Raw genomic sequence first — 72,089 nt, forward strand, 5'->3', positions numbered from 1 at the left:
TGAGGAGTACAAGTTTCTGAACTAGTAGAGTCATCATATGAATCAGTACAGAAAAATATGATATAATCACAAAGAGAATTATTTTACTAAGTGGATGAAGAAAACCTACATAGGCCACGAGGACAAGTTGAGGCAAAATGACTAGTAGCAAAATAGTTCCTACAACAAAAAGAGATTCTTCCATTGTTGATTAGTTGTGTCCAAGGAACACTGTTAAACTTTAAACCAATCTCCCTAGGCAAAGCTTTGGAGAAATTGACTTCAACTAAAATATGAGCATAAAAGGTATGAGAAAAAATAGTAGTTGTTGGTTCACTTTCAAATATCAGCCAATTGCATTACCAATTACCAAATAGGCAAGGTTGCACCAAAAGTGTAAGGGGAGATAAGGTAATCTCATCCAAATAGGATAAACATTGTCAAATTCCTTAAGGTGATTAAAAGAGTGGGACCAAGGACAATCGAAAGAGGATGCAAATCCCAAATCCAACCCCCAATATCTAAACTAGTCTCATGATCATTAAAGGAATAAATAATAATAATAAAAACCCCCTTAGAACAAGGTTAAATCTCCAACTTACCCTCCACCATAGGCATCTAGTTGTTTAAAATCCACCTATGCAAGTTAGGAAGTGACAACCACAAGTGGATAAATCTACAAATCAACCCATTATTTGAGAAGGACACAAAATTAGCTACTTCTTGTCCTAACTCCAGCTCCAAGGCTTCTACATAAGGGATACATTTTTGGTGAGGAGAATTAGTAGCAAGCTTGCATAATAGATCAACAAAGGAGACCCCCTGCCTCCACACCCAAGAACCATGGAACATGCATGGGAGACACCTCCCCTTGGCACAAAACAAGGAGAAAGAGACTTCACATTTGAGGGAACAACCAGTAGTGAGAATAGAACAGTGAGGGGGGTGCAAATTGCAGAAAGAGACACACCCACCAAGGCCACCTCTAAATAGGACCCAACAAACAAAGAATTCCTTTGTAGCCCCAGGTCCATGCATAAGTCTAGGTACAGAGCTTGGACACATAGGTGGGAGACTAGATTTCAAATCAAGGAGATAGGTGGGAGATGCCATCATGATATTTCATAATTTTCGATGTGTATAGAATTTTTAATTAATTTTTAAAGTCACAATAATTATAATTTAGACAAAGGCATGTGCCATATCACATTAATTGTTTTTGTTTGTATTAGAATTAATTTCTTATTTTCTTGTTAAAATGATGACATCAATACATAGGGAGCACAATTTTAATTTTTTTCTCTATTTTTCTATTTTTTCCCATATGTGCTCGACAAATTCCTTAATGTTTAATGAAAAACCTACATTCACAAGAAATCAGAAATATATTTAATAAGAAAATTAAATATATTCAAAGTCATGCTTTTTGGAATGATTGTAATAAGGGATACATAATTACTAAATTTAACTTTTGAATGAATTAATTGATCCCCCAAAATATAAAGAAAAAGTATTTTTGTTAGCATTTTGATAGGTGTAGAGGAGACTCCATTGCAGATGTGATTTAAGACTAGAGGGGTTCTATCCAAGATGGTTTAAGCTAAGGAGGTTTTATCTAAGCCTCTTCAATTAAAATCCATTACCTTTTAAAGAATGGATTAAAACATTACCTTTTAAGATCTTAAAAATTACTACTTTATTACATTTACATTTTTTGTATCTATACATTTTGTAAGAAAGTCATAAATAAATTTGGAAGTTGCACGTTATAATTTACATTGATCAAATATTGTTCATATTACAAGATGTGCTTAAAATATAGTATTTGGCTTCAACATATCAATTGGACAATGATATTAGAAGTATTTGATTCTTCATTAAAGATTCAGTATTATTTTATATATTGTTCATTGAAAAATAAAAAAATTGACATATAGATTTAAAAATAATTTTTTACGTTTTTTATTGAATAATAAAAATAAATCATATATTAATAAATAATTATATAGGTGAATTGTGGATTACTAAATTTACACTCACAATAGTTACACTTGATTTAGGTAATATTTTCTTTATCGCACGCATTAGTTAGCAAGGATTCTATCAAAACTACAAAAATAATGAAACATTAGAAAAATCAAACTATTTGTTGCTTCAACTATCATATGTTAGGAACCGGGAAGGACAACTGAGAGGGGAGGGGGGGGGTGTGAATCAGTTGTGAACCAGTTGTCAATAAATTATAACTCAAAGAAAATTAATCCAACTTAAGACTTAGTGGCGGTAAAACAAACTTTAATTGCCAGTAAAATAGATTAGTTGTTATAGCAGTACCGGTGTAACTTAATGCATGAAACATAAAAAGAAACAACATCCACAACACATGACACAAATATTTTGACGTGGAAACCCTGTAAGGGGAAAAACCACAGTGGGAAACCTTACCCACAATCAGATGATACTACTGTAGATAGTAAGTGTATACAAATGGGGTCTGCACATGCAGAAAGGCCAACCACCTAGAGCTCACTGCTCAATCACAAAATAGGAGTCACATTGACTACAGTTGGATGGTTAAATCCAATAACAATGTACTGCTTTAGAATATCATCTGCAATGTTGGATTTAGTACCGGTTTAAGCTCTGAACATGAGTGCCAAACACCTTCATAACCTTCCTTCAACCTTCAGATAATGTCTGTGTGATTCGCATAAGGATCTGCTTATTTTCGCTCTTCAATATTCACACACACTCATACCATATCTGATCTTCAATAAGATCTTACAATTATTTATATAAAATCTAAGACCTATACATGAGGTCGGCTCACTAAAGATATTACAATTAAATCAATTACAAAATAAGTCTTAATGAGATACAATATGTCAGCTCAATACATTTACACATTATCCAATCAATAAAACGTTTCCAAAACATGTCGTTCTGATCTGGAATAGATATCATGTACCGGTCCATAACCTAGACCTATCTGCCAGTAAAGGCAAATATGTTAGCCCGATTAGACCAATAAGCAAAACACCCAATCCAAACATCCAATCCATGTCTTTGACATAACCAAATGATTTCCAGATGATAACAAGTCATCATAATTGTCGGTGAACCATATATCTTGTTGGTGAACATATACCGATGACTGTGCATAAGCCACTAACCATGTCGGTGATCACAATGTGTCGGTTCAACAATAAACCAATATAACCATAGTTCCAAATCAACAATATAGACCTCCAAGAAGATAAGTGTTGACATCAATGACAAAACCAATGTAACACATGATGAAGTCATCCATAATACCAACAATCTGCCCCTTTGGCATTGATTGAAACACTAGATGGAAAAACATCTAAGTGTCAAAAACCAAGAATCTCCCAAAATAGATCAATACCAGAAATCAAAACCAAAATACATCTCTCCAAGTAGAATGTTCATCTCTTCCCAAAGTACAAAATTTTTCCATAGATATCTCCCCCCCTTTGCCATCAAATGCCAAAGTAGTTAAGAATAAAAAATCAGAACTTAACATACAACTAACTACTCCTCCTGAGCAATAGCTCTCCTTCATCAAGACCGAAAAAAGATTTTTCTGTTAGTCACTATCGGTTTGATGCCAAACTTCATCATTCAAGTCTTTGCCAGTGGGGAAATTACCCCAAGCTGCTCTCTGAGATATTCAAATGTTTCCTTAGATAAAGGCTTTGTAAAGATATCTGCAATTTTCTCTTTAGTATTCACATAAACCAATCTTAATTCATTTGCTTCAACATTCTCTTTCAGAAAATTGTACTTAATAGAAATATGCTTTGTCTTAGATTGAAATACCGGATTGTTTGATATATCAATTGTTGCTGAATTATCACAATGACTAATTATCAGTTCTTTAAATTTTACCTTAATATCCTTCATCATTTGCTTGATCCATAATACCCGAGTACAATTAGTTGCTACTGCAACATATTCTGCTTCTATTGTAGATAAAGATGCACAAGTCTACTTCTTGCTTATCCATGAAATTAACCTTCTGCCAAGAAAGAATGCACCACCAATGGTACTCTTTCTGTCATCTACATCTCCTGCCTAATAAGAATCTGTATATGCACATAACCCAAAATTGTCATCCTTAGGATACCATAAACCAAGATTTGTTGTGCCTTGTAGGTATCGGAAAATCCTTTTTATTGCTGATTCATGATTTTCTTTAGGATTGCTTTGAAATCTTGATACAATACACACTGCATTCATCATATCAGGTCTGGATTGTGTCAAATACAACAATCCTCTAATCATAGATTTGTACCTTGCTGGATTAAGAGGAGTTAAATCATCCTTCAATGTCAATTTATCAATTGTAGTCATAGGAGTACTTACCGGTTTGGAGTTTTCCATACCAAATTTCTTCAAAAGTTCCTTCAAGTATTTTGTTTGACATATGAATATACCTTTATCTATTTGTGAAATCTGCAAACCTAGAATTTTTTTTTTATCTCTCCAATCATAGACATTTCAAACTCTTCCTGCATCTTGTTAGAAAAGTCTTTACATAACTCTTCTTCACCTCCAAAAATGATATCATCCACAAATACTTCAATAACCAAAATATCATCACTAGTAACTTTGTAATACAAATTGCTGTCAACATTACCTTTTGTGTATCCAAGCTTTAAAAGATATTTATCCAATCTAGCATACCAAGCTCTGGGAGCTTGCTTCAATCCATATAAAGCTTTCTTTAATTTGCAAACCATATCCTTATCATCTGTCAATGAAAATCAATCAGGTTATTCAATGTAAAATTCTTCCTCAAGATCTCCATTCAAAAATGCACATTTTACATCCATCTGATAAACTTTATAGTTCTTATGAGCTGTGAATGCAAGAAATAGTTTAACTACCTCAATTCTGGCTACCGGTGCAAAAGTTTCATTATAATCAATTCCTTCTTTTTGAGAATAACCTTTACAAACTAATCTTTCTTTGTTTCTGATTACTTCACCATCCCCATTAAGTTTATTTCTATATACCCATTTAGTTCCAATTATGTCTTTAGGCTGGGGAACTAATGTCCAAATGTTATTATTTTCAATCTATTCTAATTCTTCTTCCATTGCTTTTATCCAATGTTTATCCTGACATGCTTTAATAACAAATGTTGGTTCAACTTGAGAAATTAAACATACCTCTTAATTTGCCAATCTTCCTCTAGTCATAACACCTTGATTTGTATTTCCAATTATCTGATTCTCTGAATGATTCAATCTTACATACCTAGGTTTATTCTGATTTCCACTTGCAGGTTGTTGTTCTTCAGTCACAGTTGAGTTTTCTGATGATGCCGATGTGACTGGTTCTTCATTCTGTATCGATGCAATCTATGCCAGTTCATTTATAATCATTTCAACTGCCCGTTCTACAGATTTTGAATCTCCTCTAAAATGTTCATCTATCTTCACATTAGTACTTTCAATGATTGTCTGTAATCTTTTATTATAACATCTATATGCCTTGCTTCTAGATGAATAACCAAGAAATATTCCTTCATCACTTCTAGGATCAAATTTACCAATATACTCATCTCTCCTGTTATAGAATTTGCTTCCAAATATTCTGAAGTACTTAAGAGTAGGAGTATGACCAAACCATAGTTCATAAGGGGTCTTACCGGTTTCATTTTTGATGTGAACTCTGTTGAAAGTGTAAACTGTTGTATTCACTGCTTCTCTCTAGTACACATGAGGTAGATTTGCTTCCATCATCATGGTTCTTACTGCATCCAAAATAGTTATGTTCTTCCTTTCCACAACTCCATTCTGTTGAGGTGTCTGGGGTGCTGATAGTTGTCTTTTGATTCCATTCACTTTAGAAAATGCATTAAATGATCTAGATGTAAAATCTCCTCCTTGATCTGATCTCAAACATTTGATTTTCTTGCCAGTTTCATTCTCTACCATTGTCTTGTATATCTTGAATTTCCCAAAAGCTTCTGATTTCTCGTTGAGAAAGGTAACCCAACACATTCTAGAATAATCATCAATTATTAGCATAAAGTATCTATCTCCTTGAAGACTTCTTGTTCTTGTTGGACCACATAAATTAGTATGAATTAAATCAAGAATATTATTGGATTTCTCAAAAATGCTTTTAAATGTTGTTCTAACTTGCTTTCCCATTTGACATTCCTTACATAATGGATTATGAGGTTTCACAATTTTAGGTAAATCCCTTACTGCCTTAGTTGAACTGATCTTTACAATGCAATCAAAATTCACATGACAGAGTCTCTTATGCCATAACCAACTTTCATTAATGTGAGCAATCAAACATGTCTTATCACTGGTATTCAAATGAAAGATATTACCTTAAGTCTGATTACCGGTTGCAATCTCCAATCCAGTTCTGTTTATGATTTTGCATTTTCCATTCTTGAATTGTAACTGAAATCCTTTTTCCTCTAATTGACCAACACTCAAAAGATTATGTTTTAAACCTTCTACATAATAAACATTGTCAGTAATGTGCTTACCATCCAGAGATATAGTGCCTCTTCCTTTGATTAAACAAGCTTTATCACCTCCAAATCTTACTAGACCTTCATGAATTTCATGTAATGATAATAATTTGCTTTTATCACCAGTCATATGATGCGAACATCCACTATCAATGATCCATTCATCCCTTTCTTCAATTTTTGTTGTCAGTGCCTTCTCTATCGATTTGACAATAGGTGTCGGTTGATCTTCTTTTATTGCAACAAATGCCCATCCACTATCTACTGGATGTTCATCTGAATCATCTGTAACACCTTCATCTGCATAGTAACATGACTTATCTCTGTTTTTCTTAAATCTGTATCTCTAATATTCAGGGTTAGGCTTATATGTTCTTTTTGCTTCCTCCCTTAGTCTTGCATGTCTGTCAGGACACCTAGAAGCCATATGACCAACTTTATTGCAATTAATAATTATATAGGTGAATTGTGGATTACTAAATTTACACTCACAATAGTTACACTTGATTTAGGTAATATTTTCTTTATCACACACATTAGTTAGCAAAGATGCTATCAAAACTACAAAAATAATGAAACATTAGAAAATTCAAAATATTTCACATATTTATGTGCCTTGGGATCTAGTCGAATATTGCTCCAAACATCTTTAAATCTAATAAAACATTATTTATACTGGTCTTACTTATTTACCATAATATATTAAGTTAGACTACTATGGTAAATTTTTTTATTATGACATTGTTTGGCCATAAAATACACCTACTGAACTCAAAGTTCTCACATCAAATCAAATGAGACCTTATCCCAAGACCAATTTTCATTAGGATTTAAATCTAGGTCTCAATGACTTGATCCATTGCATGACCCATAGAAGTTGTGTGTGTCCAATTTGGTGTTGAGTTTCTATTTTGGTACATGTAATACCTGTGTTTGAAATGGGATGGTGATTATAGGCATTATTAGGGAACTTGGCAATTGATAGCTAATTTTCTCCTAAGTCATAAGACTATTAGGTAGACTATTCAATGATTTAAGAAAAGGATTAATGGTCAAAAGATATCAAAGAGTATTCTTAGGATATTGAAGCAAGATGATTATGTAATTAGGATTTTCTCTATGCATATCTTATGATGCTTTCAGGCGAATGATCTTCCAATTATTCTTAAGTGATTCTTACATTATCTTAAAATAAATGATGAATTCCCTCAAACAAAATAGTGTATAATACATAACCACATGAGCGTGCACATTGTTGGCACACCATGACAAAGGGAAAAGGTCAGCAAGATTAAATTTTAATTTTAATTTTTAAAACATTTTATGAATTTTGAAACAAACCAAGGCTAATACATATTCATAACTTCAATCTAAGGTGGTGAATGAGAGATATTAGTATCAAAATCAATTCTTTTGAATGATTTATAATAGGTAAATGTTGGTGTAATGTCATAAGTCAAATTTTAAGAAAGGATATGGCACAAGTCTAGGCTTTTTATTGCATAAAGGACTCTCTAATCAAAATGAGCCTGAAATATAATGGAGTAAGGTTAGGCTATGCAATTTTTACCATTAAAATTATAAATAATTGGTGAAATGAGATGGTCCCTATCCACCTCATGCAAAGTTAGTGATTACTCAAAAAGGTTATATACCAAGATTCAACCTTGCTACATAATCTTTATAGACCAAGAATTTCACCAACAAAATTACATATGCACAAAATATATATTAACACAAGTTAAACAAATTTATTTTAATTAAAATATAAATTACAACATACAAACTATTTAATCTTTTCAACCCCTATTGAATTTAGAGTAACATCAAAGGGATTTCCCTAGTATATGATATACAAAGGATTAAAAAAAGCTCTCAAATAATTTACCTTGAATTTGAAAGATGGTTGGATGACTGAGATTTCATGTTATTCCAATGTATATGGATGTATTGTATGGCAAGTCTATGACATTACATAGCACATATTTGTGTATCTTATGTTTATCTTAAAATTTTATTAATGATAGGAGAGTTTTCTAAATAAACAATGCTATCAATATGAAGTGACTTGACCCATGGTATACCATTGACAACACACATAATGTAAAAGTTGTTCAAAATGTAGGATATATTTTTAATAGTAGTGTAAATACTTAATTTCTTTATCAAGATCCATAATTCCCTACTATAAATATTATTGGTCTTTTTTTATGTCAAGAAGAAGCACAGGTTTGAAGAAAAATAGAAAGAAAATTGACAAAAAAAATTGAATATAAATACTATATAGGAGTTGCTACACATGCTAGGTGCCCTTATACCTACATTACTTGCATTACATATAAATCCTTATCACAATATAGGAGAAACCAACTAACATGCATGGATTGTGGTAGTTTCCATAGTAACTAGTGTATCATCTTCCACATAGATGGTGAAGATATAGTAAATCATGGGCAAGCAAGTAACCTCAATGAGGTAACGACAATAAGATCATATTTTCTTGGTAAGGAGGCTCCAGAGCGTTCACTCATGTCCAATTCCACTTCGACTCTCCAGTCAAAGTAGTGCATTAGTTGAGATATGGTAAGAGTCAACATGGCAAAGGCCATAGTAGCCCTCGGGCATGCCCTCCTTCCTGCACCAAAGGGAAGCACATCAAAATATTCCTTCCCTTTAATAAAATCAACATCTCTACCCATAAATCTTTCTAGCTTGAATTCTAGTGGATTATTCCACACTATGGGATCTCTTCCCAAAGCCCAGGTGCTAACGAAAACCCAACTCCTCTTAGGAATGAAATAGCCATCAATAGTGCAAGCTTCTGTTGACTCATGCGGGATCAACAATGGTGCTGCCAGATATAATCTTAGCGTCTCTTTCACCACACACAAAAGATATTCAATACCTTATAGATCACTCTCTTGTACTGTCCTCTCTCTACCTACTACGGCTTTGATTTCTGCCTGCAATTTCTTCCCCACGCTAAGATTTTGGATCAATGATCTCATCGCCCAATCTAATGTAGTGGATGTTGTTTCCACTCCAGCAACAAAAAGATTCTATAAAAAGTTAAATATTAAGAACATTTACAGACATGTGAAGACCCTATCTATTCTCAATAATAATCTCAACATAGAAGATACTTACAAATACAACTTTCTTAACGTGCTCATCTGTGATAGTGATGGAATTGGCGGCCTGCATCTCCAACAGAGCATCAATGATGTCCTTTGAATTGGGTTGTTGCTGCTTCCTTGAGTTTGAGCTTCCCCTCTGTCTGTGCTATTGTATTATTTGCGGCATCATTTGGTCGAAAGACTTGTGTACTTTCTTCATCCGCCGCTTTACACCTTGCAAATCCAGCCTGTCTAGCCAAGGAATACAGTCTTCAATGTTGAATGTTCCCACAATGCTTGTGGCCTCCAATAATATTTCCTTAATTTCCTCGCCATCTCAATGTAAACGTTGATCGTCAGATTTGGTGCCACAAAGGATTCTCAGTATCTGCGACTGTACAAGGGATGAGATTATCTGACTAAGATTGACGGCAACTTTGCCGTGGCGGCTCTTCTCCCACACTGATCGGACAGCCAGAGACACCTCTTCCTCTCGCATTGATCTCATGGACTCAATCCTTTTGGCATTCAACAGTTCCACCATGCAGAGTTTCTTCATCTGTCTCCAATAAGGTCCGTAAGGAGTGAATCCCACATCCTTGAAGTCCTAGAACATGTACTTTGCCGCAGCAATTGCAGGTCGGCCGGCAAAGATTAGATCTTTAGTTTTCCAAACTTCTTTTGCCATCTCAGGAGAAGAAATCACAATTGCTGTAACAGAACTCAACTTCAGCGAAGCAATTGGCCCATATTTCTTAGAAATGTCATGAAGGCTACGGTGGACAAGCTCTCCCATCTGCAGGAGATTTCCCACGATAGGCCAGGGAAACGGGCCTGGAGGCAATCTTCTTCTCTGCCTACTAAATATGTAGAAAATTAACAACATCACTAAAATGGTAACAGCCATGGTCGTTGGAGCTTGATCTATCAAGACAGATAAATTCTGAAGCAACATAGGAAAAGACATGATGAAATTACCCACCAGTTGACTATGCTGTATTGAGGCTCAGGCCATGCCTTATTTATCTCTGAATACTGCTGCTAATCAACGCAAAAAATACACGCTACCCAATTTACGGATAAAAAAACCTCTGTCAAGACATTTTGAATCTCTTCCGACTCTAATAAAAAATGCATGCTGCCCAATGCAAATTACTTTCAAATAAACCATGTCACTTTCATCCACTTGTAAACGTGATATTTCCTGCCATTATTTGACAACTTTTACAGTCATGGAGAGTTATCAGAATTTGCAGAAAAAATATACCGGCTAAAAACTGTGCTGATGAATTTATGGCTCACAACAACGATTTAGACACGAGATTTACAAAAAGATTGAAGGAGAGCAGAGAAGTTTGACATTAGGCAGTCAGCTTTAAAAACATAATGGTTCTGAGTCATTCAGAATTAATGTCGCACGTACCTGAACAGCCACAGGACATTATCACCATCTCAGTATGGCTGTAGCTATTCTAGCTCCAAAACGGCATGCCCTGCCATGATGCCATGAGAGACGTTTTGGGACCCACCATCTGTGACGTGGGAGGTATGTTGCTGTTTTGCTGTTGACGGAAGGCATTTGCACGCGGCTAACATTTGCCGGTTACTCTCACGGTCACGGGAACAGCTACAGTATGTTTTGAATTTTAAAATCTTCCTTCCGCCCAACACATTTCAAATATCCCTCCCGCTCAATACATTTCAAATATCCTTCTTACTGTTTTCATTTTATTTTTTTCATTTCCAAAATCTGAAAGCGGGCGACAACAAGGCTAGTGCTGGTCTTCTTTAAAATATCCCTCTTCAGCTGCTCGTCCACCATTTTTGCACCTCCTTTCCTGCTATTTTTATGCCGATCCAGGTAAATTGTTTTTTGTTTTCTTTTGCATAAATGTTTTCTTTTGTATTTCATGTTTAGATACTGTTTTTGATGCCCAGAATGACGCTGTGTGGTCATCTTGTTGAGTTGTCAAGCATATCTTCTCCGAGATTATGCAATAATGGGAGATGCCAACAGGCTTCAAGGACCGGTGGAGCTATATCAGTGTAGATTCCCCAAAATGATGCCGCCACTATTTAAAATCTCATTGTGTAGATTATAACCCTAAAATGAGGTCGGCAGAATATCCGTTGGCCACAACAGTCGAGATGACCAAGCCGATCAATCGGAAGGTTAATAAATATCTGCCAGGGCTCCGAAGATGTAGACGCAGAGACTGGTGTGCACTGGTCAACAGCATTTTGGGGATCAGGTTGAGTTTGCGGACTCACTCCAGAAGCGGACACAAATCTACTAAAAGGAAGGGGGCAGATTCGTTCCAAATCGTTTCGAATGGACCGAACACCAGACCCACCTCAGGAAAGATCTCATTGACAAGTTTGAGGAGTTGAGGTAAGAAACCCAAATACATTCCATTGAAGGTAAGGCTAACAGGACTGCCTCCGAACACAAAGACACGGATATAGAGATCCTCGGGGGCAAATGGTACAACAGATTGCCATTGTTCTACAAGCTCTGTCACGTTATCGTTTTCGGTTGTAGCTATTCTAGCTCCAAAACGACATCTTGTCGAGTTGTCATAGTTGAGAAATATTTTGGGAACTATAGAGTATATTGCAGATTATAAAAGTTTTTTTTTCATTCATGTTCATGATTAGGTCATTGTAGCTTCTTAGTTACTTATCATTTGATTTTTATCAATCTTATTAACGGGTGTTTTGACATGACTCAACTTAGATGACAATTAAATTAAACTTCCATCTATCTTGAAAGGAATTAGATACCAAAATAGAAAACGATTGCCCAAAGCTTTTTTTTCTGTTAGGTCTTAACTTGCATAATCTAATTGTTGTTTTATTTTGTTCACAAAAATTAGGTAAATGATAGTAGCTATAAATAATACTAAGATCTATAATGCAGGGAGGGTTGGGTATGTTGTGAAATGTAGATTAATATAGTGTATTTTGAAACACGTTATGTTTTGAAACACATTGTTTTTTAAAATACCCTATACTTTTCTTATAATATGTGGTAAGGGGCTTCTCTTATTATAATAAGCTTCAAAATATAGAAAGGGAGGAGGGAAGAAAGGAACGAAGATACCTAGAAATGGGAGGGAGTGATAAGAGGAGAGACGAAAGAATATATATATATATATATATATATATATATATATATATATATAAAGAGAGAGAGAGAGAGAGAGAGAGAGAGACGAGGCGAGGGAAGAGAGAAGAGGAGGAGAGATTTTAGAAATAGATAGGAGTAAAGGGGTAGGGAGATAGAGGGGGGAGAGAGAGGGAGAGAACTAGAGAGGGGACAAATAGATATCTATGAGAGAGCTAGATGGGGAAAGAGAGATGAGAGACCTAGATGCTGAGATAGAGGATTGAGATAGATAGAGGGGGATAAAGAGAGGTGGGTAATGAGACATGGATGTAGAGGTTGATAGGTGGAGAGGAAGGGAGTGAGAAACCTAGAGAGATGAGAGAAAGGTGATGACCTAGATAGTAGAGAGAATACTAGAGGAAGATAGAATAAAAGAGTGTGGGGTAGCAAGATAGATATGGGGGTATGTATGGATGGGGAGATATAGAGGGAAAGGTAGATACCTAGAGAGAGGAGGGATGCAGAAGAGGAGAGACATACTAAATCTACTCAAATATGAACTCGGAAAGTAAATAAGCATATGATGAACTCAGAAAATAAACTTTGTCCAGATTTGTTATTTTCGACCTACCTTTGTGTTATGCATGCATTCTTCTTTTTTATGTTGAGTTCATCATAACTCAGATATGAGATATATTACAGTCTTTGAACATGATAGGTTATTGACAAGATGTCGTATAACATGAAGGTAACTGTAGACGTATAAATCTGACTACTTTCCTAAATGAATATTTAATATTTATTTTAACCCCATTCTTCCTATTAATGAAATTCTATTTAATTAATTTCTTCACATTCATCTATTTAATTAAATGAATTACTCAATTTAATTAATTAAATTCACCTAAACCTTTTCTATCCTTTAATTAAATAAATCACAATATTTAATTTACATTTGAATAAATTGATCCTTGCAAATAAATAAATCTAATTTATTTACTTAAATCCCCCCTACTTGTATTTATGCAAGTTGCATCTATTTTGTTGAGAGAGAAAGGTGATGAAGACAAGTTAAAAAGAGAGGAACAAAGAGATAGAGAGAGGTGGAAAGGAGATTTATAGAGAGATAGAAACAAGGAGTGTGTGTATGAGTGAGAGAGAGATAGTGAAGTGTTGTAATTTGTAACCTTGCACAATTTACACAACTTTATGTGCCCCTACTTTCATGTGTCCCATCTTAGCTCTCACCCGAGTCCATTTCAGGACTTTTTACCTCAAAACTAATGTCATCTTTCTGCACGGTAATCCAAACCCTAACATTGAGTTGTTTTCTCTTCATGTCTCATTTATTTGCCCTATTTTCGATGAATAGGTACACTCGAGGCACCCTTTTCTGTATAGGGGTGCCCAGGGCATCCTTGCCTTCCTTAAAAAAGACATATTTAAATATGTCAGTGCACTTCCCCTTCTTGGTGATTTTGGATCTTGGTGTCTCAATTTAACCATAGGAGGTCACCCTAATTGGTGCAAAGAGAGGGAGAGAGGGAGAGAGTGAGAAAGAGAGGTAATGAGAAAGGGAGAGAGGGAGGGGGAGGAGAGAGGGAGAGAATAAGAGAGAGATACACCTGAGAGAAGGGGAGAGTGAGATAGAGAGGATGAGAGGGAGAGACCTCAGAGATAAAGAATGTGAGAGAGAGAGAGAGAGAGAGAGAGAGTTAAGTGAAAAAGAGAAAGGGAGGGGGGGAGGTAGGGAGAGAGTGGGAAAGAGATACACTTGACAAAGGAGGAGAGTGAGATAGAGAGATAGAGGTAGAGAGGGAGAGAGATTTAAGAAAGAAAGAATGGGAGAGAAAGGGAGAGAAAGAGAGAGAAGATTCATGGAACATTGTTTAGGCACATAGCGTGTTGATGGAAGATTCGACTAACATAGCGTGTTAGTCGCTTTCATTGATTTGCAGACTATGTGGCTGTCATTTCCTTTTGCCCCGCGAAACAACGGATTCGACTAACATAGCATGTTAGTAGCTTTCGTTGATTCATGGGTTGCATGGCCACTATTTCCTTTTGCCCTACGAATTTGACTAACATGGTGTGTTAGTCACTTTCGTTGATTCGTGGACTGCGTGGCTGCCATTTCCTTTTACCCTGCGAAACAATGAACTCGACTAACATAGCATGTTAGTCGCTTTTGTTGATTCGTGGACTAACGCTATGTTTGTCGAATTTGTTGTTTCGCGGGGCAAAAGGAAATGGCGGCCACGTAGCCCGTGAATCAGTGAAAGCTACTAACACGCCATGTTAGTCGAATTCCTAGGTTTCGCAGGGCAAAAGGAAATGGCAGCCACGCAGTCTGCGAATCAACAAAAGCTACTAACACGCTATGTTAGTCAAATCTTCCATCAACACGTTATGTGCCTAAACAATGTTCCATGAATCTTCTCTCTCTCTCCGATGAAACCTTCTTCGGTTTAATCCTCTAGTCGCTCCATCGACCTTCGGAATGGGCTGAAGCTATTCTAGCTCCAAAACAGACCTTTTCGTACAGTGTGATAGCGACGTGTTAGTCAATCGTAACTGTTTATTGCAAAATCGATGGTGTAAAACGCACGACTAACACGCGTGTTAGTCAATCCGTACTGTCGTTTTGGAGCCAGATGACATCCCTAACTTTCTTTTTGATCGACGTAACTTTCACCGATTGCTTCATCGGGTGTCGGCATAGCGTATTTTCCTTGCTTCCGATAGTTATAGTCTCCCCGATAGATCTGACCTCTATGGCATTCTGCCCATCGGGTATCGGCACAACTCTAAAAATGTTTCTCTGGTAGCATAAGCTATCTCGATGAGTCTTCTTGCACTGGACGTGTCTATTCTAGGTCTAAAATGACAGTACGGATTGACTAACACATGTGTTAGTCGGGCATTTTACACCATCAATTTTGCAATGAACAGCTGCGATTGACTAACCTGTCGCTAACACGCTGTACTAACCTGTCACTAACACGATTGACTAACTTATCGCTAACACGATTGACTAACCTGTCACTGTAAGGTGCAATGAACGACTGCGATTGACTAACCTTACTCTCCTTATCGGGTTGTTTCGGTCTTATCGACATAGGCTTCCCTGATGTAGTCACTTCGTTTGTGCCACTTTCGCTATTTCACGAGGAAAAAGAAATGGTGGCCACGTAGTCCACAAATCAACGAAATATACTAACATGCCATGTTTGTCAAATTCACAGGGCAAAAGAAAATGGTGGCCACGCAACCCACGAATCAGCGAAAACTACGCTATGTTAGTCTTGTTTCGTTGGCCAAAAGGAAATGGCGGCCACGCAGTCCGCGAATTAGCGAAAGCGACTAACACACTATGTTAGTCGAATCTTCCATCAACACGCTATGTGCCTAAACAATGTTCCATGAATCATCTCTCTCTCTCTCCCATTCTTTCTTTCTTAAGTCTCTCCCCCTCTCTGCCTCTCTCTCTCTCTCTCTCTCTCTCTCTCTCTCTCTCTCTCTCCCATTCTTTCTTTCTTAAGTCTGTCTCCCTCTCTGCCTCTATCTCTCTATCTCACTCTCCTCCTCTGTTAAGTGTATCTCTTTCCCACTCTCTCCCTACCTCCCCCCTCCCTTTCTCTTTTTCACTTAACTCTCTCTCTCTCTCTCTCCCATTCTTTATCTCTAAAGTCTCTCCCTCTCATCCTCTCTATCTCACTCTCCCCTTCTCTCAGGTGTATCTCTCTCTTATTCTCTCCTCTCTCCTCCCCCTCCCTCTCTCCCTTTCTCATTACCTCTCTTTCTCACTCTCTCCCTCTCTCCCTCTCTTTGCACCAATTAGGGTGACCTCCAATGGTTAAATTGAGACACCAAGATCCAAAATCACCAAGAAGGGGAAGTGCACTAACATATTTAAATATGTCTTTTTTAAGGAAGGCAAGGATTCCCTGGGCACCCCTATACATAAAAGGGTGCCTCGAGTGCACCTGTTCATCGAAAATAGGGAAAATAAATGAGAAATGAAGAGAAAACAACTCAATGTTAGGGTTTAGATTACCATGCAGAAAGATGACATTAGTTTTGAGGTAAAAAGGCTTTAAATGGACTCGGGTGAGAGCTAAGATGGGACACATGAAAGTAGGGGCACGTAAAGTTGTGTAAATTGTGCAAGGTTACAAGTTACAACACTTCACTATCTCTCTCACTCATACACACACTCCTTGTTTCTATCTCTCTATAAATCTCCTTTCCACCTCTCTCTATCTCTTTGTTCCTCTCTTTGTTACTTGTCTTCATCACCTTTCTCTCTCTTTATTGCTCCCTCTATCTATATCTCCCTATCCCTCTCTATCTATATCTCATTATCTATACATCTCTCTTAGTCGCCCCATCTCTCTTGCTTTATATCTTCATCGCTCTATTGCTCTCTTTATCTCCCTCTTACTCCTCTCTCTATCTCTTTCTATCCATATCTCTCTACCTCTATCTCACTATCTCTCTCTTATTCACTCCATCTCTCTACCTCTATCTCTCTATCTCTTTCTATCCATATCTCTCTACCTCTATCTCATTATCTATACCCCTTAGGACACTATTTGGTGTTGTTATAGGTCATATTGTGTGCTAAGGGATCATATAGTGTCCTATGACCCCTTAGGACAACCTATGACCCCTTAGGACTCCATATGACATCTTATGTATCGTTACAAGTCATATGGTGTCCTAAGGATTCATATGGTGTCCTATGACCCCGTAGGACACATGCATGGATCCTTAGGATACTATATGAACCCTAAGAATACCATATGACCCTAGAGAGGGAGAGAGGGGTAGGAGAGTGAGGGAATGGGAGAGAGACACATCTAATAGAGGAGGAGAGTGAGATAGAGAGATACATACTAGGAGGGAGAGACAATAGATAAATGAGAGAAAGAGAGATGGAGAGAGAGAGAGAGAGGGGGGAGATCGCGATAGAGAAAACATAATATTGATGAATCAAAACCTTTAGGTCAACATAATTTGTATTCTGATGATGTTTCAAAATCATTGTTGTTATTATAGATGTATCTTCTTCTTCATCAATAACATACAAAGGTAGCTCATTAAACAAAACAAGCATTATCTCATCATCTTGCTCAATATAACTAGGTAACTCATTAAACAAAACAATCAAAAACTTGTTATCAACACTTTTTCCTTGCTCTTTAACCTATTGTTCTATCATCATACATATCATTTTATTGCAATAAATTTAATTTTTCTATTTCTACATCATTTGCAAGTGTATTGACAAAAGATAACTTTGTTTCTACCTCAAAAAAGTCTCTCTTTTGTTCAACAAAATAGCTCTTTAGATATATATAATAGGACCTCTTGGACAAAGGCAAATGATGCTAGGGCATGAAAGTTGATTTGCAAAAGGACTTTGATAAGATTTGGGGATTCCTTGAGATGGAGACATCTCTTTAAAGGGTTTCTCTTGGGGAATGATGACCTAGTTTTCTACATATATATAACATCTTACATGCGTTGAAAGCTTCTAAAACTTGGGATTTCAACTTTAGAAGACTCACTTGAAGGTTGAATAGGCTTACCTTGACCAAAACTTTTAAATTTGTACTTACGAACCTCTTCTTTCATAAGATGATCTATTGTAGTTGAGGGAGCTTGTTTGAGGATAGGAATTGAAAGAGCCGATTAAATCTCCAACCTCTGAAATTGAGCAAGAAAAACATTCATCTACTTCTCCTTGGTTTTTATCTCACTACAAGATATTCTTCATACTTCTTCGTTTGATCCTCTAAATCTTTCTCATGATGATAGGCTTGATAAGCCCACTCATCCTGTTACAAATCAAATTCCCTTGATAATTATACTTATATTCAAGTTCCCAAGGGGTTTGAGTAGGGATGGGTGGGTGGTAAGCATATTGAATATGCTAATAGCTTGTTGTATAAAGTTTGTCTGGGATAAAACTAGCAGTGTTTTGGGTCTAATATAGATAATATGGTGTAGGAATATCACTCCCATGAAATAGGGGTTGATAAGACAAACTCTTATGAAGTATAGACATATTTATTCATTCAAAGAGCTAGAGAATCAAAATAAAATAGATTTGCTTTGAAACATACCAACACTTGGACTATTGAAACAATAGATTTGAACTTAGAGTCACTAGGCATGTGAAGATATTGCATCAAAAGGAAGATATCATTGATATAAATACAAATATCAACAATGTATGGAAAATCCTTAGACTGAAACAATCCAAACTATCCCACTTGGTGTGCTAAAAGTTTTTGTTACTAAGGATTGTGCCCAAATGCTAAGATGTAAAACTCAATAATCTTGCACAACATGGGGAGTTTCTCAAGCTATGAGTGACCTAAAACAAGGATGAACCTCCATACTATGGGATAATTCCCTTGGAAAACCTCCTAAAATTATTGCACTTGAGAAGAGAAAATGATAGAAAGATTTCTTTTGAAATGAAAACTACTAGCCCTAGGAGGCGATGCATTAAAATTTTGAGATTCTACTTGCTATCCTAAAATCACAATCAACTTCAATGGAGATCAAATTTCATTTGCAACTCAAATTAGAAACATGTAGTATATAATTGATTCATAGGAAAGTTTTAAATTCAATAATTGCTTGAAGGAAAATGATTGTATTCACAACTTCAACTTGTCAAAACACTCAACAAAACTTACAACATCTACTAACATGACACTTCTTGCCTTGAAAATGCATAAATGAGACAAAATTGAAGGATCTTTAAATAAACCATAGGAACATCATCATATCATCCATTTAGGAGTCAAATAACAAGTTTAGATTCTATTTATTGGTTACATGTTATCTCTATTAGCCACGTCTATGGAAAACTATAAAATTTTGTAGGCTAGAGAAAGTGTAGATTATGTCATTGAAAGACTCATTCAAAAGAAATAATATTGAAGCTTTAAATAAAAACACCATGCAACAAAAGAAATCAAGCTCATGATTATAGTTTTGACATTCATGATGAGTGTAAATGAGACAATGAATTCACTTATCAACAACATGTGATGTCAACTAGAGGGAAGATTTGTCACCAAGATATTGAATATTGGGGGCACACATTAGTGTGTCCAATTGTGATCAAAGATAAGAAATGATTTTGTGTGTGTGTGTGTGTGTGTGTGTGTGTGTGTGTGTGTGTGTGATAGATTCCATTAGTTTTGATGTTAAACCATTTGTGCATATTTAGGATTAAGATTATATATGCTATATACACAAAAATGTGACTATACATAAACAATTAATGCATGAAGTTAACCAATATAGCTCACATGGACACACAATTTAGTCACAACAAAAGAGAATTAATATAATGAAAGAATACAAAATATTTTTTTCCACCGTGCCTTATCAATGCACCAAGCTATGATATTCATATATCCAAGGATATAAATTGGGTAGACTATAATATTGAATTCTCATAATGAAAATACAACAATGTGTAACATCTAAGAATTTCATTCAAATAGATTGGTGTTCAACAAATTTATAGATTTTTGTGTGAGAAAATAGAGGGCAAATTAGTTGGAGAGACCAAAGGTTCTCACGGCTTGAGAGGATTGGGAGAATATGAAGAGAACAAGTTTCATGCTTGTAATTGAGGAACTCAATGTCTCTCCATGATTCAAGGGGAATCAAGGGTGAGTGACATGTGTCTTGGATAGAGTGGATGGTAAGGATCTAAAAAGTATTTTTTTTAGGGATGTGAAAATAACTCCTATGCCTTAAGTATTGCAAGTGTACAAGTGATATGACATATGCACCTACTTGAGAAATTGAGAACATAAATATTTGAATATTTATTATTAGGCATGCACAAATGATTAGGGATATTAATTAATTTTTCTTGCGTGTTTAATTAATTAAATATTCTAGTGTTTATTGAATTTTTAGATGGGGGTGAGATAGATATTTATTTATCTAAGGGAGCTTATAGAAAAATGATGTGGAGTAAACACTATAAATAGGAGTCAATAATAAAAATTTTATTATTTAATTAATTTTAGAAAGAAAATAAAATAATTAATCAAATACAAATGATTAATTAGAAATAAAATGACAATAGATGAGCTGGAATGATGATGTGTCAATTTTAGTTGTCTAAATATACTTTTTGTGAATTGTATAGTGAATATTTAATTTATTTGAAACAATATTCTTATGACCCAAAATATAGAGTCACACTTGCAACATTAGCTATCAATTGATGGAGTAGAAGAGGACTAAAATCATAATAAATTCAATCCAATTATCTCACACAATGTTTAAGTACCACATGTTAATCACAATGAAGTGTGATACAAAATACTAAAAAACTAATTAAGTGCCTAGTAGAATAATAAGAACATCCTCATAAGTGTTCTTTTGGTCCAACCCTTGCTTGTAGTGATTCGATATTTTGTTACATATTCTTGACCATAATTTATGTTGATTTGTTCATTTTTTTTTTCTTCTCTTTAAGAAATATCTAAAGAGAATTGAAAATTTCCTTGTCTAGCTTGTTCAAAAGGTTTTAAGTAAATTTTGGTATGCTTCTATACCTTATTCTTTGTCTTATTCACTCAATATCTCTTGAATTATCACCTTCTTGCTTTAGGAGGGTTGCCTCCTATGGGATGAATGAAGTTATTGTGATTCACTTATATGTACACTTTGGTGTATTATTGTATTTATGCTACAAAATTGACGAGTTCATATATGATATTTAGAGTTTTAAAGAAAACATATGAACTGCTTATTCATTAGATATAGTTGCATATTTGCATTTAGTGATTTCAATGGAAAGGAAATTATATACAATGTTGAGTTTGTTAGGGTTTATAGTTTTGTTTTCCAATAATCCTTGAACATAATTAAATATACATATGACTATTTCTTGGATCAAATTTTAGGACTACATCTAAAATCAGTTTTGTTCATAGATATTACTAAAAGACCTATATAAAAATCTTGTTTTGCCATAACTTTGGCTATCATAAGCCTATGAATTAATTTATAGAAGTCAGTTTAATATAAAATATTTCTCATCTTGACTACATTAACTATCAACAAGAAAAGAAGATTAATCAGTTTCGAGAAGAATTGGAATACCTGTATGCAGATTTCATTGTGTTCTCAGACCAACTATGGCTGTAGTAGTGATAGCACCTGTTCTGGTTTGATCTAGTATATTTAAGGCTCATTGCTAGTGGATGTTGCTTGCATCTTCATTGTCTACCTTCGGCAAAATCATATCAGGGCACCCGATCAAATTTGACGAACATATGCTTTCTGCAGTAACAATATTGATGGAAAATTGATCGAGCGGAAATTGTAAGCGATGTTGCTGGAAACATCCAGTGGGAAGCCCGAAATCTAGGAGAGCACATTGACAGCGCATCAGCAGCCATTGCAACCGCTCCTCTAACCATCACAGGCGTGCAGAAATCAGAGATGGGGGTTTGATCATTAGGGTTTAGTTGCGCCCAACAATAGCGATTTCGTTTCCAGACGTTAAAATTCACTGAGCATTAGACATGCCACCAGCCACACCTGGGATGCCAGGATTCAGGTCATCTGCAGAAGAGATCACACGACAAGGCATTTGAATCACTGAATTGAAGCGCTAACGACACATTCAGAAGCCGGATTTTCCATTCTCTCCCATGATCAGTTGCTACAAACCCACTATTAGCTGCTTTAGTCACTATGAACCTATAAGCTGGGTTCAAAACATTAAACCTTCTGCTACCCTAGTAAAAACAGAGATAAGATTGCAATTTCTTGCTTGGTATGGGCGAAACTGGGGTTATTGGCGAGTGGGTTGATATGGGCTGGGATGATTCACCACATGTCCCACAGTTGGTCTTCATGAAGGGCAAATGGGTAGATATGGTGGCATATAATTGGTTGAGGGCAGACTTAAGAAATTTCAGACCGATCTCCTAGTATTTTTGGGGTTTTTTCAAAGGTCCAAGCAGTGGAAATTGGCCGAGTATGGACAGATCTGGTGAAAGGCATCAACGATTTTTGGATCGTAGGCATTTTGGTCAGGGCCCGTGGCAAAAGTTTATCCCAAATCATTTAAAGGGGCTTCCGTGTAAATGATCTACAGAGTTGGGAGGAAAACCATCCTATGCAAAAGTTGTGAAGTTTTCATCTGTAAATGAGGCAATTAGGGTTTCTCAGTCGAACGTTGGTGAAAAGATGATGGACAAACAGTGTAACAGTAACCCGCTTGAGTTATCTTCGTCACATCAAAGGGGGGATAAGGTAAGGGAATCTTCGACATCAGGAAAAGATGATAAGGTAAGTGAAAATCAAACCGACTCTGATTTAGGAGGTGGGTCTTCACAGGTATGGGCTCCTATTCCATGCATTGATTTACTTAATTCTGTTGTGGATTTGAAAGCTCGTTGTTTGCATACACATGCTATTTCTGAGGAAATATGGGGGGATGCAACTAGTTTATCTAAATTTCATCATAAATTGCAGAAAAAGTGGTCTGATATGCGTTATTTTCAATTACTCTCTGCAAATGCATTTATTATTGTTTTCAACTCTTCTTCTGTTAGGGATGAAGTTTTAAAATCTTCACATTACTGGTTTGGTAAAAATTTAGTGTTTGTTTCGGCTTGGAAACCATTTTATGTCCCTGCTTGGTCAAGCTTTAAATTAGTTCCTTTCTGGTTTGGCTTGCCCAAATTACCATTTGAATTTATGGACCCAGAGGTTTTGGAACAAATTGGTAATACTTGTGGTTCTTTCTTATCATCAAGATTTGATTTTGTGAAGGGGGAGGTTTTGGTAAAAATTTGTGTCCTGACTAACCCTAATAATGTTTGCCCTCGGACCTGTATCATTAAATCTCATGAGGGTATCTGGAAACAACCAATTAATAAGTTGGAGAAAGACTTTGGTAAAACTTCCTTGCAATTGGATGCTCCTTTTCTTATGGATTTTTCGAAATCCTCTATTCTGGATAAGGCAGAACATTGCTTGGGTAGTAACGATAATCCATTTTTGGATAAACTATTAGTTAATGGTTCCACTGGGAAACATCCCGCTACTTTTGAGGTTAACCAGGATATGAGGGATGTTGGGAAGCGAGAGGTTTATGTTGTGTCTCATGATCTAGAGTCTGTAGGGTTATTTACAAATAAGGATAAGACAATAGCTCACCAGAATATTGTGGTTTCAGGGAACAACAATGTGGATGATCTGCTTCCAAATCTCACTACCTCAAATTCCTTGGATAAGTCACTAAATGATGGTGGTGGGAATCCTGTCTGTCCTGTGAAGTCAAAAGAATACTTAGACAGTTGTCAGGGGATTGGTCAGATTTTTGCAAAGAATGATGGGGTTGTCTCGAAGTCTAATGTTGGGGTTTCTTCTCTAGGGTTTCCTGATGATGCTATCCTTGCTCAACAAGTCAAAGAATTGGTGTCTAATTCTTCGCAACATGTTGATGTGGATGTGGATAATAACGCTGCCTTAAGAAATAATATTCAATTAGTGGACATTCCTGTTATTGTGCCAGATGAAAATCTGGTTCACTAAGTAAATGATCTTTTTAAAGATCATGAGCATCAGATGGATGAGGACATTACGAATAGGGTTATCTGTTCCATTGAGAATGACTTGGGGGGAATTAAATCGACCCTTCCTATTTCTACATCTGCTAACCCTTTTGATGTTTTGGCCTCATCAGAAGTGGGCATCATAGATAATTTAGTCATGACTTCTCCTAAGTCAAGTAAGAGTTTATCAATTGTTCAAACTACTCTAATTAGGGCTTCATCTGTGGTTTCTCCTGGTAGGGGTAGGCCTCCAAAGAATCGAAAGACTCAATTGGAAATTGATGCTGGGATTCAACAGACTTTCTCTCTTTCTCCTGGTGTTGGGAAAGGGAAGCATTCGGTTTCTCTTGGTGACGCTATGAAAGGAAGTGGTACTCCTAAGGGTAAGAGGAGTAAGAGGTCTATTATCAGTCCTCCTGTGACTAGGTCGGGAGCTGTGAAGCATAATCTTGAAAGTAGTTTTGGAGAAGGGAAGTCTTCTCCGTCTAAAGGAAAGAGGGGAGCCTCGGTCTCCCCTCGAGAGCAATGAGAATTATATCTTGGAATGTTAGGGGCTTAAATGCCCCTAACAAGAGGTGCTTAATTAAGTCCCAGATGGACTTAGTTAAGTGTGATATTTTCATGTTGCAAGAGACAAATTTATCAAAGGAGTCTGCTGATTTGGTTTTTTTTTCTTGGAGAAAGTGGGAATTCCTCTCCTCTCCAGCTTGTGGTGCGTCAGGGGGTTTGGCATTGCTTTGGAATAACTATAAAATTGAGGTTGAGCTAGTTGCTTCTACTGTAAACTGGATGTTGGCCTTAGTTAAAAGCAATCTTTCGAAGGTTAAGTTTTGGCTTTTTAATATTTATGCCCCTTCTGGTATTCAAAGGAAGACTAAATTATGGGAGATCTTAAGAGAATTTCCTCCCCTTTAAGGCATGGTCCCTTTATAATCTTTGGGGGGGATTTTAATGCTATCACTGACTTAGGAGAAAAGAAAGGAGGTATTCTTCCTAATAAAAATATTATGGAAGACTTTGAGATGTTCATTAAGGACATGGGTCTTTTTGATTGTCATTTTCAGAATGGGATTTTCACATGGACAAATATGCGAAGAGATTTTTCTCAGATTGCGGAAAGGTTAGACCGGTTTTTGTTATCAGATGTTTGGATTGATTCAGAGTTCGAATTTTTTTCCTCTATTCTTCTAGTTTTGGGGTCAAATCATTTTCCAATTTCCCTATCAATTTTGGAAAATAAAGCTCCTTTTAAGTCACCCTTTAAATTTGAACCTATGTGGTTTAGAGATTCTTCCTTTTTGCCTTTGCTCAAAAATTGGTGGAGTTCTGCTCCTAATTGCTCTGGATCCCGAATGTTTCAGATTGCTAAGAAGTTGAGATTTTTGAAATTTAATATTAGAAAATGGAATATCTTGCATTTTAAGAACATATTTCAAGAAAAATAGAGGATTCAAGATATGATTGTGTAAAGCGGAAAAATCGAACCCTAGTTGTTCTCCCCTCCCCAACTCCAAGGAGAGAGAAGGGAGGTCAGGGTTGATGGTTTTCACTTAGGAGAGACTTTACATTCAAAAGAGGGGCTGAAACCCACAAGATCCAATCCCACACAATGCAGGATTGGATTCTAAATGAGTTTCAAGGGTTAAGACATCAAGGATACCCTCTTTTGTAAAGAATATAGATAGAATGATTGAACTAGGAATGTATGTAGAAGCAAGAAAGATTCACTTATAAATAGAGATAGGGATACGGGATGAAGCTGCGGACCTGGAATTAGCAGTAAAATGTCGAGACGATGTTGTTCTGCAAATTTGAGCGAAAGTTGACGGGACGATGGCGCCCGGCGTGCACACGGTCCTCCGAAAAATCCGCGAAACGAAGGTGGATCTGTTCGTCTCTGCACAAGGATTCCAGATCTTCAATTATAGCCGCGTACCTGCAACCTACACACAAAAAAGAGAGGACGATTGGGGGGTTAGGGATTAGGGGTTTTCCTTTAGGTCAAACCCCGGTTTTGGAATTAACCAAGAAATGAGAATGCTATAAATGTAAATGTTTGTAATGTAAACAAGTACTGATACCTTGTTGTAAGAATGTTTGTATTCTTACATGTGAAGGTGTAATGTATGTTGTATGTTGTATGTTGTATGTGATCTCCTCTTCAATGGTTGAATCCTTGTCTTGAATGAAACACCTAGCCTTGAATGGAGACTTAGAATGCTCAATTGCTTGAAAGAATGCTTGAATGCTTGAATGTTTGAATGTTTGAATATCGCTTCCGCGTCTTGCCCTTGCTTCTTTCCTTCCTCCTCCTTTCTAGGAGAGGAAAAGTAGTTTATATACTTGTCAATTAGGGTTGAGAGACTGATTTTTCCGACCTTAGGCCGACCTAGAAACATTATTTTCCAATTTGCAAACTTCAAGACCTGATGCCCAAAAGGAGACCGGGCCCAAAATAGGGCCAGGGACCAGGGCGCTGGGCGTCATGGTCCCACCTCCCGGGACAGCAGGGTGCAAGGAGGGATCATGCCAAGGTGTAGAAAAATGTAGTTTTTGATGTCACAAGCAGGTTTCGGGGTCTCCATTCAGGTTCAACATTGCGCCGCCATCGTGAAGACCCAAATGCAGTCGAAATTGCAAGTGTCACAATTTTAGGATGCTACATTTAGCCCCCACTTTAGCGGGAGTATAAGCGTACGCTCATACTTCTGGTAAAGTACAAGGAAACAACATTGAAAAACTTTCACCACGTCAAGGAGGCAAGATACACCAAGCCCCTAGTGGACTAAGGATCTTACGACTTTGATTGACAAAGTAAAAGGGAAGATCATGAGGGAGAACCATGACTATCAGTAGTAAGGTTCCCTCACTATGAGTCATGCAAGAAAGATATAAAAAAATTTCAAGGAAAAGATAAATTTGTCAAGAAATTTTCAAGTATCTTGAAAAGATATGAACGGGATGTATGCCCCCCTACGTTAAAGCGATCGCACATGCCTCATCGGGGGTGATTGCTTTAAGGTAGTGATACATATAAGAAATGAGAAGGGAAAGGAGCACGTTATCACAAGGATTTAGCCCCCAAGTGTGAGATAAGCCCAAGGATAATAGACACAAAACACAAAGCACGAGGTGACTTCGCTTTCCTCGGGGTTAGTATGCTGTATGTATATCATATGTATGTATGCATAATTGTTCTTCATTCCCCAATCAAGGAAGGTCACCTAGAAGAAGGGAACACATGTGTCTTTTGAGTCAACATGAGAGAGACCAAAAGAGATCTCAATGTTTTGCATCGTCCTCAAGTAGACAACACTAAGGACAACAAATAGAAGAATAAGAATAACACATAGAAGAAGTAACAAAAGAGATCAAGAGAGGAGGAGAGAGTCTGCTATGCTAATGAAACTAGTCTAGCACGTCATCCACCCCCCGATCTTGCTGATCAATATTTCGGAAAGGCAGGAAACATGCTAGAGGAGGAACATCCAACACAACAGATGGAGCTATCACAAGATCCAAACAAGGGCTATGTTCATGTTCCAAGCCACGTTGTTCTTGTCTAGAAGCTAGGATAAGTGCTTTAGAAGATTCGTTAGATAAATGGTTATCAACATCAACATATTCATATTCACTATCAGAATGAACAGGAGTAACATTTTCATCATGAATAACATTTTCATCTATATCATCATCAAGATTTATAAAAATAGGATCTTTAACTCGCACAGGATCAAGACCATCATGCATCTTATGTTTAGGAGATTTTGGCTCAATTTTCGGCTGAGGAGAAAATGGAATAATACTGTCTGAAGGTGTTTTTGGGGATTGCAAAGTTTGAGAAGTAGCTGCCTGAGCTCTAAGACGACGCTTTCGTCGACGTTCACGTGCAAAACGATTTCGTCTAGTCTTAGTAGGAAGTTGAGGAGATTGAGGAGGAGGAATGTTCTCATCCTTATCACTTGGGTGTTTAGGTTGTGGTCTCTTAGGTTGGATAATAGGAGAAGAGGAAGGTCTCTTCTCTCTATAAGAGGAAGGAGGAGGAACTGCTCCATATAAAGGAGGAATATTTGGTTTAGGAAGGAGACCAAGTCCATCATGACGAGGAGGTATAGGTCTACCTTTAGAATGTTTATTAGACATAGGCATAGTCACATCCATAGGGATGGGTTGGGAATCTTCTTGAGGAAAGACATTAGTTTTATCTTTCAAAGGAAGAACTTCCTTCTCAAGAATGATGGGAATATCAAGTTTGGGTGTTCTAGGTTCACTTAGAGATAAGATCATATATGTTTTCCACTTTTGATAAGATTTGAAAAGATGATCACTTCGCGGTGGAAGAGATTGAAATTGTTTAGGCCAAAAATAATCAATAGGAATGCTAGAAGTTCTTTCAGCTGGTTTAAAGAGACTATGATTGATAGTAACAACTTCACCATTATGGGGAAATTTTAAACACTTGTGAATAGGAGAAGCAATAGCTTTCATGGAAGATAGCCAAGGATAGCCTAGCTTCACACAAAATTGTTCGGATGACGGAATAATAGCAAAGTTCACCTCAAGGGATTTGTTATGGACCTCAATAGGTAATGTAATAGAACCAATTGCAGGAGAAGAAAATGCATCAAATAATTTCACAACCACATTTGTTTCGTCATAGATCACTTGATTCAATTGCAAAGTAAAAAGAAATTCTTCAGTAATGACATTAACCATGCAAGAAGGATCAATAAGCACTCCACAGAAAGGTGTATTCTTGACTTTTGCAACTATATATAAAGGACCATTAAGTGCCCTGATAGTTTCACTGGAATCAAATGTGATGGAAGATTCTTTAGGTATTTTCTGCTGCTCTACAAAGTTAATCACATTCAGAGTCATAGACACAAGATCATCAGGTGAGACAGAGGAATCATTAGTATCAATCACATTAGAGGTATGAGAAGGTAATGGATCAGTAAAAATCTTAAGATTTTGGTTAGGAGGAGCTACATATGTGTTGCCTTTATCATTCACACCAGAAATAGAGATAGTATTATTATCAATCAAATTTTGAATTTTACCCTTTAAAGCAAAACATTTTTCAGTATCATGCCCAGGATGATGATGAAATTGACAAAAAGATTTGTTATCAAAATAGGGTGAATTAATCTTTGCAGGATCTATTTGCTTTATAGGAGGAAGAGTAAGCAAATTTTGTTCCAATAACTTATTCATAATACTATGCAATGATTCATTCAAAGGAGTAAACTTTCTTTCTTTCTTGAAAAACTTAGAAATAGGAGGCACACCTGATGTTGCATTCACATTGTTGTTGATGATGTTTTCATTGAATTTAATTGACTCTCTATTCGGTTTAAACTTCCCAAATGGTTGTTGACTACTATCAGCCTTATCACTCGGAGCCATAGGATTTGCTTGTTCCATTTGACTCACAGTCAGTTGATAATTGTGAAGAGTTGCGCACAACTATTGGAAAGAAGTAAACTCAGAAAACAGAAGTTTTTCTCTAATATCTTTTTGTAAATTAGAAATAAATATTCTTTGAATATCATTATCAGGTACTGGAAAACAAATTTGAGCATACAAATGCTTATATCTACCAATGAAATCAGTCACTTTTTCTTTAACACCTTGTTTACAATGCATTAAATCAATCAAAGTAACTTTAGGGCTTATATTGTTTTGAAATTGTTGAATAAAAGCATTTGCAAGTTGTTCAAAAGAAGAAATAGAATAAGAAGGCAACGAGCAATACCATTGTAGGGCTTTATCTCTTAATATTCTAGTAAATAGTTTTGCAAGCAACCTTTGGTCATAAGCAAAATCGGTACATATTGTTTGAAATGTCTTAACATGTGTTAGAGGATCACCCTTACCATTATAAAGCTCCAAATGCGGAATTTCAACATGTTTAGGGGGGATAGCTCGAACAATGTCAAGAGAAAGTGGGCTCGCAACATCAAATGTGGGCACACTAGTCTTAGATTGATTCATAGAGGCAATTTGTTGTTGTAAAGAAGAGACAGTTTGTGCAAGATTGTTGATGGTCGCTTCAGTCGAAGAGTTCATATTAGACGTGTTAGATTGTGATGGAGGTATTATGTTATTGAAAGAGGGTATTGATTGAGAGTAAGGTGGTGGGACACTATGATAGTTAGTCATAGGAGATGATTGGAAAGGAGGAACACTACAAGGAGGAATGGAATGGTTAAATGAATTGCCCCCTTGCGTCATGTTCATTTGTGGAGATATAACAGGAACACTCATTGAAGGAATGAGTGAAGAAGTTGGATTGAATGAAGGAAGAGGGTTGATTGAAGAAGAGGGATTTCCCCCATGACTAGTGATCATAGGAGGAATGTCTTGTATTGAAGTAGTCATTATGTTTGATGTAAAAGTAGGTATATTAGCAATAGGAGTTGTCAAAGAAATAGAATGATTGACTTGAGTAGGAGGTTGTGTATAACCTAAAGTTTCGGCACAACTCTTCATAGGCATCACATTCGAATCCACAATGTGTGCAATACCACGCAAAATATCAATTCCATTCTTATCACTTTGAACCATACGTTTTAGACCCTCAATTAAGGAAAGAGCTTCACTATCAGGGTATTCTTGAGACATCCATTGTCGAAAATCATCAAATTGGTTATCCAATTTTGAAAGTTGTTCTACAGAAACCTCATGGAGAGCTTCTTCATCATTAAGAGGATTAGAGGAATTACCCATGTCCTCGTTAAAAAGGCCATTCAAATTAGGTTCCATCTCCTCAGTAATTAAACCTTGGAAAGACTTAATTCTAAGGCTTCGTCTAACGAGAATAGTGTAAGTAGGGCTTATTGTTGTAAAACTCATGCACTAAAGAGAGAGAGAAGATTTTGAATTTTATAGGTAGCAAATTTCAATAAAATCAGCCAATCTCCTAGATTTAAGCTGTTAAATACAATCAGGACAATCTCCTGAAATTTCATAAAAAATGTCGGGGACGATGGCGCTCGGGGTGCACACGGTCCTCGCAACTTTTTTCCAAATTTTCAGGGATGAGAGATATTGTGATTTTGTTGCGGAATCCAAAGTTATAGCCGATTTGGAGGTGTTTTGATCAGTGAAATTATCAGTCAAAGGTTGAATCAAGAGGGTTTTAAAAATTAGGGTTTTGACACTTAACCACTTAATTTTCAGAATTAAAGCACAAATATGAATTGACAATTTGCAATAGAAGGATAGATCTGAAACAAGCATTAACAATTAAACATTTCACAAGCTCAATTACTAAAAAGAAAATTTTAGGGTTTTTTATGCAATCAACCTCTAAAATTTGCAAAAGATCAAACATGGAAATGTAATTAAGGAAGCAAATTTTTCAGATCTAACCATGAATAATCAGAATGAGGATGTCCTCGTCGGGTTCACCAAAATGTAAAGCGGAAAAATCGAACCCTAGTTGTTCTCCCCTCCCCAACTCCAAGGAGAGAGAAGGGAGGTCACTAGGGTTGATGGTTTTCACTTAGGAGAGACTTTACATTCAAAAGAGGGGCTGAAACCCACAAGATCCAATCCCACACAATGCAGGATTGGATTCTAAATGAGTTTCAAGGGTTAAGACATCAAGGATACCCTCTTTTGTAAATAATATAGATAGAATGATTGAACTAGGAATGTATGTAGAAGCAAGAAAGATTCACTTATAAACAGAGATAGGGATACGGGATGAAGCTGCGGACCTGGAATTAGCAGTAAAATGTCGAGACGATGCTGTTCTGCAAATTTGAGCGAAAGTTGACGGGACGATGGCGCCCGACGTGCACACGGTCCTCCGAAAAATTCGCGAAATGAAGGTGGATCTGTTCATCTCTGCACAAGGATTCCAGATCTTCAATTACAGCCGCGTACCTGCAACCTACACACAGAAAAGAGAGGACGATTGGGGGGTTAGGGATTAGGGGTTTGCCTTTAGGTCAAACCCCGGTTTTGGAATTAACCAAGAAATGAGAATGCTGTAAATGTAAATGTTTGTAATGTAAACAAGTACCGATACTTTGTTGTAAGAATGTTTGTATTCTTACATGCGAAGGTGTAATGTATGTTGTATGTTGTATGTGATCTCCTCTTCAATGGTTGAATCCTTGTCTTGAATGCAACACCTAGCCTTGAATGGAGACTAAGAATGCTCAATTGCTTGAAAGAATGCTTGAATGCTTGAATGTTTGAATGTTTGAATATCGCTTCCGCGTCTTGCCCTTGCTTCTTTCCTTCCTCCTCCTTTCTAGGAGAGGAAAAGTAGTTTATATACTTGTCAATTAGGGTTGAGAGACTAATTTTTCCGACCTTAGGCCGACCTAGAAACATTATTTTCCAATTTGCAAACTTCAAGACCCGATGCCCAAAAGGAGACCGGGCCCAAAATAGGGCCAGGGACCAGGGCGTTGGGCGCCATGGTCCTGGGGGACCAGGGCGCTGGGCGCCCTAGTCCTGAAGGACCAGGGCGCTGGGCGTCATGGTCCCACCTCCCGGGACAGCAGGGTGCAAGGAGGGATCATGCCAAGGTGCAGAAAAATGCAGTTTTTGATGTCACAAGCAGGTTTCGGGGTCTCCATTCAGGTTCAACGTTGCGCCGCCATCGTGAAGACCCAAATGCAGTCGAAATTGCAAGTGTCGCAATTTTAGGATGCTACAGATTGAATGTCTTAATTCACATGTGATTCAACATGGTATGGCGCCTCTTGTTTTTGATGAACTAAAATTGCTAAAAGTAGAGCTTGAAGAAGTTTTGTCCAGAGAAGTAATCTATTGGAGACAAAAATCGAGGGAGATCTGGCTTTCAGATGGTGATAGAAATACAAATTTTTTTCACTCTTCAACAAAAATTAAGAGAAGTAATAATAGGATATCTTGTATTGAGTGTCCAAATGGCAGACTTTTAACAGAACAAGAGGATATTGCTTCGAAGGCAGTTAGGTTTTTTAAGTCACTATTGTCTTCGGAGTATGGAGATCTTCATAATAACATTTCTTCTAATATTCCTTCTTTGGTATCTTTGGAAGATAATAAAATGTTGATGTCTCTTTTTTCTTTGGATGAAGTTAAGAATGTTGTTTTTGCAATGAACCCTGATAAGGCTCCAAGACTGGATGGCTTTACTCATTTATTTTTTCAAAAATGCTGGGATTTTATGGGAAATGATGTTTTACTGGCCCTTGAGGAAGCTAGAAGGAATAGGTCTGTTTTGAAAGAGCTTAATAATACAATGATTGCAATTATTCCTAAAAAAGAGGTTACCAAGACATTTGCTAATTTTTGCCCTATTGCTTTATGTAATACTTTGTACAAGATTTTTACCAAGGCTATTTCTTTAAGGTTGGCTAAAATTTTACCTAAGATCATTTCTTCAGAACAAGGTGGTTTTGTTCCAGGAAGGGAGACGACAGAGGGAGCTATAGTGGCACATGAGGTTCTGCATTCTATTTCTACTCAGAGAATCCCGACCGTGATCCTCAAATTAGATATGATGAAAGCATATGATAGAGTAGAATGGGGGGCCTTGTGTGTTGTTCTACTTAAATTGGGCTTTTCCAAGGCATGGGTCAAATGGATTCGTGCTTGTATTTCTTCTGCAAGGTTCTCGGTTCTAATTAATTTCTCTCCTTGTGGTTTTTTCTCCTCTTCTAGGGGTTTGAGGCAGGGGGATCCCCTGTCTCCTTTCTTGTTCATTCTTCTAGCTGAAACGTTCAGTTGGGCTATAAGAGCCGCTAAGCTAGGAGGGCTTTGGAAGGGAATTATGATTCAGAATGTTCCACAAAGCATTTCGCATTGCTTGTTTGTAGATGATACCTTGTTATTCGGTCAGGCCTCTTTGGGTGAGGCAAGAGTGATAAAGGGGATAATACAAAATTATGCATCCTTTTTTGGTCAGAGAATCAATGTTGATAAGTTAATGATTTTTTTCCTTCATGCTTCACAATTGGTTTAGGATAGATTAAAGATTTTTTGGGGATTTGCATCTAGAAATCTTCCTTGTTCTTATCTTGGTATACCTTTCTTCATTAAGCAGGATAGACTTGAGTTTTGGGATAAGATCATTTCAGTTATCTCTAGAAGGATCCTATCCTGGAATCATAGATGGTTATCTTTGGCTGGTAAGATTGTTCTTATTAAGTCTGTCCTAAATGTTGTTTCTATTTATCTCATGTTTGTTTTGCAGTCTCCGAAAGCGGCTCTTGTTTGTTTCCAAGATACTCTTAGGTCCTTCCTTTGGAGTAATAATAAAGATGGTAAGAAGAAACTCCCTTTGGTAGCATGGGATAAAGTTTGTTTGCCTAAAAATCTTGGGGGCACAGGCATCAGGAGTCTGGAAAGTCAGAATTTAGCCGTAGGTGCTAAGTTGGTTTGGAAATTGTATGAGAGACCATTCTCCTTTTGGGCACAAATTATGTTTTCTAAATATTTAAATAACAGACCAAGAGAATATATTTTTCAAGTTTCTAATTTACCGTCTAGTTCAGCTATTTGGAATTTTCTATGTAAATGTAGATCAGTGATTTTGCCTCATCTCTCATGGATTGTTCATAATGGTAGAAAGGTTAGGTTTTGGGAGGAAGTTTGGAATGGACATCCCCCTCTGGTGAACTCAAGGGATTGGTCTCCTTTAATTTCCACTCTTTCTTCCCTTTGGGGTGTCTTTGTGGCCGATTATTTTGAAATTGAGTATAGTGGGAATCTTAAGGTGGCAAAGTGGAAATCAATTGAGTTTTTAGATATTGATCAAAATGTGAAATTGGAATATGAAAAGATGTTGGCGGAGAGAGTAATAATTCTTTCTGATGTTGACGATGAGCTTATCTGGACAAGGAATATCTCTGGTAAGTACACAGTTAAGGATGGCTATAATTCTCTCTTGGTCGCTAAAGATTTATCTACTTGGCCATACAAGCTATTTTGGCATATGGCTTGCCTCCCAAAGGCTCATGCTTTTGCTTGGTTAGCAATGCAGGACAGGGTCCTTACAGAATGAGGTTGGACAGGTTGGGTATTACTGCAATATTTTCTTGTGTCTTTTGTAATAAACATTTAAAATCCTTTGCACACTTGTTTCTTCACTGTGATTTTTTCCTATGCTTGCTGGCAGTGGTTGTTTGAAAAGCTTAATCTTTCCTTTGTTATTGGTAAGGATCTCCTTTCCCACTTTAGAGTCTAGCCTCTCCTATTTGCCTCATCTTTCTATGCATGTCTTTGGATTATTTCTCCTTCTATTGTGATTTGAAATATTTGGTTAGAGCGTAATAATAGGATTTTTAAACAAACAAGTTCTTCCTTGGCTGAGGTTTTATTGAGGATTGAATCTTCTATCTCTGAAGTTGCTTTGTCTTTTATCTATAAGAATTTGGAAACCCTTACCTCTTTTTCTCATTGGGATGGTAGGGTAACTCGAGTTTGGAGAATGTTATCAGTCTTACCTTCTCATGGATCTATTTTAAATAAGACTAATGCTATAAGTAAGAGAAATTTTGCTTGCTGGAAACCTCCTCCGCAAGGGCACTTTAAATTGAATTTTGATGGTGCTTCTCGTGGGAACCCTAGCCTAGCAGGGGCAGGTATGGTAATTTATGATCATAAGGTAAGATTTATTTAGGCTCATTGTCATGAGATTGGTTTCAAGTCTAACAATTGTGCATAATTCTTTGCTTTGTCTTTTGGTTTGGATATGGCTATATCTTTGGGAATTAAGGACTTGATAATTGAGGGTGATTCTATGGTTATTATTCAAAGTGTCATGAAAAAGAAGTCGAATTGTTGGCAATTACAATATATACTTGATCATATTTTGCAAAAATTAGACTTTTTTATTCCTTCTTGATTTTCCATTGTTATAGGGAAGTGAATAAGATTGCAGATTTCTTGGCTAATTTAGCCATTGACAGTGATGCTAATATGCGGGAGGTAAGTGTGGATGAGATCCCTTCCTCGGTTTTGAAATTTTTGAAGTAAAGAAGGGCATAGTTGTTGTCTTCATCAACCTGCTTATTTGGTGTGGCTTTTCTTTGGTGTGGGTTCTGCTATGCTTGATCACAATGTTTAAGTTGACAGGGTGTCTGATTATGGTTTCATTTCTACTATGTGGTATCATTCTAACTAGTGGTTGGAGAATTGTGTGTCATAGACAGGGGTGGTTCAGACTGGTGTTTTTTGGCAGCAATGGATATGCATCCTTCAGTGATCATACTTTAATCTTCCTTCTATATGCTTCTATTGGCGGCTTTCTTTATATCTAATGTGGCTTATGTAATTGGGATAGTTTTTTTGATGTACTATGCCAATGGGCATTTGGTATTGGGTAGAATGGGCTTGTGTTACTTAAGCAATTCTAAAGGGTTTTCTTACTAGTTCTTTCCCTTCAGTGCTTTTTGAACCAGACACTGTAAAAAAACTTTTAAAATTTAATATAGTTCAGTGGTTCTATCCACTTTTATAAAAAAAAACAAAAAAACTATCAACAAGAAAAAATATTCCAGCTTGACCTTTTTTACCACATTGATTACCTACATATAAAAAAAATAATAATAGAGAAATAATATAAAATTTTGACCAAAAAACTTATAATTAACTAATCAAAAACATAATTTACCATTATATTGATAAGAGATGGCCAAAAATAATTTAATATAATCAAATATATAATATTAATTTAGTTCATATTTTTATTCATTTTAATTAAATAATATTATATTATTTTAATTTACTTTAAATTTAAATTATTAATTTAAATTTAAATTATAAATTTATTAATTTACTTTAAATTTAAATTATAAATTTATTAAATAGGTTTAGTTAAGTTTTTTAATTAAAAACAATAAAGCGCTGGGAGATTTTCATCGAGGTACATTCATTGCATATATTTGGTTCTTTAAATTATTTTTATTATTTTTAGATGGGAGGTGAGGGACCCCACAGCCCAAATGAAAAAAAAAGCGGGGCGGGACGTTTATGTTTACCCCGCAAACGCACAAAAACCAGCAATGACGCACGCTGCCCGTTAAGTCTAACTGCACAGAAACAGTGCGGTCAACATTTCCCGACCTCAGATGAACCAGATGTCTCTACGTCATAGGTCGTGTGGATCCGTTACCTCCACGCCATCTTAGCAAGTGGACATGGGAGGGATGTATGTCAATGGGCTCCGGATGCATGTCATTTGTACGATAGTGCCGTTTTGGAGCCAGAATAGATGCGTCCTCTCAGTGTTATGCCATTTTGTACATCAGGCTCATGTGCTCTTTTGCAGATCCATTAATGTTTTATGGATAGCAAACAAATTCATTAATTAAATTACAGTTCCGCAAAATACAATTGTTCATAAAACTGGTGAATGGGCCATGGTCGTTGGGTTATTTATGACTGTAATCTCCCTTTACGGAATCTCACTTATTAGCTCCCATGTTCTAATAACTGTTCATTCCTTTCGTTTACATCTAATTAAGTTTCAATTATTAATTTAATAAAAAAAAAGAAGTTAATTAACAAATTTCATATATATCAATATCTGTTCATGTTTTAACATTTTTGAATCATAAGTAGTCTATTTGTGCATCATTGTTGGTACCATTAGGATATTTTAACAAATCTTATAATGTACTGTTACTATTCAGAAAATAGAACAATAACTATAAACAATTAAATTCATACAAAGACAACAAAAAAAATCATCAAAATTGAAAGTGTGCAAGATTAGCTATACAGCTAATGTTTCTCTAATAAGAAAAAAACTCTTTTTTTTTTCTCTTTTCCTTGCGGATATTCCTGTCACAGAAACAATAAATTCTGGTCCAGTTATTATTATTTTGTCATGGGCCTCTCGCTGGCAATGTTTATTTCCTATTTATTTCTACTGGTACATTGTACGAGTTCATGTTGGGCGAGAAAGGGATGCTGCTCAGCGTATTACTGTTGGGATTCATATTGAACATTCCTGCTCGGGAAGGTATGCCGGTATGCAAGCGTTTTATGCGTGTTTCGTGGCCAACTGTTTAATGTGATTGTGATTTTCAATTTTTTTATTTGTTCGTTGTTGGGATGTTTATAGTTGCGCAAACAGATAACTTTGGAGGTGGATTTGGTGGCGGCGGCGGATCTGGTGGAGGCGATGGAGGTGGGTTGGGTGGCGGCAGCGGCGGGAGGTTCGGATTTGGTGGAGTTCATGGCAGAGGTATTGGTAAGGGCGGTGGTTTTGGGGTGGGATTGGCAAAGGTGGAGGAATTAAAGATGGATATGGAGGCGGGATAGGTAAGGGGGAGGAATTGGAGGTGGACACGGTGGTGGAATTAGTAAGGGTGGAGAGATTGGAGGAGGTCATGGTGGTGGAATAGGGAATTGGTGGTGGAATTGGAGGTGGAATTGTTAAGAGTGGAGGAGTTGGAGGTGGACATGGTAGTGGAATTAGAGGTGGATATGGTGGTGGAATTGGTAAGGGTGGAGAGATTGGAGGAGGTCATGGTGGTGGATTAGGGAATTGGTGGTGTAATTAGAGGTGGAATTGTTAAGAGTGGAGGAGTTGGAGGTGGACAAGGTAGTGGAATTAGAGGTAGATATGGTGGTGGAATTGGTAAGGGTGGAGAGATTGGAGGAGGTCATTGTGGTGGAATTGGTAAGGGCGGGGAATTGAAGGTGGCATTGGAAAAGGTGGAGGAATTGGAGGAATTGGAGGAGGTCATTGTGGTGGAATAGGGAAAGGTGGAGAAGTCAAAGGTGGATATAGTGGTGGAATAGGGAAGGGTGAAGGAGTCGGAGGTGGATACAATGGTGGACGAATTCAAGGTGGACATAGAGGTAGCATTGGAAAAGGTGGAGGAATTCAAGGTGGTCATGGTGGTGGAATAAGGAAGGGTGGAGGAGTTGGAGATGGATATGGTGGTGGAATAGGGAAAGGTGGAGGAATTGGAGGTAGAATGATGGTGGTGGTGGAGGTATTAGAGGCAAATATGGTGGTGGAGGATTTGCCAAGGGAGTATGTGTTGGTGGTGGATTTGGTGGAGGTCATGAGGGTACAATTAGAAGAGCGATAAGCAAGGGAGGAGGAATTGGACGTGGGATTGGAAAGGGAGTGTTTGTAGGAGCTTATGGAGGTGGTGGTGGTTATGGTGGATATATATATATATATATAACGTTAGCTAATAACAATCAATTCTTAATAGAGATTTGTCCGACACATTAGAGTCTCTAAATGTTTTAATTACTTCAATAATTACTTCAAAAGTAGTTTAACTTTTAATTTATTTTTCAAACATACATTTTTGTTGTGGTTCCATATATGAACAAATGCTATATATCTGAACAAGTGCCACATACTAGTGAGTACTTGTCATTTTTATATTGTAATAGAAGTAATAAATGTAATAATATAAGTGTATAAGATTTTAATTTTATGTAACTATATTTGGTTTTTTGAATTAATTGATTTCATTTATATAATTTAGAAATAGAAATAGTTAATGTCTTTAGAATTATAATTGAAACTTAGAAATATATGCATTGTAGGTTAAAATTATATGTATTGTAATTTGATTTTAATTTTGATTTTGAAAAATGATATTGTATTAGAAATAATAAGATATATTATAATATTATCTAATTCTATTCCACTTATAAGTGATATAATATTAAATTAGATGAGGATAACCCTAACCTAACTACAAAATAATTTTAATATTATAATAAAATATTGTTATTCTAGATATTATATTATTTTTATTATTATAAATATAATCTTATTTTTTTTTTAAAAATATTTTATTAAATTGCATGAAGATAACCCTCACTTAACTAATATATGTATGTATGTGTATGTGTATGTGTATGTGTATGTGTATGGGTATGTGTATGTGTATGTGTATGTGTATGTGTATGTGTCTATATGTGTGTGTGTGTGTGATAATTAAATTTACAATTCATTTAGAGAAGATTATGGTTAAGTTAGGATTATGTTTAAAATTGGTGTTAGATAAGGCTTAGGTTAAATCTTTAGTTAATTATATTATATTATTTAAATATTATTCTAATGAAAAATTACAGGACATAAAAGAAAATAAAAAATAATCTAAAAAAATAAAACTATATTAATTTAAATCCAAATCTTCCTTTTCATTTTAAATAAAAATTAAAAAAAGACAAAAAAAAAGTAATCTAGTAAAAAATTAAACCATATTAATTTAAATCTAAATCTTTCTTTTAATTGTAATTGAGGCCTTGAAATGATTCATTTATGTTATTTGGATTAAATATTTGAAGTCATAATTTCTAATTCATTCAACTACTCTTAAAAATGTGAATAGAGGTTTGTCAACATTTAGACTTTGGAGGCAACTTCATATACATTTAATAATTCTTGTCTTTTTATAAGTGATATATAAATGGTCTGATTAAATTAAAATTTTAAAAAATAAACATTATGATAAAGAAAAACAAATGCTAGCTATTAAAAAATTTGGTCATATAGTAGTTTTTTAATATGATTTATTAGTTTGCAAGTGTAGTTAGCAGGCTAGGATTTAATTGGATTTGGGATTTGGTAATAGGCCTATGGCTCATATACCCTCTTATAACCTAAAAATATTTTTGGTTCCTTTGGGTGTGCCCCAAAAAAGAACTGCTGATGCCTAAAATTACTTCCAGGACAACAACCTTATTGGAAGTCCATTGAAAGGGGAACCTATTGCGCTTCACTTGACGACCTCCACTTGATGACCTCCAATATTTTAGAAGCCGACTCTTCATTCTTAAGGGAAAAGGGGGAGAGAAAACTGAAAATTAACATAAACTAAGGTGATATGTCAAGAATTTGAGATTTAAAACTTCATAGAGCACAAAAATCCATACATTAGAAGAATTACTAAAAGGCCCAACAGTGATGCATTAATTATAAAACATATATATCTCCTATATATTCATTCAAACAACATAATGTAATTTTAAAATACCATTACTGAGTCAAAAGAGTACCCAAACATGATTCAACCGACGGGAGGTATATTAAAACCATACAAGTTTTTAATAGAGTACAAATATTTATCCTTTACTCTAAAGACACAGAACACAATTCCCTCATCAAATGAAAACAAACAAACATACATACCAATAATTGGCACAATTTAAGCGCTTATTTGCATTAACTAAGATTACAATGCTAAGGTTGAGAGCAAATGCTAAGATTGTTTCTCTGAATGAACCTCCTTACAACTAACAACCTCTTCTCTTTATAGGCCAATTACTAAAAGGCCCAACAATAATGCGTTAATTATAAAACATATATCTCCTATAGATTCATTCAAACAACATAATATAATTTTAAAACACCATTATTGAGTCAAAAGAGTCCCCAAACATGATTCTACCAACATGAGTTATATTAAAACCACAAAAGCTTTTAACAAAGTACAAATCTTTATTATTTACTCTAAAGACTAAGACACATAACACAATTTCTTCATCAAATGAAAATAAATAAACATAAAGGCCAATAACTAGCACAATCTAAGTGCTTATTTGCATTAACTAAGAATACAATGCTAAGGTTGAGAGCAACTGCACTAAGATTGTTTCTCTGAATGAACCTCCTTACAACTAATAACCTCTTCTCTTTTAAAGACCTCTAATTTTGGTCAGGATACTTGAGGAAATAGAAATTAATCATGAAAAAAGGTTGTGTGGCAATTCTGATTCAAAGATGTAACCTTCATCGGATTCACGAGAATTTCCTCCATCACTCAAAATCATCATTGAATGACCTAACTGCTTCAACAAACTGATTCCCTACATTGGTCCTCACATTTCAATAGAAGGACACTTGGCACTTGATCACATCACCAATTATACCATGAATTGTAACAATCTTAGGCATTCCATTCTGGCTAACACGTGGTGGCTTGCTCAGTTGGGTAGGACGCGTGGCATGAAGGTGAAGATTCTTAGAGGCCCTTCACTTTCTTCCCTTTTGGATCTGTTGGTGCCCAAAACCACAGATTGCAAAACCAAAGACTTTCCTAATCCCTAGTTGATCCTATCAGCCTTGGCTAATGAACAGGGATGGTCAAAGACCAAATCCCTCTACACTTTAGGCTCCACTAAACCCAGGTGGGTGTACTTTACGCTCTCAAGCACAAAAGAGGTTTGTTTTGAGTGAATTTAAACTATGAGAATTAGTAATTGTAGGGATGACAAAAGGTTTTCCTGCAACTATGCTAACATAAGTGCTTTTTATTGAATGCCTTTAAAACTGATAAAATGAGTGTGGGGTAAAAGTACAAAGTTGTGTCACACTTTTATAAAGGAAATGGTCAATGTTGATTCAATTTTTTAAATTAAATCAATGGAAAGTGCAATATATGTTTTGAATTTTGAAATGATGTAAACTAATAAAATTTATATTCTTATGTCTATTTTATGTTTGTAATTTTAACAAAAAATCAAAAAATTATTTAAATGTAATTTTTTTATAAAGTAAACACTATAATTTAATTGCTGAAAAAATGCTAAAATTGAAGTTACACAAGCCACCACACTTTATTTAGTAAATTTTACCTTTTTTTCTTGAATTTATTTTTGTATATTGATAACTTGAAACTTTAGTGCATGGATAATATTTTTTACTATTTTTTATAAATATATAGTTTTCAACAAATTTTAAAAGTTGTGTGTGTTGAAATATAACTCTTTCTGATTCCCACCATCTTTTTTCTTAATTATTTATCCAACTTAGAAAATAATTATATCATCTTGACATAGATTCTTTTCTCTACTGCATCATATTTTTTTCAATTTTTTTTAATAAATTTTAGTATTTTTCCTTGACAAGATGATCAACCTTATATTTTAGTGCTGATGACCTACTTTCAATAAAAATAAAATATAAAATATAAAAACTAATTAATATTTTTGAAAATTCACTTATAGATCTATAAAAGGATATTTTTACATTTCAAAAAACATATTATTTATAAGAGTAGGAGTTGTTGAAACATCGAGTTTTATTTTTTTTGGTAATTACACCAAAAGTAGTATAAAATATACATTTAGTAGACACTTCCAATTGGAAAAGTTGTGGCCCATATATAACTTAGCTATAATGAATCTATATAGACCATATGTTTGACTAAAATTAATTTTTAGTTAGAATTACTTAAATTCACTTGTGTTGATAAGTTAGCCTAAAACGTGACATAGTTTTGTGCTTTTACCCTGTGAGTATAGTTGTATTATGCAAAAGATTACTGTTAGGACTTTGAGCAATTATGAAAAAGAGCAGTACTTATAGAAATTAGAAGATTTGTTTCTGTGATAAGGACCTAATGCATAAAAACTTATTCAACAAAGATTAATAACAGACCAGTGTCTTTATCTAACAGTTAATGCATAACTTTGTGGACAAGGATCACTATTAACTCAAGAGACAATTATAAGACCATCACTATGAAAGTTTCATTATATGTTGCATGAACAATAAAAACCCAATTTTACATTCAATACAACATCATGTGATGGCACATTAGAGCAAATCTAAAAGATTTATCAAGAGGAAAGATGACTCCATCAAACACACAATTACACATAACAATCTGAAGATACAAACATGAAATCTTGTATATTAACTTCTGGAATAAGAATGTACACAAAAACTGCTCTTACAAATACTCCAATACATTCAGTTTGCACAGAATAAACTCCTCATTCCTATTAGACCTTTCTAAAACATAACACTTGCAGCCCAGCCAGCGGCATAAATTATCTATCCTCTTTTCATGATACAAAAATGACTCACTACATATATGTGAGACAAAGGATTCAAATGAAAGGACACACCCTTTCATCTTGTTAAACTAAACTTAACTAGAACCTAACACCTAACTGCTTAACTACTAGACACAAAATATAATAAAAAATAGTTATGGCCATCCAATATTGTATCACACTTTTGTATATGCTCCAAATAATTGTTGTCCTTGTGAGTGTTGGTGTTGAATATAATATCCCTGACAACGATCTCCATGGTAACCAATCTCTCCATCTGCTCACCTGTCTCCTTCATATCCAAAACATCTGCCCGGGCAACATTAAGGGATGTGTTAAGTACATTATGGCATTCTGCAATCCAAATCCCTTTGTCCTTTAGCTTCTCTGCATCATCCATAATATCTGGTACACCATACCTAAGAACATCTTTGCAATCAGTAAATTCCTGCTTAATGTCTACACCAAATGCCTTATGCTTGTTCAACCTTCTTTGGATCTTCTCAACCATTTTCTCATCGACACTTTTCTCTTTCAACAATGCCTTCAACCTATTCATAGTTATTTCACGAGAAGCCATATTATCCTGGGTCTTCTGACAGTTTGTCTAGAATTCTTTGAGGACTTCCAATAAATGTTCAAACATGTTTGTCAACAAAACACAAGCAACATCTACCCTGACAGTCCTGATTTGCCTCTTTAACTTGATGTTTTCCTTCATCTGGTCTTCATGTTTCTTCTTCCATTGAACACCAGTACCAGCTATCTGTGGTACTTCATGCCCACGACTTCTCAACAAGTCTTCATATAAATTTTTATATTTTTGACCCTCCTTTACCACCCACTGTATTTGAGCCTTATTCAGTTTTGCAATGTCAATCCCCAAATTTGCGATGACAATTGGATTAACCTCTCCAACTTTTAGCTTCATCATGTGCCCAAATGCCTTATCTACATCTATGATCTTGGGTCTTTTATTTGGAGGGTATAGGGCCCAAAGCAACATTTCCTCTTCATTTGGATCATACCTTGATCCAATAAAGATATCATCAACATCTTGTATGTCCAATTTTACATCCTTTTTGTCAGAATGCAACAAGCTATCAAAGATAAAAGAGGCACTTGGGAACAAAATGATGCCTGTCTCACTAAGAAGTTGTCTCCCTCTCTGTGGTGTCATTGTGGCCACTTCTACATCAATGTCTTCTTTTAATTTTTTAAGCATCTCTGCTTCATTTTCTGCGGTAACATTTGGGATGTTCTCCCTCAAATTTTTCCCTTTGTAATGATACAAAAGTGACTTGAACTCTTTAGACTGTACAAAAACCTTACCTACAACAAAATTTGCATGCTCTTCAAGTCTTACATCTGCATTGGCATTTATTCTCACCAAGATTTTCTCCTGGATTTCTATCACTTCTTCTAATTCAGGAACATGGAGGGTTGATACAGCTACATTCTCATTAGACCCACTCTCAGAATCTCCTTCTTCTCTTAGTTCCTGAAGCCTCTGCTTCTGCTCTTCTAATTTTTGGTTTAATTCCTCTAAGAGTGCAACAACCTCATCTCTTTCCTTATTTCTAAATAAATCCTCAGCCTCCATGGGTATATGCAAATACTCTCCCAGATTCTGGCTCTTCCTATAGTGGTGGATATACCCCTCTGAATCATAATTTTTCCGAGCCTTGTGTCCATTCCAATTGTACTCCTCTACCAACTTCTTTTCTATCATCTCATAAGCCTTGGTAGATACAATGATGAAGTCTCCAAAATGCAAAGTGCCAGGCATAAATACCTTCTTATGTGCACCACCCAAATGCTTTGCATTTGATAGACTAAGTTGCGTAACAATCTCTAAATAGGCAATCCTGTCAAAACTAATGTAGGCAACATATATGGAACACCCTCAAAACTATAAACCCTGAAAAAGGTGAAATTATGACATAAAAACTAGTCACCCCAATTATGGCTGACCCTGGTGTCTCCAAAAGCATGGGGTCTCAAGAATCTCTTAATCTCAGGTGAGATAGACCCACCACATTCTACTCCAAACAATCTATACAAAGGCTTAACAAAATATTCCTCAAACAACACATAATGTGATTTGTCAAACCTTGAGTCCCACAGGGATACCCATAATTGAACTGGTTGGTCCTGTCCATGTTTGTTCCTGGGAGTCACCCTTAATTCTTCTGGCCACAAACCTTTCATCTGCCCATGAAACAAAACCATATGCATTAGCAATGAGTAAAATTTAAAAGTAGGGTTAGGTTCCATTTGCAAACTCAAAAACCCTTCATGCAGCTTCTCTGCCAAGTAAGTCACATAATCAAATGACCTAGGCTCATGCATTTGAATATCCATAGCCAACATCAATAGGCCTATCTTTGTGACATCAGGGCACTTCTTCCCCATAGACCTGGCCACATGCCCAGTATGTGTATTGCAAGTATTGTCTGAACAAAGTAATTTTGAAAGGAGGACCATCCTTCTCTGTGAGTCATCCCTTCTCCTTCTTATGAATTGCTAACTTCCACATTGTGTGAGTGGTGTCCATTTGGGTATACTCTTCTTCCAGGTTTGTAAAGGATAGGGGCATGCAAGGCTCATAAGACATATCAAAAACCTCCTGAATAGACCCAACAAATATCCGGATGAATGGATCCCCAATGGGAAATTGAATGTATCTTTTTTCTTTGTTGTACTTCCTAGTAAGAAATTTCAATAATCTAAGATTCAGAAAAACATTTGGGACTACCAGTTTGCCCAAATTTGTCGTGTAAGGGTTCGACAATGGCATCTCCTTGTTCTGCCTCAGGTAGTGATATAGAAACAATTCATGGCCCCTTATGGTTGTCCAGATATATCCAACCCATTTGTACTTGTCCTCCAATTGATCCTTGGGCGGAAAATAGGTTTTAGACCTCTTTGACTTAGCACTAGATGACTCCATTTGGTCAATCATGTCCTGGTTCAGTTTTCGCTTTTATACACCCTCTACAGACTTCGTCTTTTTTGATTTAGCAGACTGTTTGTTTGAAATCTCTATGTCTTTCCTTTTCCCTTTTGTACCAGAAGCCTCCATGATTAAATGCTTGAACTTTCAAATTACCCGTGTTTCTTGTCTGCAACTTCAATGTTGATGGCTGAAAATATTGTGAATAATTCTGGAATGAAAACTCTTTCTTTATGCTAGATATGCAATGTCTAGAGTCTGTAACAATCATAAACTCGTCAGATTTTCTTTGTGCATATCCAATTCACCCGATCACGAGCATTAAATAATGGCCATCATATCAAATATTCCAACGGCTAATCGATGTAACCCTACCTGATAATTCAATTACTTGGCACCACCCGTAGTTTGTGTTCCTTCAATTACCTTTTTGTCTTTCTGATCGGTATAGGTCACTCTGATTAGTCCATCGGATCTCGCCCCAGCCGTTTCGCTTTCTTCCTCGAGGCTTTGCTTATCCTGATGGATCCACCTTTCCTTTCTATTAGTCAGCTTTGCTTTATGCTAGATCGGGGTATGTTTCTCCAATGAAACCTCCTTTTGTTTATCGCTCAAGTCGCTCCATTGGGCTTCAGAATGAATCACTTAAGACTTTATTCGATGGTCCCATGACATCTAACTTTCTTTTGATCGGCGTAACTTTCCCCGATTGCTTCATCGGGCGTTGGCATAACATATTTTCCTTGCTTTTGATGGTTATAGGTTCCTCTATAGATCCACCCTCTGTGGCATTCTGCCCATCAGGCCTTAGCACAACTTTGAAAATGTTACCCCATAAGGTATGTTATCCCGATGAGTCTTTTATTTCAATATGCACCTTACTCTCCTTATCGGGTTACTTTGGTCTATCAGCGTAGGTTTTCCCGATGTGATCTCTTCGTGTTTGACTTCCTCATTGAGTATCGGGATGAATCAAAATATAGCTCCCCGATGATGGATGTTATTCCGATGAGTCTTGCTCCCCCTTTTTCTTGGTACCACTCTATCGGAGAAAGTCTCTCCGATAAAGCCGCCTTCTCCACTTGGTCTATCGGGTATCGGGGTAACATAAATTTAGACCTCCCGATGACCCGATGTCATTGCTATAAATACACCGCCCCATCGGTTGTCGGCAAGAGTTCCACCGATAACCCCATCGGTTATCGGGATAACATTTTTTTTTCATTCCCGATAGTGTATGTTACTCCGATGACTCCAAATTCTTATCATATCATTGTCCTAACTCTCCTCGATGGATTACCTGTAAGTCGCACTTCTTCGCGCCGCTCACGCCTTTTAGGAAACACCATCGACATGAGTTACTCTGATCAACATACTTTGTCCTCCTTGGGCGATCTCATTGGGATGACTTATGCCAATAAGCAAAATTTTGCATTTTTTGCAAAAGAAGCCATTCTCTATGGATGCAGCTTTTAATAATCATACCAAAAGGTTTCTCCCACACCATTGTCATCTCTGAACATACTCACAACCTTGCTCTATGCTGATCTTCCAAAAAGTGCTCTTGCAATGAAACTAATTGTGAAGATGAGGATTACCAGAATGCCATCACACTCAACACTTCCCCTGAATATGCCCAAGTGATGCCTTTTCATGAAGACACTGCAACATATCACCTGCACATACAATCCAACAATAAATGCTCTTATGATGAAACTACATGCAAAAACACATCCATATACATCACATAAATATTTTGTAAAAATATGTGCTAACAGTGGCTCTTTCTGGGGATTTATGTTCTTTTCAAGGACATAGCAAGATCTCAGCTATCTCTGGAAAGCAGACCAAAAAAGAAAATTGAAAACACATAACAAAAAATAGAAGGAAAACTATATTACTATGATACAAGAAATACTTCTTGATTATCAAGAGAAGAAATGCTTGAGGTATTGAGCATGGACTGGAAATTCCAACACTTTGCCATCAGTATCCTGCAAGTAATATGAATTTTATCCACTTTTTCCAAGATGATATAGGGTCCTAGCCAAAGTGCATCAAATTTTCCATGTTTTCCTTTGTCTTGGTCCCTGGCATTCCATTTAAGTACCCATTCTAGACACTATACTCATCTAGACACAATAAGAGAATACCATCTCTATTTTTCCAGTATAAATCTCCTTTAAGTAATACATACCTAGATGTTTGAAGCTTTAAAGTTCTTTTTTGACTGTCATTTAAACTATTAGGACATTTCATATATTTCAAGTAATAAACAATATTTGTATACCACAGACACCTTTCAATGCTCATTTATGCATCTTCCAACTCTATTTGATTTACCTATGCTGCTTCAAGATTGGATTCTGCCATCAATTTTGCTAAACCCTGACCCCTCACCAACTTTGTGATCTGTATATCAATATTGAATTCTTGGATTTGGTTTATCCATCTGCATCTCCTTCCAGTTGTCTCTGATTGTCTGAAGATGTCTTTAACAATAACATTTGGTACATATGTAATAACAGTGGCACCAACTAGATAGGGTCTGAAAGCTTTTACAACTTTCACAAGAGCATAAGCCTATTTTTTATTTAAATCATAATTCAACTCAGATGCTTGCAATATTTTGCTAAAGAATGCCACTGGTTGTTCATGGCTCTCATCATTCTTTTGTAACATGACAACAACAATAGTATGGAATGAAGCAAATGAAAACACTTGGAAAGGCTTGGAGAAATCAAGGGACTTTAATACAGGGTCTTCCTTGATGGCTCTTTTGATGTTTACAAAAACTTCAAGGGCTTCATTAGTCCACTTTATTTCAGCACCCCTCTTTAACATTTTAGCAATAGGTTTTACAATTTCAGAGAAATTTGATACAAATCTTCTTACAAAGTTAATTTGACCGAGAAAAGATTAAATTGCCTTAACTATTTTAGGGATTTGAATCTTATCAATAGCAGCAATCCTTTTTGGATCGATTCTCACACCATCTTTTGAAACAATATGACCTAACAATTTTCCTTCAGTAACTCCAAAATGACACTGTAGTCACATAAATCTGTCCATTTTAATTAAATGAATATTTATGATTTATTTGATTAATAACTCACTAGCCAGCAGTTAATTAAATTAACATTTAATTAATTCATCCTCAAATCATTCTCCTATTAATTAAATAAATTGTTCAATTTATTTTAATTAATTCATTAAACCAAATTCACAATCAATTAAATGAATAAATCCTATTTATTTAATTTAATCCCCTTTCCTCTTTTAAATAAATAAATAAAACATTTATTTAAATCATTAAAACCCTCCCACTTGCATTCTCCTACAAATGCAAGTTGCAACCACAAGTTGAAATAAATTAATTTTATTTTAATTAAAATCCTATTTTCCCTCACCCATCAAATCCACTTGCAATCCTAAATCCCCTTCTAGATCCTTCTAATCACTTTCTAACCATTCCTAATCAGCCTGATCCATCCCCTAAATATTGTCACATTCCTAAGCAACTTGGAGTCACTTCTCAAAGCCTTCAAAGTATTTGAAAAGCATTTAATGCTTTATGTGTTCAACAAGCTAACCTCTAAAGTCTTCCAAACCACTAATGGCTCTTACATGACCATTAATGGCTCTTACATAACCATTTATGGTTAAATCCACTTGTTTCCATGGTTAGAGACTTTACCTCTAACTCAACCCTCATTCAACCCATGGGTCTCTTCAAGCATTTATTGCTTTGACCATGGTTATCCTCACTAACTCTTGCACAAGAGTTTATCCATTGGATAAAGGCATTATTCTTTGAATAATGAATTTATTCACTCAACTCAACATTAACCCTACCTCCCAAGTTAACCCTTAGGTCATGTCAAGCATTTAATGCTTCTTCCCTCTCCCCTCAACCCATCTCATGTTGACATTTGTCATCCTGGGATTAGATTGAAAGTCCTCACATGGATCATAAGCCCTTCAATCTTGACCCTTGTTGAGATTACTCAATCTCAGCCATCCATTGCTCCATTTTACCTATAAATAGATCTCATTTCTTCATAATCCATATCTGGAAAACTTGTATACATTTAATCTATAGTGAAATTTAGAGAGCATTTAGCATAAGCATTTACATTTACTCGTTTGGACTAAAATTAACACTAGATTAGATAATAGTTTCATTTTTAGCAGGTTCACATTTGCATACTTTCACAATCATATCACAATCTTAAATCTCCATAAGATTTCCATAGTAGTGCACAACTGAGAGCTGCACTCATGTGGAACTTGGAGAGGAGAGGAACAAGGGAGGAGCAACTATGAACATCTTAGTTAGCATTTGGAGGAGCATAGTTTATCTATTCTATGTTTGTATGTTTTTTATTTCATGCTCAATATCTCTCTTGATATGCCTATTTAGAATAATCTTTGATTGCTAACACTAACGTTTGCTTCTTATGTTCTTGTGTGTGTTTCCATCAAGCCAAATTGTCTAATCCTTTTTGCAGAGCATCATTTGGTGAACCCGATGTGAATCCAAGAGAAACCATTTTGAAAACTACTAAATTTTTGAATGTTTTAATTGACACACAGGTCGTGCTCTTGCGCTTTTGTTCTCTCTTTAGCGCCTTCACAAATTGATACTTTAGCACTATTGTTCCCACTAATAGTGCTATTGTCCCCAAACTGACGTTATCGTCCATCTTCTTGCGCTATTGACCATAAAATAGCGTTATCGTTCTAATATTAGCACTTTTGACTCGCTGTTTGACAAAGTTAACTTTGTTTGACAACAATTCTTTTAGCGCTATTATCTCTTTATTCAGAGCACTCGCTTTTCTTTTAGCGCTATTGTCTATACTAATGCGCTTTCATGTTAAAAAGCGCTTCTGTTTTCACACAGAATAGCTCTATTGTAACAGAGAGTTGTAAAAAAATTCCTTGTAACCGAAAACCAAAATTTTTAGGCTTGTAGAAGCCCACCAAAACATGTGGATTTTTCTAACTAATTATCTTTTGTGCAGGTTTTGACTAACCCCTACAATAGGATTTTTAGCAATTTTAGCTTAGGAAATAAATTTGTTCATATTGCTAACTTTGTTCTTTCAAGTTGGGATAAAATAAATTCATTTTCCTTTTGGGAACTACACTTTCAATTGGAGTTTTAAAAAGAACCACATCTTTCGTTTGGAGCTCTAAAAAAGAATCACACTTGTTCAAAGTTTAAAAAAATAACAAAAAACAAACACACAAAATTCTTTTTTGCAAAGTTAGGAACAAATTCTTTTGGTGCTTAAAATCAACAAGGCAAATTTTATTTCTTGCATCAAACTAAAATTGACGATCAACATTTCATTTTGTGCAAGTTAAAAAGAATCCCCAATTTGTCAAAGTTGTTCTCAAAGCGATTTACTTCAAGCAAAATGTGCTCTTAATTCAGTTGACCAGGATTTCAAATTCCTAGTTTACAAAACATTTTGCCTTTGAATTTAAAAAGAACACCATGATTATTGGAGCAACATCTCCAAATAGTTAGATCACATTGCAATGAAAATCAGTTAAAAAGAACAAGTGTTTTTGGTGATTGGCACACTTGTGCAAAAAGTTTGTTGAGTGGTCCTACTTCTAACACACACTATCCTCTCCCTTGGCTTTCGCAGTCGTAGGTGCAAGAGAAAAGTGTTAGTAACACTCTAAATTTTATCTTTTTAAGAGAGGCCTGCCAAGAGACACATCACTCTTGGGAACAACCTCGCATGGTAAATCCTTCAAGCCGCTATAGAAATCAGGTGTGAGCAAAAATTGTAGCCTTGGGTATAGCTATTCCTATAATGTAACTTGTCGAAAGGACATATGGGCCCCACCACAAGTTACAAGGTTCTTAAGTGAGTCACTGCAGAATGAACATGTCCAAAAACATCGAAAATTACTAGACACCTTTTTATGTAGAAACCCACCCATTCTATTGATTGAGAATATTTGTGTTAAATTTAGTGCAAGAGCATAGATGGTTTTGCTCCCAAGATACTCACCATACATATTTCCTTGAGTAGAAACATAGCTTTTTGAAAGGCTAATTGTAGCTTGATAAAAGTGGTGACTCCCCAATCATAGGGATCATCTATTTGTTATGCTCGCGCAAGACTTAGTATATCACATCCTTACCTGCTACGGCTTGATTCATAAGGTATGTAGTACCAAAGTTGAAGAAATATCAAGATGTGGGTTGAAATTATCGCAACCGGCCATTTGACCCTAGGGATAAAGTGTGTTTGAAGTGTCTTTGTTTTGTGTCAGGCCAATGATAAATTGATCTGACTTCAAGCTTTTGGAAAAACATACACAAAAACATTTGAAAGGGGTCAAAGAGTTCAAAGATTGGGTTAATTTAAACCCACACTTATTTGTGCCTTTTGAGGCAACATTATTGTGTTTGTATGCTTGCTCTGTTTTCTTGTCAAAGAAAATCAAAACAAATTCAAAAACAAGTATTCATCCAACACAAAATTTTCAACACCAACATTTGGCAAAAACCAAAACAAAGTGCAAAAACAAAGCATCAAACTATATGACCATCCTTCACATTTTTGAGAAGGAAGAATCTTCATCAACATATCAATTTGAAGAAAAGACCATTGAGCTCAAAGGCTTTCATCAAAAGGAAATTTTTATATCTCAATAGACAAATCTTTGTCTCACATAGAGCCTCTTACGTCACATGCGTCTATATCTTCAAGGAAAATCCAACGAGTTTGATCAAGAATCTTTGAACAATAGAGCTTTTACTCAATATAGAGCTTTGAGTTATCATAAAAACAAGGGAGGCAAAATCAATCCTACCTTCTTTCCAGACATTTGCATCACATATAACATAGCTCGGAAAGAACCACCAACCCCCGAAAGAGACGAGGAATAATTTGTCCCATTTGTAACACAGAGTTTTTTTTGAAGTTTAAACATTCCATCCATTCTCACATTCATACATCATCAATCCATTCCAACTCTCTAAACATAAAGAGGTCTTGTCCTAAGTTCTTTTTCGATATTGCTTGAATAAAAAACAACACATCACTTTTTAGGGTGTCTCTACATCTAAGATAAACTCATCCTAAGAGGCATTTCTATGCAAGTTAAAACTAGTCTATGAGTGCATCCTCTCATTACTAGATAGCTTGGTCTGTCACACATCTCAGACCTCTCTATACCTTATCATATCAAACATTGTCAACACACACAACAAGAAATTCATAGAAGGACTTTGGTAACATCAAACCTTTAGTGTTAGAGATCCATATGATAAACACTTCACCAAACATTTATCTCTCATTCCATCACCAACTCATAATCATTTTCATCAAACTTCAACAACAACTTTCAAACAAAATGGCTCAAACCAGATCAAGGACTAGACAACAAGAAATCGAAGAGGAAGAGGAGGAAAATCTCAATGGGTTCCAAGAAGCCCTAGGAGGAGACACAAATGATGAAAATCCTAGTACTCCCACTACTAGAGAAATAGAAAGGGCACAACACAACCCCCTATTCAATCGACTTTTTGATGAAATCCTCAGGAACAATGTTGATGCTCACTTTTTAAGACTTGCCCAAGAGGGAGCCAAACTACCCTCTGATTTTGATACTGCACAATTACGGCAAGCATCAGAACACCAGAGTCATAATGAGGGTGGAAGAGGTTGAGATAACTTTAGATACGACCTTGATCAAGGAAATACACCACCTCCTCCTCCTCCTCCTCCTAATGACATTGACATGTTGAGGCAACAAGTCGAGAATCTATCCCAACAACTTCATAGTGGTGTGAAAACTACCCAGTTTTCACTTGATGATATTTGTCCCTATCCCTTCGATAGGAATCTACATATGCCACCTTTTCCATGAGAGTTTGAAACACCTAAGTTCGAAAAGTATTGGGGAAAAGGAGACCTTCGAGATCATGTTAGGGAATTTCACTCAGCTTGCCTAGAAGTGGCATATGAAGACACATATCTAAAGTGTCTCTTTCCTCGGAGTTTGGGAGGGACAACCATGCAATGGTTTTCCCGACTAACAGGCGGCATTAGGACATTCGAAGAACTGGTCCAAAAATTCATTGCACATTATTCACATAACATAGAGCGCAATGTCACCATGGCAGATATGTGTAACACCAAGCAAAAACCAAGGGAGCTATTTTTAGCTTTCCTACAACGATGGCAACAAATGTCTAGCAGACATTCTCTTCAGTTACCTAAACGAGAGCTAGTAGAAATATTTATTTCCAACTTGAACAAAGAAATAGAATTCCATATAGACATGAAAGGCACAGAGTCTTTTAATGACATGATCACTCAGTGGTTAAAATGTGAACGAGACCTCATCAAAAAAGGGCTTATCAAGATATACAATGAACCAAAAGATGCCCCTCACCCATGCTTCAATAGAGATAAACCTAGGGTGAACTCACAATACTGGTTCCCACTTTTTGACCAACTTTGACACAGATGAATATTTTGAAAAAAACCTTCACTTTCTGACACCTATAACTTTTAAACTGTTAAGAATTTGAAGATGATATAAACTAGTGATTTTTAACATCTCGTTTGTAGATTCTAAATATATTTTTTGCAAATTTGTTTGAATAAAATTTTATTGATTTTTCCATCTCCCTCAAAAAGTAGTTGTTTACAACAAACAACATTTTTTAAGAGTGATGTGTATCCCGAAATGCATAATTTTTTTTCTATAAATGATAAAAACTTAATTATTTTGAATTTTGGTTTGTAACATCAATACCTAGGGCATGCAGTTGGTTTGATAATGATATGTTGAATATTTTTTATTTTATTAAGTTTTGATGTTCGACTAATAATAATTTAGATATAGGTGTACGTTTGAACACATAACTTGTTCTATATATATCAAAATTCAATTTTGTTTTTTTTGTTGGAAAGAAAACACCAATACCTAGTGCATAGATATTTTTCAGAATTTTTTTGAATTATTTTACTATTTTTCCCAATGCATTGAACAAAGAAGTTCATGTTTGGTGAAAAAACTACATTCATAAGAAATAAAATAAAAATATATTAATGAAATTAAATATATTAGAAGTTATACTATTTGGAAAGCTTATAATAAGGACTAAATAATTTTTTTTAAAAACTTTTAAATGAATTAATTTGACCCCCAAAAAGCTAATGTAAAATTGGTTTTTTATCAGCATTTGATAGATGCAAAGGAGACTCCATTGCAAGTATGATTTAGAAGTAGAGAGGTTCTATCCAAGAAATTTTGATCTAAGAGCCATTGATTTAACTCTCTTCAATTAATTACTTCAAATGGGACATCTTAAAGCTTAAATCATCATATTTTTAAAAAAAGTATGATTTCAGCAAAAATCAGGATGTACCAAAAAGTGGTAACCACCTTTGTGAGTTCAACCCCTAACTTCTGGAATAAAAACAAAAACATCGTCAATGACGGGCTTGTAGATGCAAGGACTATCAAGAGTGCACAACTTGTGGTCCGATTTGCGGGGCAAAACCCCCCTCCTAAGAACAACACGGTTACTCCCCCATCAAATCAAGGGCGCAATGTACCGCAAGAGGATCCGAGAGAATGACAGCAAAATTATAAACCAAAACGTACATACACTCCCTTAGGGGAACCTATTGAAACAGCGTTATGTCAGTTGGTCTCTTCAAATCTAGTGACCTTACCAAAGACATCTGATTACGAACTTCAGGTCAAACCTCCATGGTAGAGAGATAATGAGCATTGCGAATTCCATCAAGGAAATGGGCATAAAACAAGTAACTATCATAGATTGAAAGATCTTGTTCAGGATCTTATTGACCGAGGAGAGATTGAAATTGAAGGACATGACCCAAAGACCTCAAATAATGATCATCTCATGTTTAAGAATCTACTTCCATCACAAGATCAAATGGGTCCTTCCACTTTAAGGTGAAACACAGATACCAATGATTATACACAAGCCGCCTATAATTACACTGTGAATCACCTATATGATGCCAATGAACAAATTGCAACCATTACCATCAAAGATCCAAACCATACCTGCAATGTTGTTACGTGACGTAGAAAGGTCACCATTAAAGAAACTCCACAAGGCCCAACATCCATCCCAAAGTAGTATAACCTTGTGGAACAATTAGATAAGACACCCGCACTTATATCCATATTAGATATTTTGCACCTATCACCGTCTCATAAAACAATTTTGGATCAAGCTCTCCAAGAGGCATCGGTCCCTGCCAATCTAAATATAGATCAATTTAAAGCTATGGTTGGTAATTTGAGGTCATCACCATGTCTCACTTTCTCTAAAAGCGACAATACTGTTGGCATATGTGCACAGTTTGATGACATGATGGGATTGTATATTGTCATTAATGTCAATATGCTAAAGTATGTACTGGTATATTGAAGTAAGAAAACTGGCAAGTGAACTGGTATGATGGTATGAACCGGTATATGAAACAAGTGAACCGGTATGTTGGAATGTGAACCGATATATGCAAAGTTTGTATCAGGGTTTCATTTGATATGACTACCAGTTGGTAGTCTCAGCTTCAGGGTTTCCGGTTGATGCATTTCAAGTCTGTGTGATTCGACCGACGACATCCTGTGATGAGTTAGCATTGAAATGAAGATTAGATCGTGTTGCCATGTCAGCCTTGTGCGTGTGAAGAATCTCCTTGAGGATCTTGCATGAAAAAGATTGATTCTATCTACCTCGGGAATGTGCAAAATCTTAGTAAATGGTGGAGAGTGCGTGATAGGTTATCATCTTCCAGAAGCGGTGAAGAATGGATGATGGAGAACGTCTTGAGATTTGTTCAAGATTGTTTTACCCTATGTAATGTGTTTAAACGGTCAGGATTGGACCGACTGTATTGTTAACCTAGATGCTTAGGGTTTTAGGTTTTGGCCACCAACCTAATTGTTGTCCATAAGGTCGATGATGATTTTCATTTGAAGTTGTTGGAAAATAGATGTATGTGAAGTGATTCTTTCTAGACCGGAGAAGTGATTAGAGATCTATGGAGTGTGATTGCAGATGTAAAGGAATTGAAGTGGACCTGCCTTGGCATTGAGTGCTGTAATCAGATCAGTGTATTACCTATTGACTTCTAACCATTTCAGCAGATGGAAAATCCCTTTACCAGGTAGCTTTAACAGGATTTTTGTAAATCCTTTAACAGGGTGACTCAAAATCATTGAGTTCTTCAAATCCTCTTACAAGGTAACCTTTAATAGGGTTTTAACCTCTAACCGGGTATTTAGCCATCCCTTAATCGGGTGATCCCTAGTAGGATCGGTTCCTAGCAGGTTGTAAAGTCTTTAACTAGACTAGGCTCCTAACAGAGTGGACTTCAGAAGAGTTCAAGAACAACTTATGGGTATTCATCCCCACCATGGTTTTTCCTAGTTGGGTTTCCATGTGAAAAATTAGTGTGCTATGTGTGATGCTTTTACATGTGATGTTTTAGTGTTTTCTTGTTAAGCAGTAATGCAAGCCGATCCAATGGTCATTGTATTTCTGATGTATTACTTGCTTAAGAATATGGGTGAAGTTGAGATGAGATATTAGGTTTTGAGAAGATCTAGGTGTTACCGGTTTATGTCTTTTATAGTCATACTATGTTTTACTGGTAGAGCCTTCATTTAGATTGGTGATATTGTTTACCAGTTAGTGCAGTCTTAGTAGTTTAAGTTATTTAAGAAGTTTTTGTCTATACTGATTCACACCCCCCCCCCTCTTAGTATCTGTTGGGTATTTACTGTTCATCATTATTCATCAATTAATATTAGAGCATCCTCCAAGTCCTCTGTGTTATAAGCTTAACCGCTTGAGGAAAAGATCCTATTCTAATGATGAAGAGGGAAGGTCCTAAGTTCAATAGAGATAACTTTAAGATATGGAAGGACAAAATGGAGATCTACATTAAAAGCATAGGTGCTCAACACTAGAACTATGTTGAGAATACTTATGTTGTCCCTACCAGTACTCTCACTGATGATCAAAGAAGAGAAATTTAGGAGAATGGGCAAGTCATGGAAGCTCTTATAAGCAGTCTATCTGATATTGAGTTTATAGATGTTCAGGATAAAGACAATCCCAAAGATGCATGGGATACTCTAGAGACTATCTATGGCGGTGATGAGCATGTGAAGCAAGCTAAGGAAGAGAGCCTTAGGGGAAAATTTGAGGACATGCGGATGGTTGAAGGAGAGACCATTCAACAATATGAGAAGGATTAAAACTATTGTTGGAGACATCAAGAGTGTAGGAGGTACAACGGATGATTCCACCATTGTTAGGAAAGTTTTGAGATCCTTATTACCGGTCTATGCAATAAGGGTCGTTGGTATTCAGGAGTTGAGATCTATTGACAAGAAAAAGGTATCCCTTGACTCCATCATTGCTAAGTTGGCCACATATAAGCTAAACAGTTATGATGGTAGTGTTCAGAAGACTAAATCAACCTTTAGAGCATCTGCTACACTATCTAGAAAGGGAAAAGAGGTTGGTACTAGCTGTGAACCTAGACAAAGCAGGGATATGGATGATGAGGAGATCCTGGTGGAGTTTGAAGCTCTTCTTGCCAAGAGACTTCCTAAGGGAATTGGAAAATACAAAGGTAAGCTCCCTTTGAAATGTTTTTCTTGCAATAGGATAGGACACATTGCTGTCAACTATCCCAATAGTGATAATAAGGACAAACTGAAGAAGTTCAAAAAGTTCAAAGGAGGAAATAGGAGAAACTGTCTTGTTGCAGTCGATGAAGGTGTCACTGATGATGAATCAGAAGATGAAGAAAGCGAAGACATAGTGTTTGTAGCCATTAAGGAAGATGTGTCAGACAAGAGGGCTCTTGTCTCCCGCGTTGATAATTCTAATGAGTGGATGTTCTCACCACATGACTAGTGACCGGAGGAAGTTTCTGTCTGTGGAAGAGTATGATGGAGGTGTAGTCCGATTTGGTAATGATGCACCATGTATGGTAAAAGGCAAAGGGTCCATCTCTCTAAATGAAAAAAGAAGTGCTGATAGTGTGTATTGGGTAGAAGGTCTCAAGCATAACCTTTTGAGTGTTGCCCAGTTGAATGATAAAGGACTCACTCTGGAATTCAAAGATGGAGTGTGCAAAATAAAATGAAAGATTGGTGAACAGATGGCCACTGGTATGCAAACCAAAGGTAACTTATTTTAGTTAAATACAAATATCAGTCAATGTCTAATGGCTAAGTTTGATGACAGTTGGATATGGTATAGGAGACTCTGGCATGTAAATTTTGATAATATTGTGAAGGCCAGTAAGATCAAGGCAGTTAAAGGATTGCCTGTGTTGAACAAACCAGAGAATCCTTTGTGCAGAGAATGTCAACTGCAGAAAATGTCTTCCTTAACCTTCAAAGGTAAATCTTTCACAACAGATAATTTACTTGATCTTGTGCATACTGATTTGTGTGGTCCTATGAAAACTAGGAGTGTTCAAGGAGATAGGTACTTTATGATTCTTACTGATGATTTCTCAAGAATGATGTGGGTCACATTCTTGAAAGACAAATCTGAATCTTTTGGAAAGTTTAAAGCCTTCATAGCACTAGTTGAAAAGGAAAGTGGTAAGAGGATTAAATGTCTTAGAACCAACCAAGGAGGTGAGTTCACTTCTGGTGAATTCAATAAGTATTGTGAAGATAACGACATCAAGAGGCAATTGTCTGCCCCTCAGACTCCATAGTAGAATGGCCTAGCAGAAAGGAACAACCGAACTGTAGTTGAAGCAGCCAGAACGATGCTGATTCAAGGGAAGGTTGCTCACACTTTTTGGAGAGAAGCGGTGAGCACTGCAGTCTACATTATGAACCAGGTACTCATCAAGAAAGGTAAGGATAAAAATCCTTATGAGTATTAGACTGGTAAGACTCCAGTAGTAAGCTACTTTAGAGTGTTTGGTAGCAAGTGTTATATCAAGAGAAGTGATTACCAGAGCAAGTTTGATGCAAAATGTGATGAGGGAATATTCCTAGGATATTCCACTAAGAGAAAATCTCTCAAGTGTTTTAACAATAGGACTCAGAGAATTGTTGAAAGTATCAATGTTAGAGTTGATGAAACCTCTAAGAAACCTGAGGAAACCAGCAGCGAGCGAGCGGTAGATGAACTGGATGTAACCTTCTGGGAACCGGTTGCAAAACAACCAAGTACAAGTAACAGTGCTCCTACACCAGTAGATGAGGGCATTGAAGATGAGGATGAAGAGGAAAAGCAAGAGGAATCGGTTAAGATCATTCCTAGGTATGTAAAGCTGCATCATGATCCAAAGCAGATCATAGGGGATAAGGATGCAAGAATACTTACAAGAAGAAAAGTCAGAGAGAATTCTTGCATGATTTCTGAATTTGAGCCCAAAACATTTAAAGAGGCACACAAAGATGAAGACTGGATTAAGGCTATGGAAGAGGAACTTGACCAGATAGAAAATAATGGCACATAGTCTTTGGTACCCAAACCTGAGCACAAAAATGTTATTGGCACCAAATGGGTTTTTAGAAACAAGCTGAATGAAGATGGCATAGTAATAAGAAACAAAGAAAGATTGGTATTTAAGGGATATGCTCAAGAAGAAGGAGAAGACTATGGAGAAACCTTTGCTCTAGTAGCTAGATTGGAAGGAGTTCAAATTCTACTTGCATATGTAGCCTTCAAGGGATTCAAAGTGTATCAGATGGATGTGAAATTTGCATTCCTAAATGGAATACTTGAAGAGGAAGTGTATATAGAGCAACCGGATGGGTTTGCCCTATCAGAAGATAGTGATATGGTGTGTAGGCTAAATAAAGTCTTGTATGGATTGAAGCAAGCACCTAGAGCATGGTATGAACGTTTACACTCCCATCTTGTGAAGATTGGATTTGAAAGAACAAGTGAAGATAGAAATATCTACCTAAAGACAGAAGGAGATCAGATTCTGATCTATGAAGTGTTTGTTGATGACATAATTTTTGGTGGAGATGACAAGATGAGCTATGTGTTTGTAGATGAAATGAAGAAGGAATTCAAGATGTCACTAATCAGAGAGATTAAGTTCTTCATTGGACTATAGATTCAACAAATGAAAGATGGTATCTTTATCACTCAGTCCAAGTATGTCAAAGAGGTGTTGAAGACCTTTGGCATGGAAGACAACAAACCGGTTGGTACACTGATGATGACCGGTTGTAAATTGTCAAAAGAAGATGACTCAGCATTGGTGAATGAGAAGGAATACCGGTCAATGATTGGTAAGTTGCACTATGTTGTACACAGTAGACCGGACATTGCACATGCAGTGGGAAGTTTTGCACATTTTCAGAAAATTCCAAGAGAATCCCACTTGGTAACAATCAAGCGGATTCTTAGATATCTGAAGGGAACTATAGATTGTGGATTGTGGTATCCATACAATAATGATTTCAATCTCAAAGTGTTTACTGATGCTGATTGGGTTGGTAATGTGGATGACCGGAAGAGCACAACTGGTGGTGCATTCTTTCTCGGTGGTAAACTAGTCTCATGGATGAGCAAGAAGCGGAGTTGTATCTCTCAGTCCATAGCAGAAGCAGAATATGTAGCAACATTTATGAACTGCACTCAGACAATTTAGATGAAGCATGTATTAAGTGGTTTCAAAGTCCCTGTATCTGAACTGGTGAGTATATTTTGTGATAACACAAGTGCAATTAATATCTCCAAGAATCTGGTATTACATGCTAGAACCAATCACTTCGAGCTTAAGTATCATTTCTTGAGGGAGAGAGTTCAGAAAAAAGAGGTTGTATTGGAACATGTTTCCAGTAAAGAGCAGTTAGCAAATATATTCACCAAGCCTCTACCGAAGGCTACATTTACCTATTTAAGAGGTGAATTAGGGGTGATGCCCCTTCAAGAGGTGAACTAAAGGTATGTGCTCCACATCAGTCAGGTATTGCATTGTCAAATCTTTTTTTAGGATTGATGTGTTGAAGGATGCTACTCCTCAGGGGAGCAGCATAGTAGATCATGGATGTTTGTGCCTCCACTTTGGGATTGTTGCCAAAGGGAGAGAAGATATCTACAGTATTGAAGACATATAATATGGAAGAAGATGTAGAGATATCTTTGTGTATTGCCATCAATGACAAAGGGGGAGATTGTTGGCATAAGTGCAAAGTTTGATGACATGATGGGATTGTATGTTGTCATTGATGTCAATATGCTAAAGTATGAACCGGTATATTAAAGTAAGCAAACTGGCAAGTGAACCGGTATGATGGTATGAACCGATATATGCAACAAGTGAATTAGTATGTTGGAATGTGAACTGGTATATGCAAAGTTTGTATTGGGGTTTCATTTGATATGACTACCGGTTGGTAGTCTCAGCTTCAGGGTTTTCGGTTGATGCATTTCAAGTCTGTGTGATTCAACCGACAACATCCTATGATGAGTTAGCATTGAAATGAAGATTAGATCGCGTTGCCATGTCAGCCTTGTGTGTGTGAAGAATCTCCTTGAGGATCTTGCATGAAGAAGATTGATTCTATCTACCTCGGGAATGTGCAAAATCTTAGTAAACGGTGGAGAGCACGTGATGGGTTATTAGCTTCCAGAAGCGGCGAAGAACGGATGATGGAGAATGTCTTGAGATTTGTTCAAGATTGTTTTACCCTATGTAATGTGTTTAAACGGTTAGGATTGGACCGACTATATTGTTAACCTAGATGCTTAGGGTTTTAGGTTTTGGCCACCGACCTAATTGTTGTCTATAAGGTCGATGATGATTTTCGTTTGAATTTGTTGGCAAATGGATGTATGTGAAGTGATTCTTGCTAGACCAGAGAAGTGAGTAGAGATCTGTAGAGTGTGATTGCAGATGTAAAGGAACTAAAGTGGATCTGCCTTGGCATTGAGTGTTGTTATCAGATCAGTGTATTACTTGTTGACTTCTAACCATTTCAGCAGATGGAAAATCCCTTTATCGGGTAGCTTTAACAGGCTTTTTGTAAATCCTTTAACAGGGTGACTCAAAATCATTGAGTTATTCAAATCCTCTTACAAGGTAACCTTTAACAAGGTTTTAACCTCTAACTGGGTATTTAGCCATCCCTTAACCGAGTGATCCTTAGCAGGATCGGTTCCTTGGAGAACCCGTTGTAAAGTCTTTAACCGGACTAGGCTCCTAACAGAGCGAACTTCAGAAGAGTTCAAGAACAACTTGTGGGTATTCATCCCCACCGTGGTTTTTCCCAGTTGGGTTTCCACATGAAAAATCAGTGTGTTATGTGTAATGCTTTTTCATGTGATGTTTAGTGTTTTCTGTTAAGCGGTAATGCAAGTTGATCCAATGGTCATTGTATTTTTGATGTATAACTTCCTTAAGCATATGGGTGAAGTTGAGATGAGATATTAGGTTTTGAGAAGATCTAGATGTTACCGATTTATGTATTTTACAAGCATACTGTGATTTACCGGTAGAGCCTTGATATAGATTGGTGATATTGTTTACCAGTTAGTGTAGTCTTAGCAGTTTAAGTTGTTTAAGAAGTTTTTATCTATACTGATTCACCCCCCCCTCTCAGTATCTATTGGGTATTTACTGTTCATCATTATTCATCAAATACATCCTTCCAACAACCTCATAATGCCTTACTCCATATTGATGGATTTATCAAACAACATAGGATCAAGCGAGTCTTGATTGATAATGGATCAGGCTTAAATATATATACATTACAATTGGTCACAACATTGGGATATACAGTTGAATCAGTAGATCCCCGCAAAAAGATAACCATTAAAGCCTATGATCATGCAGAGCATTCTTCAAAAGGAGCAATTATGTTACCATTCTGAGTGGGCCCAGTGGTGAAGCACATCATATGTCAATTTTTGGACCTTCCTCTGCCCTATAATTTGTTGTTAGGAAGACCTTGGATACACGCCATGCAAGCCATTCCATCCACCTATCACCAGTGTATCAAGTTCCCTCATAACAGCATAGAAATTACAATCCTTAGTGATGCAAATCCATTTGCATATTGTAATAATATCAACCATCAGCCAGAGGTTACCTTTACCAATAACAGAGAAGCTATCCCATCCACATCATATGTAAGTCCAGCCTCTCTTTCCAGTTCAAACACCACTATACCAAAGCAAAAGAAGATAAAAATAAAAATGGCAGAGGAAGGTCCTAGGGAATACAATCTAAGACAACTCTTTTGTGTTGGGCAACTACCCACTTCCCCTAGAACTTATGGTAAGCCTCAAAGGTTACTTCAAGCACCACTGGTCAAGCCAGCATGCACTTTGGCACCTTTTATCCTTGGAAAGAGCCAAGAAGAGGAGACCAGAGATGGGAACTTAGCAAAATGGATCTATAAAGACCCTATCACCATGGAAATACCACAAGCTAAGCTTCCCACAGATCAATATGGCAAAGGCCTTACCATTATGCAAAGAATGGGCTATGATGGACAAAGTGCTTTGGGACCTTGCAAGCAAGGACAACATGAGCCATTGTAGCCTGAATTAAAGACTAAAGATAACACTGGATTAGGCTTTCAAAAGGAGACTCTTCCTAAGCTCAGATTCAAAGGGAACCCCAACAAACCTCTATATCGGTCTAATACTCTAAAGAGGCCACCCTTGATTACATCAGCAACACCAAGAACTGAACCAACTTCCCCAATGAGGCTGAGAATCCCATCAATACCATCCACAACACCAATCATCCCACCGATCAAACCAACAACCCCATTAGCAGCAACAACTACACCAACAACACCATTAGCAGTATCAGAACCCTCAGCAGTATTGATAACACTAATAATTCCATCAGAAACAACAGATTCAACAACATCAATACTCCCAGTGTCAGATTCACTAATCCCAATAATCCTCCCTGCAGCACCAACCATTCCATCTCCAAAGGTACATCATCCGATTACACTTGCAGTGTTCAACTCAAAAGATATCCCGGTTTGGTATATTAATCAGATATTGGAAAGCGACTTAGAGATCGACTCACATGAGTGGGAATTTGATTCAGTACATCTCAATACTTCATATGAGGAAGACATATCTCCCCCTCCACCTCGCAAAGAAATCCCTGTTTACATAGAAGCACAAATTAAAACCTCTTGGGTTCCTGAATTGGAAACACCTTCCACAGACCCTACGTCACATCCTGTGCCTAATTCTGACAGGGAGAGTACCATCAATTACCTTCACCATAATATCTTAACCCTCACTAACACATCTTATGAACTTAACTTGATTGATGAGGTAATGCCCATTATCCATCCTGAACTCATCAAATGGAACCGACCTAATCCCCCATACCTTGACAAATTCTAGAATGATGAGGTGATCATTGACTTTTTGGAACTATGAGATAACATACCAAGCGGGGATCACAAAGATGGATTCACCATCGAACTTAATAACGCAACATACTCTGGGGCGGATGCCAAACCTTTCAGCTGCAAAAATATCACAATAAAACATGGATCTTCTAGTAAAAACCACACTGTAGCACTATTTGATCCCAAAAAATTAAAAAGAAAGAGCGTATCCAACGGTGAAAACCTCTCTGAGGTGCTTGAGGATGAAAGGTTTGACATCCTCCCTTCTAGTACAAATCAGGAATGATCAACGATCCTTATTGAGGAAACAAAAGAATTCAACGTGGGGACCCCTGAGACTCCTCACCACATACATCTGGCATCTCTTTTGACTCCAGAGGAACAACCTAAGTTTGTAGAATTCTTCCCAAAGCATCAGATCAACTTTGCATGGTCATATGCTGACATGCCTAGTTTCAATCTCGATTTGGCCATGCATCACCTCACTGTGGCCGAAGGAGCTAAGCCTGTCAAACAAAAGCTTTGCAAGATGCACCCCCAGATTGCGGTACTAGTCAAAGAAGAACTTAAGGAAATCCTAGATGTTGGTTTCATCCGACCAATTGATTATGCAGATTGGATCTCCAACATTGTACTTGTCAGCAAACCAAATTGGGGCATCCATATCTATACATATTTTTGAGATTTGAACAAGGCATGTCCTAAGGATGACTTCCCCCTACCAAACATAGACATGATCGTGGACCTCAGAGTAGGACATGCCATCCTTTCTCTTATGGGTGGCTTTTCAGGGTACAACCAGATAAAGATCGCACTAGAAGATCAACATAAAACTGCCTTCACATGTCCATGGGGAACATACTATTGGAATGTGATGCCTTTTGGTCTAAAGAATGCAGGGGCGACCTATCAAAGAGAAATGACCACCATCTTTCATGATATGATGCATACCATAATGGAGGATTATGTCGATGACTTATTGGCAAAATCAGTAACAAGAGAAGGTCATCTGAAAATATTAGATAAAATATTTGACAGACTAGAACAATATAATGTTCGACTCAATCCAAAGAAATGTGTCTTTGGAGTAACCTCAGGGAAGCTTCTAGGATACATTGTCTCAACAAAAGGCATTGAGGTCAACCCAACAAAGGTTAAAGCAATCATGGACATGCCACCTCCAAGGAACATCAGTCAGCTAAGGACATTACAAGGGTAGCTACAATCCATCTGAATATTCATTGCACAACTAGCAGATAATTGTCATCCCTTTACACACCTGTTACACAAAATCATCTTCTTTAAATGGGATGCCAGATGCCAACATACATTCAAGATTCTTAAGGACTATCTCATGAATACACCATTGTTGATCCCACTAGATCCAAGTAGACCTCTATTGCTCTATATTTCAGCTACTAATATGGCATTAGGAGTACTGTTGGCTCAACACAATGCAAAAGGGAAAGAGTGTGTTGCATACTATATCTCTCGCACACTAGTCGGCTATGAACTCAATTACACACCGATTGAGCGAGCTTCCCTAGAAATAATATTGGCAGCCACTAAACTGAGGCACTACCTGTTGACACATAAAGTACAACTCATTGCAAAGATCGATCCACTAAAGTACCTACTCATCAAAGCAGCATTGACAGGCCGCTTGGCCAAATGGGTGATGATTCTAAGTGAATTTGACATTGAGTATGTGGACCGCAAGGCTCTCAAGGGGCAAGTTATTGCAGATCAATTGGCCGATGCACCCCTCATAGGTGATCATCCTCTTGTTTCCAATTTTCCAGATGAAGAGATCTTCATGATCACAGTAGCACAACCATGGAAACTATACTTTGACGGTTCATATACTAGGCATGGCTCGGGGGAAGGCATTCTATTTATCACACCTTAAGGTGACAACATCCCGAAGTCTTACAGGCTAACTTTTCCATGTACAAACAACATAGAAGAATACGAGGCCTTGATTATAGGACTCAAACTAGCCATACAATGGAAATTGAAAGAGCTACAGATATATGGCAACTCCCAACTAGTCATCCGACAAGTCATAGATGAATATTAGACCAAGGATGATAAACTTATGTCGTACAAGCAAATGGTGGACAGTTTAAAAGCATCATTTACGACTATCTCCTTTGAGAAGACACCCAGAGATTAGAATCGAGTTGTTGACGCCATGGCTACCATTGCATCTCTCCTAGATCTTCCATGGAATTCAACATGCTACGAGTTCTTGGTAGAAAATCTTTGGATTCCCGCTTATGATATCCCTGAATCCGAGATAATATGTCGCCTTGTCAGTTCTGAATCCCCATGGTATGGTGAGTTCTACACTTACCTCCACAATCACACTTCCTCCTAACCAATCGAATAACCAACGCAAAACCTTCATTCACCAAATCGCTCAATACACCATCATTGTTGAAACCCTATACCGACACAGTCTTGATGGTACTCTCCTTCATTGTTTGGAATAGGATGAGACAATAAAGGCCTTGGAAGAGGTACATGAAGGAATTTGTGGGACTCACTCAAGTGGTCCTTCCTTAGCAAAGAAGATCATGCGCACTAGATACTATTGGCCATCCATGGAAAAAGACTTCTACTATTTTGTCAGAAAATGCAAGAAATGACAACTTCATGGAGATCTGATACATCCACCCGCACAGGAATTGTAAGCAATCACAACACCATGGCCGTTTTGTCAATGGGGACTGGACCTTGTCGGTAAAATTAGTCCATCTTCATCCAATGACCACAAATTCATTATTACTGCCACTGAATACTTCACAAAGTGGATTGAAGCTGTTCCACTTACCCAAGTCACCTGCAAGAAGATCGCCTCATTCATCCTTAATTACATCATCTGCCAGTATGGTGTACCCATGTCCATCATCACAGATAACGACCTTCCTTTCAAAAATCAGGATGTCCATGAGCTCTATGAGAAATTTCACATCCAACACCGCTTTTCCACTCCCTATTACCCACAAGGCAATGGTCAAGCCAAAGCATTGAACAAGAACATATTAAGAATCCTCAAGAAGACAATCAATGATGTCGATCGTGATTGGCACGTTCAATTGAATCCATCACTATGGGCATATCAAACTAGCATTTGAACCCCTACAGGCGCAACTCCCAACTCACTGGTCTATGGTGCAGAAGCTATCTTACCTATTGAGGTCGATATAACATCTCTACGGGTTTCCTTGCATAATCTGATAGATGATGAAGCATATCAAGTCTCCCATCTTCAAGACTTGGAACAACTTGATGAAAGGCGACAAGCTACATACAACCACCTCAAGGCCTATCAACAATGCATGAGTAGAAGCTATAATCATTGAGTTAGACCTCATACATTTGAGGTAGGTGATCTTGTTCTTAGAGAGAGTCCTCGTAACTAACCAAACAAAGAACATCAGGGAAAGTTTGAATAAAACTAGCTGGGTCCATATCTTATCACTGTTGTATTTGGGTCCGGGGCATATCAGTTGGTTACTTTAGAAGGAGAACCGCTAGCAGATCCGATCAATAGCATGCACCTCAAACGGTTTCATACATAAGCTGTACAGAGCATCAGGCTCCCATGCATATCATAAAAACACCAAAAACATTCAGATAAATGTCTTGAAGAAAAAACAAAAAAATCAAAAGAAAAGTCATGCATCCAAACAGTGAACAACCACTCCGGTGGCACCTTGGGTAAGTACGATGGTGAAAACCTGGCAAACAGGTGCCACTCGTAAAGGCTATGGCTCCATTGTCTTTCAGACTTGTGGAGATCACATTCATTGCATCCACTCATCCATCAGTCAAACCATGGCTTGTTATTGATCTTCAATCAAGGATAGTACTTCATGCATTTTGCATCCCACTTTTTCATAGGCATGTCTAAACTGGGGGCAATTCTCTTAAAACCTATTGATGGAAGTGGATTCTACATTACTTGTGATCCATTAAGTTCTTCATTCAAAACTGTCTCACAAAATCTAAAAACATTCGAAAAACTGTCTCATAAATTCCAAAAACATTTGAAAAACACTCACAAAAATTCAAAAACATAAAAAAAATCAACCAAAAACATGGTAACATAACAAATCCTTTGTGCATACACAACCGCAAACAAACACCAAGCAAACATTTTGAGTTACTCAAACGATGGCCACTTATCAAATCAACCAAACAATCAACAATGACACACAACTATCTTAACATGGATGCATCCTTCCTTACCAAAACAAAGACAAGATGACATTTTTTCTTTAACAAGAAAATTTTGTTTAAGCTATCAAGTACTTGGTCAGTTTTTTAGTTATTTATTCATTTATATCAGGTTCCTACGCTACTCCGGGATATCCACAAGTGATTAGAGTAGCCAGGATGGTTCCTAAGCATTGTTTGTGTATCTTCTATGAATTATTCCAATGAAGTTCTGGGGCATGTACTAATGGTGTCTATGTGGGAAGTTCACTAAGCTACGTGATCTTATGCAAAATACAGTCATGGATCACTATGGCTTGCTGACTACAGTGTATACCTCGACCATATGAGCATGAACCATTATGGAGGGTCCATATTCTTTCTTTATTTATTTATTTATGATGCTTGCTTGCAGGTACAATGCTCCAAACTTGGTTCCTACTACCTCGTCCAAGATTGATACTACCATTGCTCAATGATGAAAAATAAAAGCACTATGGATTGTCATTTCATCTCATCTATTTATATTGCATTTCATTGCATATCACCCATCCATTCATTATTCATATTCATGGTTTTGTAGGCAAGTATGAACAAGTTAAAATACGAGAGGTTATTTAATCGTAAATTGGTCCTGGATAGAATCACGACGGAGTTCTCTGATACATCATCAGTGCATCATGCAAATTCTCACCAACCTTGCATTCATCTATCATGAACACATGGCATCATCATTTCATTACATTTAGTTGCATTTAAATGCATCTAGTTCATTATCATTTACTTACATGTAGGTTCATTACATTCATTTTTCAAATATTCCTTAAAGTACATTTAATATCATTTAGTTGCATTCATTATCATGTACTTAGATTAGTATCCTTAAATCGTTCATCATCATTTAAGTTTGTTTACCATACATTTGTCTAGATTCCTTTAGTTGCATGCATTCATTTATCTATCCATTAGTTAAGTGCATTCATCTATCCATCCAATATATTGTTATACTCATTTATTTTATCTTAAAAAGATTTCATTTAGGATTCATTAAGATGCATTCATTATCCTTTTAATTGCATTAAGGTTCAGTTATTCATTATCTCTTAGTTGCATTATCATTGCATTACCATTTCACTTAGTCATATTTTAAATCATTTAGAATCATAAACATTTGTTTATACATTTTACATGTGCATTCATTTAGAAATCCTCACATGAACATTTATACTTTACATTTGTTTATCCATCTTATATTTATTTTTAACCATCTATACACATTTACAAAAACCATTCGATTCATTGCACTTCATCATATCAAACACAACTGCATATCATCATTTCATCAACATAAACACAAGTGATA

The 72,089-nt window shown here is 36.6% G+C and overlaps 2 protein-coding genes across 2 annotated transcripts; one reads left to right on the forward strand and one right to left on the reverse strand.

Moving 5' to 3' along the window:
* Positions 1-9,955: 9,955 nt before the first annotated feature.
* On the reverse strand, positions 9,956-10,525 carry LOC131042764 (cytochrome P450 750A1-like). The gene is made up of 2 exons (XM_057976080.1): positions 10,295-10,525; positions 9,956-10,177 (listed from the first exon to the last, which is right to left on the reverse strand). The coding sequence occupies exons 1-2, from the start codon at positions 10,523-10,525 to the stop codon at positions 9,956-9,958; spliced, it is 453 nt and encodes a 150-aa protein (XP_057832063.1).
* Positions 10,526-38,253: 27,728 nt separating this feature from the next.
* On the forward strand, positions 38,254-39,407 carry LOC131042765 (glycine-rich cell wall structural protein-like). Its single transcript, XM_057976081.2, has 4 exons — positions 38,254-38,326; positions 38,429-38,592; positions 38,712-38,808; positions 38,995-39,407. The coding sequence occupies exons 1-4, from the start codon at positions 38,254-38,256 to the stop codon at positions 39,405-39,407; spliced, it is 747 nt and encodes a 248-aa protein (XP_057832064.1).
* The last annotated feature ends 32,682 nt before the right edge of the window (positions 39,408-72,089 follow it).

Source organism: Cryptomeria japonica, chromosome 10 (genome assembly GCF_030272615.1).
Source record: "Cryptomeria japonica chromosome 10, Sugi_1.0, whole genome shotgun sequence".
In the NCBI taxonomy this organism is placed as follows: Eukaryota; Viridiplantae; Streptophyta; class Pinopsida; order Cupressales; family Cupressaceae; genus Cryptomeria; species Cryptomeria japonica.

Coding starts and splice junctions, on each gene's coding strand:
- LOC131042764 (XM_057976080.1), bottom strand. CDS start 10,525: ATGGCTGTTACCATTTTAGTGATGTTGTTAATTTTCTACATATTTAGT. Junction 10,178..10,294: donor CTCCTGAGATGGCAAAAGAA/GTTTGGAAAACT, acceptor TATTGGAGACAG/ATGAAGAAACTCTGCATGGT.
- LOC131042765 (XM_057976081.2), top strand. CDS start 38,254: ATGTTGGGCGAGAAAGGGATGCTGCTCAGCGTATTACTGTTGGGATTC. Junction 38,327..38,428: donor GAACATTCCTGCTCGGGAAG/GTATGCCGGTAT, acceptor GGATGTTTATAG/TTGCGCAAACAGATAACTTT. Junction 38,593..38,711: donor TTGGGGTGGGATTGGCAAAG/GTGGAGGAATTA, acceptor GTGGTGGAATAG/GGAATTGGTGGTGGAATTGG.